The following is a 72,089-nucleotide window of genomic DNA, read 5'->3' on the forward strand; positions in this document are numbered from 1 at the left end:
ATCTCCTTAGATCAAACCACCTTGGAAGAATCAAAAGTTTACACACCCATCTGAACTAGCTCTGAAAACACCTGCACAAAATACCTGAAGCTTGGGATAGTGCCCCCTCCACTCTGGGAGCAGAACTCAACTTACAAAGCTACAAATCAAGAAATACTTGGGAAAATGAACAAACAACAAAAATGGAACCTGACCATAGAAAGTTACTATGATGGAAGTGGATATCAAAACACAAACTTAGAAGAAGACAACAAAATCACAACTGCCATATCCAAAGCTTCAGAGAAAAATGTGAATTGGTCTAAGATCCTGGAAGTACTCAAAAAGGATTTTAAAAATCAAATAAGGAGGGGCAGAGCCAAAATGGCTGAGTAGAAGCAGTGACCTGATTGAGCTCTCCCCCCAAACCCTGTAAATTGATTCTAAACAAACTCTAGAGCAGCAATAGCCACAAAATGACAGAGTGAAACAGATTTCCAGCCCAAGATAATCTGGAAGGCTGACAGGAAGGGTCTATCACAACATGCTCAGAGCAGAGCACAGCCCAGCTAGAGCTGTGCCAGCACAGACAGGACTGGAGCTGGCCTCAGGGCACTGAATCACTGGCAGCTGTGGTGGTTTCCAGACTTCTCAACCCTCAAACACCAAAGACAGCTTCAAAGGTGAGTGGGAAAACTCTCTCACCTGGGTGAGAGAGGAGCATGGTCTAGCCACAGCCCCAGCCCCAGCCCCAAGGCAGTGGCGGCCATTGCCACAACATCAGCTGCTTCTGGAGCTCTCCACCTACAGACAGTGGGAGAACCAAGCAGCTGATCTGGGTTGCAGTCCTGACTGGCAGTCTTGAGATGAGGAGGAGTGCTGGCATGGTGGAGCTGTTGGTGGCTGGGGAAAGAAAACCCTCCTTGCGGTTCTAGGGCAGAAAAGAGAGTCTGTGTTCCTCACAGACCAGAGTTCATGGCAAGAGAGGAGTGGACACCTCTCTTTTGAGCATATCACTTTAGAGGAACTGAGAATTTACAGGTCCCTAGACATATCTCTGAAAACAGCTGCACAAAACCCCTGAAACTTGGAGCAGTACACCCTCCATTTAACAAAGACCCCAAAATCAAATAATTGGCTGGGAAAATGAGCAAATGGGGGAAAAGAATAGAATATAGAAGGTTACTTTATTGGTGAAAAGATGTTTTCTTACACATTTACTGACAAGGAAGATCCAGCCATGCAGCCAGAGGAAGACAACAACAAGGTCGAGGCTATATCCAAAGCCTCCAAGAAAAATGTGAAATGGTCTCAGGCCATGGAAGAGCTCAAAAGTGATTTTGAATATCAGGTAACAGAAGTGGAGGAAAAATTGGGAAAAGAAATGAGAATGATGCAAGAAAACCATGAAAAACCAAGCAACAGCCTGCTAAAGGAGACCCCAAAAATGCTGAAAAAAAATAATATCTTAAAAAATAGACTAACCCAAATGGCAAAAGAGGTCCAAAAAGCCAAGGAGGAGAAGAATGCCTTGAAAAGCAGAATTGGCCAAATGGCAAAGGAGGTCTAAAAGCTCACTGAATAAAATAATTCCTTAAAAATTAGAATGGAGCAAATGGAAGCTAATGACGTTATGAGAAATCAAGAAATTATAAAACAAAACCAAAAGAATGAAAAAAATAGAAGATGATGTGAAATATCTCACTAAAAAACAATTGACCTGGAAAAGAGATCCAGGAGAGATAATTTAAAAATTATTGGACTACCTGAAAGCCATGATCATAAAAAGAGCCTAGACATCATCTTTCAAGAAATTATCAAGGAAAACTGCCCTGATATTCTAGAACCAGAGGGTAAAATAGAAATAGAAAGAATCCACCTATTGCCTCTTGAAAAAGATCTCAAAAGGAAAACTCCTAGGAATATTGTAGCTAAATTCCAGAGTTCCCAGGTCAAAGGAAAATACTACAAGTGGCCAGAAAGAAACAATTCAAGTATTGTGGAAACATAATCAGGATAACACAAGATTTAGCAACTTCTACACTAAGGGATCAGAAGGCATGGAATATGATATTTGGGGGTCAAAGAAGCTAGGACTAAAACAAAGAATCACCTACCCAGGAAAATTTAGTATAATATTTCAGGGGGGAAAATGAAATTTCAATGAAACAGAGGACTTTCAAGTATTCTTCATGAAAAGACCAGAGTTGAATAGAAAATTTGACTTTCAAATACAACAATATAAACACGAAAAGGTAAATAGGAAAGGGAAGCCATAAGGGACTTATTAAAGTGGAATTGTTTACATTCCTACATAGAAAATTGATATTTTCAACTCAAGAGACCTTCCTCAGGATTAGGGTATGTAACAATAAGGCAATAATAACAATGTAGATGATAATTGTCAAAATGCCTATGTAGTTTTGTATCAAAAAGTATATGAGACTCTCCACATAGAAGGCAGGAGAAGTAAACCATTTATTCAGACACCAGAGAACCATATCCCAAAAGCCATTTATCCAGTCTATCACAGCAGTAAAACATTCCACACACAATCTGACAGCCTGGAGCCTCACCATCCCAAACATCTCTGACCCCCTGCTGGGATCTTCCTAAAGACAAACTCATAGTACAACTAAGTCAGCCTGTTCAGTTCTAACCATCACCAGGGCAGCCATGAGCAGCCATAACTACTTCTCTCTCTCTCTCTCTCTCTCTCTCTCTCTCTCTCTCTCTCTCTCTCTCTCTGTGTTTCCTGTGACAGAACTTCCTTTTCCTGTTAGCAAGCTCCTCTGACCACATGTAACTTAGGCTTCTTGTGACATGAGCAGGGCACTTGGCTTACTAATGGGTTGTAAAGATCTTCAAAATCTAATTGCTACTACTGGGTAGTAAGAGGGAATATGTGTGTGTGTGTGTGTGTGTGTGTGTGTGTGTGTATGTGTGTGTGTGTGTATGTAGACAGAGGGTACAGAGTGAACTGAATATTGAGGGATGATACCTAAAAAAATAAAATTAAGTGTTGAGAGGAATGTACTGGAAAAAAAGAGAAATGGAGAGGTAGAATGTAGCAAATCATCTCATATATAAGAGGCAAGAATGAACTTTTACAATGGAGGGGAAGAGGAGGGAGGTCAGAGGGAATAAGTGAGCCTTACTTTCACTGGATTTGGCTTAAGGAGGCAATAACATAAACACTCAGTTGATCATGGAAATCTATCTTACCCTACAGGAGAGCAGGAGGGAAGGGGATAAGAGAAGGGGGACAATAGAAAGGGCAACAGATTGGGGGAAGGGGCAATGAGAAGCAAACACTTTTATGGAGGGACAGGTCAAAGGAAAGAAAAGAATAAATGGAGGGTGGGACAGGATAGATGGTAATATAGTTACTTTTTCACAACATGAATGTTATGCAAGTGTTTTGCATGACTACACATGTATAACCTATATTGAATTGCTTCCTTTCTCAATGAGGGTGGGTGGGGAGGGAAGAAGGGAGAGAATGTGGAACTCAAGGTTTTAAAAATGAATGTGAAAATTGTTTTTACACACAACTGGGAAATGAGATATACAGGCAAGGGGTATAGAAATCTATCTTGCTGTACAGGAAAATAGAAGGGTAAAGGATAAGAGAAGTGGGTGGGGGAGTAATAGAAGGGAGGGCTGATTAGAAAAAGGGATAATAAAAATGCATGCTGTCTTGGGGTGGGGGGAAGGGAGAGGTGGGGAGAAAATTTGGGATTCAGAATCTGGTGGAAGTGAATGGTGAAAACTGAAAATAAATAAATTTGTATACCAAAATCAAATAAGAGAGGTATAGGAAAAATTGGGAAAAGTAATGAGTGATCTATGAAAATCATCAAAAAGAGTCAACAGCTTGGTAAAGGTACAAAAAAATACTAAAGAAAACAATACCTAAAAAACCAGAATATCACAGATGCAAAAAGATGTACAAAAATTTACTGAAGAAAAGAATATCTTAAAAAGCAGAACTGGTCAAATAGAAAAGTAAGTACAAAAAGTCAATGAAGAAAATAAATCTTTAAAAATTGGAATTGGGAAAGTGGAAGCTAATGACGCCATGAGACACCAAAAAGGAATAAACCAATATCAAAAGAATAAAAAACATAGAAGAAAATGTGAAGTATTATACTGGAAAAATAACTGACAGTCAAGACATAATTTAAGAATTATTGGACTACCTGAATGTCATGATATAAAAAAGGGGAGGGGCATACTATATAGACTATTTGGGACAATTGGCAAAGGAATCCAAACAAATTCTTTTTATAAAACCAATATGGTATGAATACCTAAACTAGGAAGTGTCAAAACAGAGAAATAAAAGTTTCCCTAATGAATATAGATGCAAAAGTTTTAAATTAAAAAATTAGCAAAAAGATTATACAACTTGTCATGAGAATAATACATTTTGATCAGGTAGGATTTGTACCAGGAAGGCAGCACTCGTTCGATATTAGAAAAGCTATCAGCATAAGTGATCATATCAACAACATAACAGAAACCACATGATTATCTCAATAGATGATAAAAAGCTTTTGACAAAACAAAACACCCATTCCTATTAAAAACACTAGAGAGCATAGGAATAAATGGAGCCTTCCTTAAAATGATAAGTAGCATCTACCTAAAACCATCAGCAAGCACTACATGTAATGGGGATAAGCTAGGTGCATTTCCAATAAGATCAGGGGTAAAACATAGATGTCCATTATCACCACTGTTCAATATGGTACTAGAAACATAAGTTTTAGCAAAAAGAGAAGAAGAACAAATTGAAGGAATTAGAATAGGCAAAGAAGAAACTAAGTTATCACTCTTTGCAGATGATATAATGATATACTTAGAGAATCCTAAAGAATCAAGTAAAAAACTACTTGAAATAATAAACAACTTTAGCAAAGTTGCAGGGTATAGAATAAGCCCATATAAATCATCAGCATTTCTATATATTACTAATAAAGCCCAACAGCAAGAAATAGAAAGAGAAATTCCATTTAAAGTTACTGTAGACAATGTAAAATATTTAGGAGGCTACCTGCTAAAACAAACCCAGGAACTATTACAAACAAAATTACAAAACACTTTTCACAAAATAAAGTCAGATCTAAATAATTGAAAAATATCAGTTGCTTATGGGTAGACTGAGCTAATACAATAAAAATGACAATTCTACCTAAATTAATTTACTTATTCAGTGCCATACCAATCAAACTACCAAAAAAATTATTTTATAGAGCTAGGAAAAATAATAAAAAAAATTAATCTGGAAGAATAAAAGGTCCAGAATGTAAAGGGAATTAATGAAAATAAATGCTAGGTAAGGTCGCCTAGCCATGCCAGATCTTAAATTGTATTATAAAGCGGCAATCATCAGAACTACATGGTACTGGCTAAGAAATAGAGAGGCAGATCAGTGGAATAGGTTAGGTACAGAAGACACAGTAGTCAATGATTATAGTAATCTATTATTTGGTAAACCCAAAGACCCCAGCTACTGGAATAATAACCCACTATTTAACAAAAACTGCTGGGAAAACTGGAATTTGACAGAAACTGGGCATAGACCAACACCCAACACCATATATCAAAATAAAGTCCAAATTGGTACACAATTTAGATATAAAGCCTGATACTATAAACAAATCAGGGGAGCAAGGAATAGTTTTTCTGTCAGATTTATGGAGAATGGAGGAACTTATGACCAAATAAGACACAGAAAACATTATGAAATGCAAAATGGATAATTTTGATTACGTTAAATTGAAAAGCTTTTGCGCAAACAAAGCCAATACAACCAAGATTAGGAGGGAAGAAGGAAACTGGGAAAGAATTTTTACAGCTTGTGTCTCTGATAAAGGCCTCATTTCTGAAATATATAGAGAACTGAGTCATATTTACGAGAATACAAGTCATTCCCCACTTGAGAAATGGTCAAAGGATATGAACGGACACTTTTCAGAGGAAGAAATTAAAACTATCTCTAGTCAGATGAAAAAATGCTCTAAATCACTATGGATTAGAGAAATGCAAATCAAAACAACTCTGAGGCACCACATCACACCTATCATATTGGCTAACAGGATTTCCTGACAAAACAGAAAAATGATATATGTTGGAGAAGATGTGGGAAAATTGTAACACTAATTCATTGTTGATGGAGTTATGAATTGATCCAACCATTCTGGAGAGCAATTCGGAACTATGCCCAAAGGGCAATAAAAATGTGCATGCCCTTTGACCCAACAATACCACTTCTAGGGCTGTATCCCAAAGAGAAGAAAAGAACCCACATGTACAAAAATATTTATAGCAGCTCTTTATGTGGTGGCCAAGAACTGGAAATTGAGGGGAAGCACATCAATAGGGTAATGACTGTCCAAGTTGTGGTATTTGAATGTAATGGAATACTATTGTAATATAAGAAATGATGAATAGGCAGACTTCAGAAAAACCTTGAAAGACTTATATGAACTGATGGTTCCATTTACAGAAAAAAAAAACTGATGGAGTCAGAATGCATGCTGAGGCATCCTTTTTTTAAAAAAAAAATAATTCATTATTTTTCTTGTTTAGTTGGTTTTTCTGGTGAAAATGAGTAGAAATGAGTAGAAACAGGAGAACATTATACACAGTAATAACTACAGTGTGTGATGACTGGCTTTGATAGACTTAGCTCTTCTCATCAATGCAAGGATCTGGAACAGTTCCAAAAGACTCGTGAAGGAAAATGCCATCCACATCCAGAAAAAAGAATACGGAATATGAATGCAGATTGAAGCAGACTCTTTTCTTTTTTTGTTTTGTTTTGTTTCATGTTTTTCTTTTTCATGGTTATTCCCATTCATTCTAATTCTTCTATACAACATGACTAATGTGAAAATATGTTTAAAAGGAATGTGTATGTAGAGCCTTTATTGGATTACAGGTCATCTTAGGGAAGGGGAGAGGAGGGAGGGGATGAAAATTTAAAACTTATGGAAGTGAATTTTGAAAAGTAAAAATAAATAAATTAACTTAATAAAAAGGGGGTGTGCTAGACATCATCTTTTAAGAAATTATCAAGGAAAATGCCCTGATGTTTTAGAATTGGAGAGGGAAATATAAATTGAAAAATATCCACCTATCATCTCCTGAAAGAGATAACAAAATGAAAACTAACAGGAATGTTAAAGCCAAATTCCAGAGCTCACAGATCCATGAGAAAATGTGTCCAAAAAAGAAGCAATTTGAGTATAATGGAGATACCATCTGCATAACACAAGATTTAGCAGTATCTACATTAAAGGATCAGAAGGCCTAGAATTTGGTATTCTACAGGTCCAAGATGTTAGGATTATAACTAGGAATCACCTACCCTGCAAAACTAAGTATAATCCTTGGGGTTGGGGGTAGGGGGTGGGGATAGATATTAAGTGAAACAGAGGACTTTCAAATGTTCCTGATGAAAAGTTCAGAGCTGAATAGAAATTTGACTTTCAAATACAAGACTCAAGAAAAAAACAAAGAATCAAAAAGTAAAGAGAAATCATAAGGGACTCAATAGGGTTAAACTGTTTATATTCCTACATGAGAAAATAATACTTGTAGCTAGTAAAAATTTCATCATTATTCTAGCAGTTAGAAGAAGAATACATAGAGAGTGTGTCAATAGAATATGATGGGATGATATCTAAAACAATTAAGGCCTGAGAAAGAGGAATGCACTTAGAGAAGGGAGAAGTAGAATGGGGTAAATTATCTCAAATAAAAGAGGCACAAAAGAGGCACAAAAGAGCTTTTACAGTGCAGGAGAAAATGGAAGAGGTAGGATGGAGCACTTGAACCTTACTTTCATTGCAATTGGCTCAAAAAGGAAATAACATACACATTCAGGTATAGAAAAAATCTTACCCTACAGAAAAGTAGAAGGGGAAAGGTGATGCTAATGGGCAGATTTGGGGAGGTAATAGTAAGAAGCAAAACATTTCTGAGGATGACAGGATGAAAGGAGAGAGGGGGATAAATGGGAGAAACAGGATGGAAGGAAATACACAGTAATCAAAACTGTGAAGAAAAAAATTTTACACAAGTATTTCTGAGAATGGCCTCATTTCTTAAATACATAGAGAACTGAGTCAAAAGAGCCATTCCCTAATTAATAAATGGTCAAAGCATATGAAAAGGCAGTTTTCAGAAGAAGAAACCAAAGCTGTCTATAATCATATGAAAAAAAAGTTCTAAATTACTGCTAATTAGAGAAATGCAAATTAAAAGAACTCTGAGGTACCATCTCACACTTATCAGACTGGCTAATATTCCAGAAAACAAAAATGACAAATATAGGAGGGGATTGAGACACTAATGCTCTGTTGGTGGAGTTATGAACTGATTCAACCATTCTGGAGAAAAATTTGGAACTATGACCAAAACCTTTGCATGCCCATTGACCTGACAATACCAGTATTAGGTCTATATCCCAAAGAAATGGAAAGCAAAAAGGAAAAAGGATATATATGTACAAATATATTTATAGCAGCTCTTTTTGTGCTGGAAAAGAATTGGAAATTGAGGGGATGCCCATCAATTGGGGAATGGCTGAACAACTTGTGGTATACAATTATGATGGAATATTATTGTGCTATAAGAAATGATGAGCAGAATGCTCACAGAAAAACCTGGAAAGACTTCCATGAACTGATGCAAAGTGAAGTGAGAAGAACCATAACATTGTACATAGTAATAGTAGTATTGTATTATGATAAGCAACAAATGATAGATATTCTCAGTAATACAATGACCCCAGACAATTCCTAAGGACTTATGATGAAAAATGTTATCCATTTACAGAGAAAAAAAACTGATGGAGTCAGAATGCATGTTGAGGCATCCTTTTTTAAAAAAAAATAATTCATTATTTTTCTTGTTTAGTTGGTTTTTCTGGTCTGTGTTTTCTTTCCCAGCATGAATGTGGAAATGTTTTGGGTGACTTCACATGTATAACCAATGTCAAATTGATTCTAATGCTTGCATTGCTTTGCAATGAGGGAGGAGGAGGGAAAGAATTTGGAAATCAAATTTTTTTTAATTTATTTTTATTTTTAGTTTATAACACTCAGGTGCACAAGTTTTTGAGTTCCAAATTTTCTGCCCCTCCCTCTGCTCCCCCCTTCCTGCCAAGACAGCATGTAATCTGATATAGGTTCTAAATATACTTTCACATTAAACCTATTTTCACAATAGTCAAGTTGTAAAGAAGAATTATAACCAATAGAATGAACCATGAGAAAGAAGAAATGAAACCAAAAAAGAAAGAAAAACAGTAAATAATTTGCTTCAATCTGCGTTCACACTCCGTAATTTTTTCTGCAGATGTGGATAGCTTTTGAAAATCAAATTTTTAAGAAATAAATGTTAAAAATTACTTTACATGTAATTGGGGAAAAATAAAATGTTAAATATTTAAAAATAAAAGCTCCAAAGGGCAACTGAAAAAAGATGGCATAATCCATTTTTTTCTTTTTTTCTATTAATTTATTTTTAGTTTTCAACATTCGCTTCCACAAGATTTTGAGTTCCAAATTTTCTCTCCATCTCTCCTCTCCCCATACCCCAAGATGGCATGCATTCTGATTACCCCTTCCCCCACTTTGCCTTCCCTTCTATCACAACCCCTCCCCATTTTTTTATCCCCTTCCCTTATATTTTCTTGTAGGGCAAGATAGATTTCTATACACCATTGCCTGTATGTCTTATTTCTGAGGAGCAGATAAAAACAATAGGCAGCAATCATTTTTAAAACTTTGAGTTCCCCATTATCCCTTCCTCCCTTCCCACCCACCCTCATTGAGAAGGGAAGCAATTTGATATAGGTTATACATGTGTAGTCATGCAAAACACTTCCATAACAGTCATGTTGTAAAAGATTATATTTCCCTCCATCTTATCCCACACCCCTCCATTTATTCTGTTCTCTCCTTTGACCCTGTTCCTCCTCAAAAGTACTTGCTTCTGATTACCCCCTCCTCCCATTTGCCCTCCCTTCTTTCATCCCCCAGTTTCCCTCCCCCCCCACCTTCCTGTAGGGTAAGATACATTTTCATACCTAATTGAGTGTGTATATTATTCCCTCCTTAAACCAAATCCTATGAGAGTAAGGTTCACTCATTCCCTCTTACATCCCCCCTCCTCCCCTCCATTGTAAAAGTGTTTTCTTGCCTTTTTTATGTGAGTTAATTTACCCCATTCAACTTTTCCCTTTCTCATTCTAACAATACATTGCTCTCTCACCCTTTAATTTTATTGTTTTAGATATCATCCCTTTACATATATATGTATGTATGTAAGTATATGTATATATACACATATATAATTATAATATATGTGATATATATTATAATATATTATATATAAATTATAATATTAAATTATATTATATATATTTTTTCCCTCCAACTGCCTTAAATGAAAAAGGTCTCATGAGTTACAAATATCATTTTTCCATGTAGGAATGTAAACAGTTCAATTAAATTTTAATAGGTCCCTTATGATCTCTCTTTCCTGTTTACCTTTTCATGCTTCTCTGGATTCTTGTAATTGAAAGTCAAATTGTCTATTCAGCTCTGGTCTTTTCATCAAGAAAGCTTCAAAGTTCTTTATTTTATTGAATACCCATTTTTGTCCCTGAAGTTTTATACTAAGTTTTGCTGGATAGGTGATTCTTTGTTTTAATCCTAACTCCTTTGACCTCCAGAATATCATATTCTGAGACCCTAATCCTTTAATATAGAAGCTGCTAAATCTTGCATTATCCTGATTGTGTTTCCACAATACTTGAATCGTTTTTTTCTGGCCACTTGTAATATTTTCTCCTTGACCTGGTATCTCTGGAATTTGGCTACAATATTGCTAGGAGTTTTTCTTTTGAAATCCCTTTTATGAGGCAATTGGTGGACTTTTTCGATTTCTATGTTACTCTCTTGTTCTAGAATATCAAGGCAGTTTTCCCTGATAATTTCTTGAAAGATGATGTATAGGCTCTTTTTTTGATCATTGCTTTCAGGTAGTGAAATAATTTTAAAATTATCTCTCCTGGATCTCTTTTCCAGGTCAATGGTTTTTTCAACATGATATTTCACATTATATTCTATTTTTTCTTTCTTTTGGTTTTGTTTTATAATTTCTTGATTTCTCATAAAGTCATCAGCTTCCATTTACTCCATTTTAATTTTTAAGGAATTATTTTATTCAGTGAGGTTTTTGACCTCCTTTTTCATTTGGCCAATTCTACTTTTTAAGGCATTCTACTCCTCATTGGCTCTTTGGGCCTCTTTTGCCATTTGGATTAGTCTATTTTAAGGGGTTATTTTCTTCAGCATTTTTGGGGTCTCCTTTACAATCTATTGACTTGTTTTTTCATGATTTTCTTGCATCACTCTCATTTCACTTCCCAATTTTTCCTCTACTTCTCTTATTTGATTTTCAAAATCCTTTTTGAGCTCTTCCATGGCCTGGGGCCAATTCATATTTTTCTTGGAAGCTTTGGGTGTGCAGAGCTTTATTTATTCATTTATTCATTCATTCATTCATTCATTTGTCTATTTATTTATTTATTTTAATTTACAACACTCAGTTCCACAGGCTTTTGAGTTCCAAATTTTCTTTCCCTCCTCCCCTTCCCCCTCCCCCCTAGACAGTATAGAATCTGATAAATGTTCTACAAATACCTTTGCATTAAACATATTTACACAATAGTCAAGTCTTAAAGAAGAACCATGATCAATGGAGTGAATCATGAGAAAGAAGAAACAAAAGCAATATATATACATACATATATATATATATATATATAGAAAAAAAGAGAGAGCAAATAGTTTCCTTCAATCTGCATTCATACTCCATAGTTCTTTATCTGGATGTAGACAGTTCTTCCCATCATGAGACCTTTGGAGCTGTCTTTGAATCTTGTATTGCTGAGAAGAGCCAAGTCTATCAAAGTAAGTCATCACAGAATCAATATGTCTGTGGTTGCGTACAATATTCTCCTGGTTCTGCTCCTCTCACTCAGCATCATATCATGTAGTTCTTTCCCGGTTATTATGAAGTCTGTATTTCTCATAGCACAATAGTATTCCATTACATTCATATACCATAACTTGTTCAGCCATTCCCCAATTGATGGGCATCCTCTTGGTTTCTAATTCTTTGCTACCACAAAAAGAGCTGCTATAAATATTTTTGTACATATGAGTCCCTTTGCCCCTTGTGTGATCTCTTTAGGATACAGCCCTAGAAGTGGTATTGCTGGGTCAAAGGGTATGCACATTTTTATAGCCCTTTGGGCATAGTTCCAAATTGCTCTCCAGAATGGCTAGATCTGTTCACAACTCCACCAACAATATAACAATGTTCCAATTTTCCCCTCATACTCTACAAAATTTGTCATTTTCCTGTTTTGTCATGTTAGCCAATCTGACAGGAAAGATGTGACACCTAAGAGTTGTTTTGAGTTGCCTTTCTCTAATCAATAGTGATTTAGAGCATTTTTTCATATGCCTATAGATGTCTTTAATTTCTTCCTCTGAAAACTGCCTGTTCATATCCTTTGACCATTTCTCTATTGGGGAATGACTTGTACACCTATAAATTTGGCTCAGTTCCCTGTATATTTTAGAGATGAGGCCTTTATCAGAGACACTTGTAAATTTTTTCTCTCAATTTTCTGCTTCCCACCTAATCTTTGTTGCATTGGATTTGTTTATACAAAACGTTTTCAATTCAGCATAATCAAAATTATGCTTTTTGCATTTTGTAATTTTTCTCCATCTCTTATTATGTCATGAATTATTCACTTTTCCATAAATCTGACAGGTAAACTATTCCATGCCTTCCCAAATTGCTTATAGTATCAGCCTTTATTCCTAAATCATGAACCCATTTTGACTTTATTTTGGTATAAGGTATAAGATATTGGTCTATGCCCAGTTTCTGCCATTCCATTTTCCAATTTTCCCAGATGTTTTTGTGAAATAGTGAGTTTTTAGCCCAGAAGCTGGATTCTTTGGGTTTATCAAAGAGTAGATTGCTATGGTCATTGACTACTGCAACTTGTGTACCTAACCTATTGCACTGATCCAACACTCTGTTTCTTAGCCAGTACCAAATAGTTTTGATGACTACTGCTTTATAGTACAGTTCAATATCTGGTATGGCTAGACCACCTTCTGTAGCATTTCTTTTCATTAATCCCCTTGATATTCTGGACTTTTTGGTCTTCCAGATGAATTTTTTTATTATTTTATCCAACTCTGTAAAATAATTTTTTAGTACTTTGATTGGTATGGCACTGAATAAGTAAATTAATTTAGGTAAAATTGTCATTTTTTATTATAATAGCTCAGCCTAACCACAAGCAACTGATGTTTTTCCATTTGTTTAGATCTGATTTTGTGTGCAAAGTGTTTCGTAATTGTGTTCACATAGGCCCCGGGTTTGTCTTGTCAGGTAGACTCCCAAATATTTTATAGTGTCTACAGTAACTTTTTGTGGAATTTTTCTTTCTATTTCTTGCTATTGGGCTTTGTTAGTAATATATAGGAATGCTGAGGATTTATGTGGGTTTATTTTATATCCTGTAACTTTGCTAAAGTTGTTTATTATTTCAAGTAGATTTTTACTTGATTCTCTAGGATTCTCTAAGTAAATTATTATATCATCTTCGAAGAATGATAACTTAGTTTCTTCTTTTCCTATTCTAATACCTTCAATTTCTTTTTCTTTTCTTATTGCTAGAGCTAAAATTTCTAGTACCAAATTGAATAATAGGGGTGATAATAGACATCCTTGTTTCACCCCTGATCTTATTGGGAATGGATCTTGCTTATCCCCATTACAGACAAGGCTTGCTGATGGTTTTAGGTGGATGTTGCTTCTAATTTTAAGGAAGACCCCATTTATTCCTATGCTTTCTAGTGTTTTAATAGGAATGGATGTTGTATTTTGTCAAAAGCTTTTTTTACATCTATTGAGACAAACATATGATTTCTGCTAGTTTTGTTGTTAATACAATTAATTATGCTGATAGTTTTTCCTAATATTGAACTGGCCTTGCATTCCTAGAATAAATCCTACCTGGTCATAGTGTATTATTCTCATGATAAGTTGCCACAATCTTTTTGCTAACATTTTATTTTAAATTTTTGCATCAATATTCATTAGAGCAATTGGTCTATAGTTTTCTTTCTCTGTTTTGACTCTTCCTGGTTTGGGTATTAGTACGACATTTGTGTCATAAAAAGAATTTGGTAGGATTCCTTCTTCACCTATTTTCCCAAACAGTCTATAAAGTATGGGAATTAATTGTTCTTTAAATGTTTGATAGAATTCACATGTAAAACCATCTGTCCCCGGAGATTTTTTTCCTAGGGAGTTCATTGATGGTTTGCTCAATTTCTATTTCTGAGATGGGGTTATTTATGTATTTTATTTCCTCTTCTGTTAACCTGGGCAATTTACATTTTTGTATATATTCATTGGTTTCCCTAAGGTTGTCAAATTTATGGGCATACAAATGGGCAAAATAAATCCTAACTATTGTTTTAATTTCCTCTTCATCAGAGGTTAATTCACCCTTTTCATTTTTGACACTGGCAATTTGGTTTTCTTCTTTTTGTAATCAAATTGACCAAAGGTTTATCAATTTTATTGTTTTTTCCCCCACAAAACCAGCTCTTAGTTTTATTTATTAGTTGAATAGTTTTCTTGATTTCAGTTTTATTAATCTCTCCTTTGGTTTTCAATATTTCTAACTTGGTATTTAACTGGGGATTTTCAATTTGTTCTTTTACTAGTTTTTTTTTTCAGTTACATGCCCAATTCATTGATCTCCTTTTTTAATCTATTTTATTCATGTAAGAATTTAGAGATATAAATTTTCCCCTAAGAACAGCTTTCACTGAATCCCATAAATTTCAGTAAGTTGTCTCATTATTGTCATTCTCTTGAATGAAGTTATTAATTGTTTCCATTATTTGCACTTTGTCCCACTCATTCCTTAGGATTAGATTATTTAGTCTCCAATTAATTTTTAGTTTATCTTTCCATTGTCCTTTATTACAAATAATTTTTATTGCATTATGATCTGAAATGGATGAATTAACTATTTCTGCCTTTCTGCACTGGATTGTGAGGTTTTTATGTCCCAGTACATGGTCAATTTTTGAGTATGTGCCATGTACCATGCAGAAAAAAGTATATTCCTTTTATCCACATTCAGTTTTCTCCTGAGGTCTATCATATCTGCCTTTTCTAAAATTCTATTCACCTCCCTAACTTCTTTTTTATTTATTTCGGGGTTAGATTTATCAAGTTCAGAGAGGCGGAGGTTGATGTCCCCCACAAGTATTGTTTTGCTGTCTATTTCTTCCTATATTCCCTTAACTTCTCCTCTAAGAATATGCATGCTACACCACTTGATGCATATATGTTAAGTAACGATATTGCTTCATTGTCTATGGTGCCTTTGTGCATGATATAGTGTCCTTCCTTGTCTCTTTTAATGAGCTCTATCTTTGCTTTTGCTTTTGTCTGAGATTAGGGTTGCAACCTCTGCTTTTTTTATTTTAGCTGAAGCACAATATATTCTACTCCAGCCTTTCACCTTTACCCTATGTGTATCCCCTTGTTTCAAATGTGTTTCTTGGAAACAACATATTATAGGATTATGGTTTTTAATCCATTTAGCTATCCACCACTTTTTATGGGAGTGTTCATCCCATTCATATCCCCAGTTATGATTATTATCTGTGTTTTTTTCTCCATCTTATTTCCCCTCCATTTATGCTTTTATTTCTCCCCTCTCCCTTCCACTTCTCACAAGAGTTTTGTTTTTGACCACCGCCTTCCTCAATTTACCCTTTCTATTGATTTCCCTCTCTTATCTTACCCTTTCCCCCTTGCTACTTCTTCTCTCCCATGTGATCCCACTCCTTCTTTCCCCTTATCCCTTATTCTGCCTGTAGGACAAGTTTGATTTCCATACTTCTCAGAGTATGTTATTCCCTTCTTGAACCAAATCCAATGAGAGAAAACTGAAACATAGGTCTTCTCTCTCCTTTCTTTCCCTCTACTATACTATGTTTTTGTGCCTCTTCATGTGACATAATTTACCTTTTTCTACTACCTCCTTACCTCTTCTCCCAGATCCATCCCTTTACATCCCTTAATTATGCTTTTTATCATTATATCAGTTATTTTATACTGACACCTACAGTCTACGGATATCCCTTTCAATTGTCATAATAACTGTACTGTTCTCAAGATTGACATATATATGTATATGTATACATACATATATATATATATATATATATATATATATATATATATATATAACATATATAAAACAATATAATCCTATATACAGATATAAACAGTTTGCCGTTATTGATTAACAAAGGTTTTTCCCCCTGTTTACTTGTTTATGTCTCTCTTGAGTTTTGTATTTGAAGATCAAATTTTCCATTGAGTCCTAGCCTTTTCATCAGGAAGATCTGGAATTCTCTTATTTCATTGAATGTCCATCTCCTTGCCTGAAAAATTATGCGTAATTCAGCTGAATAGTTGGTCCTTGGTTGTAGTCCAATCTCCTTTGCCTGTCAGAATATCATATTCCAATTTCTCCTGTCATTTAATGTAGAAGCTGAAAGATCCTGTTTGATCCTGACTGTAGTTCCACAATATTTAAATTGTTTCTTTCTGGCTGCCTGCAGCATTTTCTCCTTGACCTGATAATTCTGGAATTTGGCTATAATATTTCTTAGAGTTTTCAATTTAGGGTCTCTTTCAGGGGGAGATCAGTAGATTCTTTTGATGACTATTTTGCCCTCTGGTTCTAGGACCTCTGGGAAATTTTCCTTAAGGAATTCTTGGAAGATACTGTCCAGGCTCTTTTTTTTCATCATGGCATTCTGTTAGACCAATAATTCTTAGATTGTCTCTCCTGTATCTATTTTCTAGGTCAGTTGCTTTTCCAATTAGATATTTCATGTTTTCTTCTACTGTTTCATTCTTTAGATTTTATTTGACTGACTCTTGATGCCTCATAGAGTTATTAGTTTTTACTTGCTACATTCTAATTTTTAATGAATTGTTGTCTTCATTTTGCTTCTGGGCCTCCTTTTCCATTTGGTTTATTTTACTTTTCAGGATGTCATTTTCTCTAACGATATTCCGAATCTCCTTAGCCATCTCACCAATTTTGCTCTTTAAGGTTTTGTTTTCATCAGTGAATTTTTTTCTTTTACCTCTCTAATTTGATTTTTAAAATCCTCCTTGACCTCTTCCAGGAATGCTTTTTTGGTTCGAGACCAGTTCACACTCCCTTTTGAGGTTTCATATGTGGATATAGTGTCCATGCTGTCCTCTTCTGAATTGTTATTTTGATCTTCCTTGTCTCCATAAAAAGAATCAATAGTCCTCGGTTTTCTAGAGTTCTTCTTCATGTTGGTTAACTTTTTCCTGGCTTTAAAGTGGATTTCTGCTTCTGGGGTTCAGGGCACTCTGTCCCAGGCTTCTTTGTTCTGGGAATTGTTGGTGTAGTTACTGGCTTTGTGTGTTATGGCTTCTGGTTTCCTGAGGTGTGGGGGAGGGGTGGTTTGGCTGCAGGAAGTCTCCTCTTCTCTTAGTTCTGTGGTACAGCCTTTTTCTGTGCTGATGTATGATGTCTTCCACTTCCCCTGGCTGTGCGAAGGCATGTCTAGGGTCCTGGTGTTGAAGATTGCTGGCTCCGCTCTCCTGAGGCTCAAGAACTCCCACTGTTCTGCCAAGGAGGGCCCTTCTGGGACACCTCTCTTCCTGCACTAGTCTCCTTCCACCACCACAATAAGGCCCTCTCCCCACCTTCTCAAGCTAAAAGGCTACTGAAGCCCCACTTCTGGCTTTTCTATTTCAAAGTTTCTCCCGAAGGAGTATGTACTATCTGGGTTGGGGTGGGGGGGGATGAGAGCCATTTTAGCTTGCCATTGTGGCTCCCAGAAGTCCAAGAAGGCTAATTTCAAACCTTTAGACTGCTGGTTACAAGCCTCTGGAGTAGTTGTTTTAACAACCTCAGGCACTGTGCTGCTTCCTCCTGTAGCTCCAACAGACTTCTGTCCTGGGTTGGGAGGCCTGGGGTTCACCACCAGTTTCGTGTGCTCAGCTTTGTCCCAGCCTGGATCACTGGCTGATTTCTGCAGCTGCTTCAGCTTTGGTGTGGTCTGGTGCAGGTCCGCTTGCTGGGTGCTCTCCCAGCCTACAGATCCATGCCGTCCACCCTCAGAACTCTCCTGGCTTGGAAATTTGCCACACTCAGTCTACTAGTGGCTTCTAACTCTCTCAAATCTACTCAGATTTCCTTTTTTAGAGGTATCTGACAGAACTTGTGAGAGATCTCTGGTAAGACACTGCTTTAATCTGGCCATGTTGGCTCCATCCCCCTGGATGTGCAGAGCTTTGACTTCATTGTCTTCTGGTTATATGTTTTGATCTTCCTTGTCACCAAAGTAAGATTCTATAGTCTGATTTTTCCCACTATTTGCTCATTTTCCCAGCCAATAACTTGACTTCTTAGCTCTTTGTCAAGGTAGGACTCTGCTTCCAGTGGGGGTGGGGTGGGGTGGTTTACTATTGCAAGCTTCAGGGGTTTTGTGCAGCTGTTTTCAAAGATACTTCTAAGGACCTGCAAATTTTCAATTCTTCCAAGGCTGTATGATCAAAGGAGAGGTTTTTGCTCCTCTCCTGCTTTGTGAGTGACCCCAGTCACTCTTTTTTGCCTTGGAACTGTGAGGAGGATTCCCTCTCCACTGGCACCACAAGCTCCACGATACCAGCACTCCTCATCCCAGCCCCACCACCCAGCACTAGGACCCAGGTCAAAGCCTGGCAAAGCAAGGGAATCCTGCCTTAGCACCAGCAAAAAGAACTCTGAAATCCCCCTATAATCAGCCACTTTATCCCCCCACCACCTGTGGGCCAAAAGCTCCAGAAGCAGCCACTGCCACTGCTGCTGCCAAGGCTGCTGCCCCAGGGCTGGGGCCAGACCATGCTCCTCTCTCACACAGGTCCTTCAGACTTTTCCTACAGACCTTCTAAGTTGTCTCTGGCATTTTAGAGTTGGGAAGTCTGGAAACCACTGCAGCTGCCAGTGAATCATTCCCCTGAGACCTGCTCTGGTCCATCTGTGCCAGCCCAGCCCATGCTGGACTGCACTCTTCTATCAGACTGGTGCAACAGACCTTTCCTATCGACCTTCCAGGTTGTCTTGGGCTAGAAATTCGTTTCACTCTGCCATTTTGTGGGTTCTGCTGCTCTCAAATTTATTTAGAGTAATTTTCATACATATTTGGAGGGTTTGGGGAAGAGCTCAAGCAAGTCCCTGCTTTATGCCACCATCTTGGCTCCACTTCCTATTTCTTTTTCTTTACAATGAAGTGTCCAGGTCACACATAGTCAATTAGGTGAAGAGCTAGTACTAGAATCCAAGGCTTGTAACTCAGGGTGTTTAGTTTTTCTCACTGAACCACATTACTTATATGAGTGAAAAAATGGATTAGATTTGATAACTTCTGAGACCTTTTCCAATAAGAATTCCTTAGTTTTACCCATATACATCACATGCAATATTTGGGCCTCTAGTACTTGGCACAGTGCCTACTGTAAGTGCTTAGTAAATATTTGTGAATAGAGCGATTAATGGATTGCATATAGTAAAAACTAAAATGTTTGTTAAATTAGCCTGTACCACTCTCATAGACTTCAGCCAGTTCCACATAATAATAGTATTATTATCTATTATTAATAATAATCACAAATAATAATGACTATGATGGTTATCACATTTATATAACACTACGTACCAAGAACTGTTAAGCACTTTACAATGATTATCTCATCTTATCCTCAAAACTTCACATGTCTGGTAAGTGTCTGAGGGTAGATTTGAACTCAGATCATCCCAAGTCCAGGCTCATCCACTATGGCATTTAGCTGCCACATGCTCTTCTCCATGAATGGTTAAAATCATTTAAAATTTTCTAGAATTTCTGAAAATGGGCTTACCAAACACATCCAGCAGTTCTTTCATCACCTGGGATGCAGTTTCTTCGACCCTGGTGACTTAAATTATTGAAGGCACATAGCTTCTCTCTTACTATCTCCCCATTAGTTCTGAGTTTCAGCCTTCTAATAGCCATTTTGGTTTTGTCCTTTCCAATCCAAATATTATTTTTTCTTAGAGTTAATGATGAAACATAGCTACCATATCTAAGTATAGAGGTGGAGGGCTACAGAGACAGAACATCATACACACTTTCAGAGTTGTTGTGTCAGTTTGTGTTGCTTATCTCTTTTTCACTTTTGTTACATAGTAGTTAGGGGGAAATGACAGTGACGTCAAAATGAAAAATATCAATAAAACTTGTAAGCAACAACAATAGGTCATTTCAGGCAGATAAAAAGAGAGCCAGCATAAGAATTTTCAAAAGTCCGGAGTCAGAAAGGACTTGAGTTTCCTTCAAGTTCTACCCATTCCCCCCAAAAGGAAGCCTCTTATAACTTAACAAGTGATCACCCAACCTTTGCTAGAAACACTCCAAGGAACTGAATAGTTCAGATTTCTCATCAATCATTATCTTACCAGCCTTCAGCAACATCCTTATTCCTTCATTTTATCCTCTTCATTTTTGTCATCTATAATAAAAATGCTGCTTGCAGCTGCTGCTGATGTGTAAGACCCAACAAGGCCATCAACAACAGCTGCTAGTACAGGTACTTCAATCTGCTTTTCTAAGGAAAGTAACTTTAAGGGGATTATAATCTCACTTCAGTAAAACATACATACATCATTCACTTAGTTCAGGGGGGAAAGCCAGCACCCTGAACTTCAGAGCAAGTATAAACAGAAATTGCAAGCATACGTTATATAAACAGAGCAAATAACACAAACCAGTCTATCCATAGCAATACATAGTTACCAGAGAAGCACCAATATCTGGGTTTTTCCAAAGTGGGGGACTTTGTACACCCTGAGTTAACAATGATTCTCCAGAGTCTTGGCTAGTCAAATCCCAGGACACTCTTCCAGTGAGTGAGAGCCCAAACAAAACTGACCTCTGAGTTTATATACCCTTCTTAGGGCCTGAAGGCTTTGTACCTAATCAGCAAAAGCGTGTGGGCCTGGGGCTTTATACCTAGTAAGACTTAATCCAAGGCACTTGATTACTTTGGCATTCTAAAAGAGAAAACAGTTACAAAAAAAAAAAAGTCCCACCTTAATTAATATTACACTCCACCCCTTTCCGGGATGCTTGGCTTTACACAATCTAAATAGCCATAGATCCTAGAACAAATAGAGGCATTGTACATTGTGATCCAATCAGAGAACTAAAGCATAATATTCACAGCATAACAAAACACATCATTCAGTATCATCCCCAAAATACAGGTCTACAATACAAACGCAATCTACCCGTAGGTCACAGCAAGTCAATTTCTTCAGTCAACACAGAGCATCCAAGTAAAGACCTTCTTGAGGGTGTATCCTTCTCCCCACACTTCCATTTCATGCTTCTTCCTGGCACCCTCAGGTAGCAGAGTGCTTTAATTAGCAAAGTCCCAACTCAAACAAAAAAGTCCAAATAAATTTCTCTTGGGTGTCTGTTCTCCCCACACTGCTCCAGCACCCCACTTCCAAGTCCTGAGGGGCATTTGGGCAACAAAGCCAACAGGGTAGGGTCCTGGGGTTCTATGGCACTTCCCCTACCCACCATAGTCAACACCACCCTCTCCCTCGGTCCCAAACCATCCCAGGAGAAGGCAGCAAAAAAGCACACTCAGCCCCTTGCTGCAAGGTTTCCATCTTGCCCCAGGGCTGAACTCCAAGTTTCTGGGTTCCTAGTTGTCCAGCTCCTGCTGGTTTTCCCTGGCTTCTGCCAGAATCCCAAAGTAGGTGGTTCACCACTCTAACCTTTCCAAAGTTCTCACACAGGCAGTCTTCTGCTTCAGCTGGTCAATATATGGGCAGCCACCCACTTCTTCTCTCACCTCACCAACCACTCCACCAAGTCTGCATGAAGGCCCTTCTCTGATCCTGTATCAAAGCTCCAAATACAGTACAATCTCAGGACATTCCAGCACAGTCTGGAACCAGGCTAATCCACTCAAGTCCTTGCTCTGGCTATCTCTGCCTCCCAAAAGTCTCTGCTTGTTTTCTTCCCACAGCTGCTGCTCTGGCCTGTCTCCTCTGGAATGCTAGTGGGGTAGGGAGGGGGAAGGAAAGGTTATCTTCCAGGCACCCTGCTCTTGGCACCTGGGAAACCACTCCCATCACTGTTACTTGCCTATTCTCTTTCAGGCCTCTGCTACTCCTGGGGCACTACAGAACCATTGCCACCACAAGCTTAAAGAGCAACCCAATAATTGCAAAACATTCAACCACTATCTCAGTACCCCAAAACTCCATACTTTCCTTTTAATCTGTAGATCCTATGATGACTACACCAATTTGGGACAAAAATGTTTCTAGCAGCTACTATAACTGCATAAGGCAAATAACACTAGCACACAGAAGGACTGCCAGCACATAGTTACCAAAAAGAGAAGCACCAACATCAGGGTTTTTTCAAAGCCAGGGAGCTCCTGCCACTACCCAGGGACTCCACATCAACATTCTTCCAGTGAATGAGAGCCCCCAAACAAAACACTAACCTCTGAATTTGCATACACTTCTTAGGGCCAAGAGTCTCCACACCTAATCAGCAAAAGGTTGTGGGCGTGGGGTTTTACACATAGTAAGACTGAATCAAAGGCACTTGATTACTTTAGCATTCTAAAAGAGAAACAGTAAAAAAAAAGTCCCACTTTAATATTACATCATCATAACTAAGAAAAATTTCTTTATGTTGGCATTAGCATCATACAAATGAAATACAGTTTCCAAAATGTTAGCCCAAAAGCTAAAAAACAAAAAACAAAATCTGGTGATTAAAATGAATCCAGCGTTCCTACCATTTATCAATAGCCAAATAGAATCAATAGAAACTAGAACAACACAGATTTCTGTAACCCTACTTTATCAATTTTTCACTAAAGTCCTAGTCCTTGTCATAATATGGAGATCACCCTCAGTTATCATAGTCTATGTTAGTGGAATTCAAGTTCTATCAGGTTCTACTAAGTGGAAAAAAGCCTTGCTGATCAGTTTAACTATGCCTGTCATCAAAAGAAAAACTTAACTAAATTTGGACAACTAGTACTGCTATAAGACAATTGATTTTTATGTCTCCCAGAAACTCATAAAGACTATTAAAGTGTAGAGAGGTGAGAGTCTTTTAAAGAAGAGGAAGTTCCTATTTCAAACAACACATAGAACCCTGAAATATTTGAAGTATTAGTTGTCAGTATTTAGAATATCTAGTAATCTGGAAAGTTGGAGAGGTTGCCTTGTTGTTAGTTGGTCATAATTTAAAGTCAAGTTCTTCCCCAAAAAGCTAATTTGAGGACCCAAAATTAAATGGGTTTTTTCCCACATAATTCAGAACACCCTGGTGGTTTCTGATATAGCAAGAATAAATATGTCCACAGACCTATGTACTCATTAAATCCATGGGAACAGGAATTCAGCAGCTCCCAGTATGACTCCTAGATCCTAATATTAATGTTGTATTGGAGCATAAGGGAAGTGTGGGGAGTATCTTATCTTGTGCTTTTATTACATAGTTAGGGTAGGTTACCAGATCTTGTATCCTACCTAGATCTGGCCTAAAATGACTAATACAGTGATTATTATTTCTTTCTTGTACTCAGAATGACAGACGGTCTTCTGAGAATAGAAGGGATATGAACTTCTATTAATTTCCCTCCTTAATTGTTTTCTCCTATGCCAGGTTTATACCTTACCAGAAGCAACTGCCTATAAACTCCAGTGAAGCATGTAGTTGTTTGGAATCCTACTCAGATTCTATACTTATTGGGTCACAAGCATAATGAAACTCAGGTAAATGTGATCATCCTACTTCAGGGTTGTAGAGATGGCCAGCTTCTGAGCAAAGGAATGGTCACAGGTATGCCATTGCTTATTCCTGCTTTCATCTTTCCTGAAATGCTTTACTAGCTTACCTCTGCCCCCCATTGAATCTCTGTTTTCCTTTAAGACTCAGCTTGAGTGCTGCCTCTACATGAAGCCTTTACTAATCACCTAAATTGCTAGTCCTTCTCCTTTGTCTATTTTGTATTGAAGAAAGACTAAACTCATTATTTTTTTGCTATAGGGAAATCCCAGATAAGGAAACTTGCTCTGCAAATACAAGTTGACACCTTCTTTGCAACTTATAGTCTTAGTTGGACTCTAGGCTCTAGTGCACTAAGAGGGTCAGTGATTTTCTCAGGATTGTAGAGTCAGTATATGTCCGAGGTAGTACTTGAATCCAGGCCTTCCTGATTTTGAAGCCAGCACTTTATCCATCATGCCACAGTGCCTCTATTTGTATTTATATCTATGTTTTTCCATTTTTGATTTCTTGAAATAGAGCTTTGAAAAAGTAGGCTTTGATAAAACCTGTAGGGATTGAAATGGAGCTACTTGACTTTGCTTTAAACACAAATCACTCTGGCTCTTGAGGATGGGCCAATAATAGGTCCAGCCCAAATCTCACTTGGTCATTGTTTGGGTTTTGATGGCTCAGAGTAAGTGTAAGTAGCAATTGTTTCTGTTCTGGCCAGAAACCCTGAGGGTCTTCCCCTCCCACGTTGATTTTTTTTTTTTTTGAGTAGGCAAACTAGGCCATCTTTTGCCTCATTTCTTACCCCGCCTTAAATCACTGAATCACTGAATGGGTGTTGCCTCGAACAAACTGGGAAAAGACCTTAGCTTAAAAAAGGCCGAGGTCTCCCTACCGCATCTGGGGCCATTGCTGGTCATCCTGACCTATGTCTTGCCACGGGATTCAGATGATTCTGGAGGAAAGAGTGAGGCTGATTACTTCGCACAGTCCTGGCTCACTTAAGTCTAATTCACTTGCAAGTTAAGTCAACCTCCTGATGTCATTGGTTCTCTCTGAGAATGAAGGACAAACAACAATCTACATTGTATATATCTTTCTATGCACATGCTATCTCTCCAGTGAATGTAAGTCTCTCCATTTTTGTCTTTGTATCACTAGCACCTAGCACATTGAATGGCATAGAATAGGTACTTACAACAAACTCTTTTTGATTGTGGAACTGAATAATTACCACCATTTGGCAATATGTGACTTAGAAACCATAGAAAGTTGGATGCTGTTGAAGTCAGGGAACCACATGTTGAGGTTTAGGGGTGCTCAGGACCCCAAAATACTGACACACTGGGTCCTGCTGAATGAATTTGACCCAAGCCTTCTTACAGCCAAAGAGAAAATTTATTAAAGATTCACCATATTGGGTAGAGTTTTAAGAAATTTCACCATTTGTGAGGCTCTATTGAAGAGTGGGTCAGATTCAATCTGCTGAGTTAGATTGAATCTGAGCACCTTCATGGACAGAAGATGGATATTATATACAGAAAGGTTGTGGGAGGGATCTAGGGTGGTCAAGTAGTCTGGGGTGATGGGAGGAGGGGTTTAGGGAGGGTCCTGATGGGACTGGGGTGATTGGATGCACTGGGGTAAGGTCAGACTCCAGGAATGGCATTAAGAGTGGGACATAGCTGAAGGCTACCTGGAGGTGACAGACAATGGAGGGCTAGGATAACAGACTTGGGTATAGATATTTTTATAGGATCAAAGGTGGGAAATGGCCAGAAGCAATCCGGAGGTAGCCAGACAATGGAGGGCTAGGCTAGGCTATTTGGGCATGAAAAGCCACATCAAGTGGGGAGATTCAAGGAGGGCTCAAGGGGGTTCCCAGAGACTGTACCCCAACAATGCCACCATGCTCCTGTGTGTAAAGAGTAACTGTCCTTTTTCTCTCAGGGGAAAATATTGTAAAGATTGCACAATTCTATGAAGATTTATTTTACATTGCACATGCTCTATACCAAGAACAAAATAACACTTTAATATTCTAAACTAGAACAAATTAACATTTATCTTAGATGAATATACTTCAGGTTGAACAGAAGGAGTTATAAGGAAAGTATTCTACGATTCCATGATATTTTATTTTCCCCCTCTATTCTGTGGCTGGTTTCCTTAAGAATGATTCTGGTCTTTTTCACTATTTTAGTTACCTCAATGTAATTTATTAAATGGTGCCCCAGTAGCCTAAAAGAGTGAATTCAACTTCTCTGACTTACTCCAAGGGATTCATTTGCATATTGGAAGAATATGATTCCTTAAATAGGGAAATGTCATAAATGAGAAACACCGCCTTTGTGCCCAATCGCATGGGTCCTTTAAAGATTAACATTAGGAGTGAAGAAATGTTGTAAGGGAGAACACTGAGCAGGTTTCACTGTAATTAGTTTCTATATTCAGATTAATGCATCGGTTCATTGTCAACTACTGAAATGCCCAGACCAGATAAGGTAATCCATCCCCCAGGGGAAAGAATTAATTCAAAGTGTCATGGATCTGAACACGATGAGCACATAGGGGAAAAAAAAGTGGGGAGAATGTTTATCTTTGCCATCTTTTATTTTAATCCTGTATTATCCCTCTGTTTTACCTGAAAGTTTGAGGGAGGGTATTTTTTTATCCTCTTTTCTCTAGGCATTTTGATCACATGTAAAACATTCATTCTAAGATTTGTGCTTCTGCTGAGCCAGAAATAATTAAAAAGCAATCTAATTCCTTCATGGTAACAAATTCTCTTGTAATAGCCTCTAAAACAGCTTTTTTAGGTGGCCTAAAAGTGGCAAGGACTGGGCTGCTCCCAGAGACCGTTGGGACATGGGGGAAGTGGGGGGATGGAGTTTGGAAGGGACTTTATCACCATCATCTATCATTTCTTTTCAAACAATTCTGTTTCATAATATTTATTTTGACAGCCTAGTCATTATGAATGTGTCCAACCATAGACTAAAGAGCAAAAGTCTTTTATCCCAGTCTAGGACCTGATTGAAAAGTCACTGCCCCCAATATTATTTTGGTGATAATTTGAAAAAAGTTGAGCTTATTTGTTTTGCCACTATCAACATTCATCTACTGGTGCTGACTTAAATGTGTTTGGCTGCATTTGTTCCCAGCATGAATTCAGACTCTTCTGCAGACCATTGGAATGAGTATGGTACCCTACTCAAATCCCTGACTCCTTTGAACAGCACAACTGAATCTCTAAGGGTCAAAATGGAGCTCACATTTCTTAGAGATAACCTTTGCTTCTATTAAGCATTGGCAGGAGTATAGAAACTGGAATTTAAAGCTGACAAAACAACCAGCATTGTCAGACACGTGCATTTTCTCCTGGTAGCTGCTCTGTATTCATTTTCATTTTTATTTTCATTTTCATAGGGAAACAATATGAACAACTTAACTCCTTTGCAGAGATTTGAGTCTGACTGAGGGCTTTTTCTTTTTTCTATTATCTTTTCTTTTTTTTAAAGACAGTGGCCCAGTCTATTGAATCTTCCCAACAGGTAGACTTGAATATTTCAAGCTTGGTTCTGTTATACTCTTTTATGCATCCAAATTCAAATTGACTTCATTGGGAATGCTCTGTGCATGAGAGACTTTGGATTGGACCCTTTCTTCCAAACTAAATTAAAAGATAGCTCTATATGTTTACACTTTACTTAAGCATATTCTTTCTACTTGTTAGTATGTAAGCAGATTCAGCTTCTCCATATTATTTCATTTGTTTTGGTGAACAACCTTGTCTTTTAAAACAGAATGTGGCCATTTGGATGAAATCAGTGGACACTAAATAATGAAAGAAAACTGTCTAAATTGCAGGCACGGCAGGAGTCCTTTCCTTTCATACCAGACACTGCATAAATGAAATGAATTTATTCAGTCAGTCATTGTTTATATATGCAAATTATGATCTCTAAAAAAATGCTCACCACAAAAAAAAATATACTCCAAAAAAACCTCCAGATGGCTTTTGAATTTGCTCTTTTAACAGGATTATCATGAAGGGACTTGAAAAGAATTCTACATGCGGAAACAATTCAGAAAAAGTTTTAGTACAAATATATCATAAATAGGCTTTCTTTCACCTCAAGGGAAGGGAGTGGGATTGCTTTGCTAAAAAAAAGTTCCCCTCCTCCTCTAATCCCTAACACACACTCACACTCACATACACACACATACATACACGTATACACACATACCCTTTAATTATGACAACAGGCCCAAGGATAAGTCCACCAAATGAAATTATCTGAAGAGCAACCAGTACTTTCTGAACAGCTGAAGTACAATGAAAATAATCCTTTTTAAAAATTGATGTTAATGATCCTAGAAGAAGATTGGACTATATACATTCCAAGCATCCCCAAAGGCTCTAATTAACTATAGAATATTAAAGACCCACTGTTTGGTGGCATTGACCAGCAAATAGAGTTTAGAATTAGGAGTCAGAAATTGCCGGGACTAATCTCAGCAGATCTCCTACTGACTTGTTCTGAAACCTTTCCTCTCTTGTTTTCCTTCTTTTTATCTCAAGTGCTTTAGTTCATCAATAGGTATAATAGTACCCACCAGCTTCATGGGGTGTCCTACAATTAACTCAGTCTAATTGTGGATTAAATGTTAGTAAAGTGCTTCGAGTACCTAAAGTATTTATAGAACTGGTATCCCGGTGATGGCATATAGGTCTGCACAACTTGACAAACTCCTGGGGGTGGATCAGCCCTCATTAGTAGTTGTAGAGGAGTAACATCTTGGCTCCTCAGAGTGCTGGTGCTGGGAATGAAATGAAATGGGCTGACATCTACACCAGATGTGTATCTTGCTACAATGTAGAATTCTTCACAGCTGGTACCACTCTAAGAGGACCCACTGCTGAAGTGTCTTGTAACTGACTTCAGTAGGTTGTAATCAAAAAACACACATTGCTGAGCAGACTATTTCAGATGGGAAGAATCAGTCCCATAAGCAAGAGAGGTTCATTTTCCACAGGACTTTTAATTAGATAACTCCCAGTAGTGTGCCTGCAATCCCCAAGATGATAATGCAACTCCTTGCCAGCCTCATCATCTTCTTAACATATTCATGGCAGACTCATTGGTATACCGAGATTGTATCAGTTGTGCTGAACAAATGAAGCCTCCACTGTGAGAAAGGAATTCAATCTCCTTTCTTTTCCTTCCTTTTCTAGTTCCTTTTCTTTCAGCAATCCCTTTGTGGTACAGCTTTCTCTTTAATAACTGGTGGGGGGCAGATAGTGGGTTGGGGAAGCAAAGGAAAGAAAAAAAGGTCATTTTTTCTCCTAAATATAACTTCTTTCATTTAAAAGTAATTAGAAAAATAAGTAAGGGAATTGCTACATTGTTTGACTCATGAATAACTGCATAGTTACCTAACACCTAGTTGGGAAGTGTTACATGGTAAGAATAGCTTCAGTTTTGAATCATAGGAAAGAAACTTATTTGAGCTCTCTCTCGTGTACCACTTGTCATGGTTTAGATGTTAAGATGCTCATAGAATCTGAGACATTTCATTCATAAACCTATGGATATAGGAAGTTGTCTAGTCCCAGCACCTCATTTTTTCAGATGAGAAATGGAGGCTCTCAAAGGTTAGATGACTCACAGATTCTGAATGGAAAGGGATTTCAGATATCAATTATCCCAAACTGTAACTGATCAAGAATTCTCTCAGAATTATCCCTGATGAGTCTTTAATATTATATATTACCATCTCCTCCTGAATCATCTTTCCTCTCTGGATTTTTTGTGACTGTTTTCTCCTAGTTCTCCACCTATTTTTCTAACCATTTCTTCTTAGACATCTCTCTGCTGGAACTTCACCTGTGTAATAGACACCAATTACATTTGTCCCCCAAGACAGAACCAAGGTTCTGATGGGGCTCTCTTCTCTTTTTCCTTTATATTTTCTCTTAGTCCCCATGTGTTCAATTACTATCTCTATGTAGATAATTCTCAAGTATATATATATATACATATATATATATATATATATATATATATATATGTATATCCCTAATTTCTCTCCTAATCTAAAGTGTTCCATCACCATCTGCCTTTTGGACGTCTCAAATGGATGTTCTATAAGCACCTAAAACTCAACATGTCCAAAATAAAGCATATTTAAAAACCTCAAAAACTTCCCTCTTTCACACTGTTCTATTATTGTCAAGGGTACTACCTTTCACCCAGGTTCACAATCTCAATGCCATTCACAGCTCTTTGTACTCCCCTCATGTATCTAATCTAATCTATTACCCTTCCTGTCTTAACATTTCTCCTAGTCTCTCTCTCTATTCTCATAGCCACCAGCCTATTTCAGGTCTTCATCATCTCTCTCCTAGACTATTACAATAGTTCTCTAATTGGTATCCTGCCTCAGGTATCTACAAATTCCACTTTTTTCGTTCAACTGACAGACTGATTTTTCTAAAGACTGGGTCTGACCTTGTCCCACTCCTTATTCAGTAAATCGTGGTAATTCCTCCCTATTAAGTCTAGGATGAAATGGGAAATCCTCAGTTTGGCATGTAAAGTTCTTCAAATCCTGGTCTTTTATTCCTTTCTACTCTTCTTACACTTTACTCTCTTCCACATATTCTATGATCAAGCTGTACTTCCCAATTGCTTTTTCTCAAGCATGAGATTTCATTTTCCACCTTTGTACTTTTGCACTGACTGCCTGGTATGTTTTGACCCCTTACCTCCTTCTCATAGCTTCTCCGGCTTCTGTCAAGACAGAGCTCAAATCTCTTTTCTATAGATAGTCCTTTCCTATTTCATCCTGCACCCATCCCTACTTCCTTGTCTTCCTTGTGAGATTATCTTTCGTGTCCTTCAGGAATGTATGGGATGCTCAAGAAGGAATACCACTTCTAATGTGAGAGCTTATCAAGCCCTTTTTAGGGCTGCTCATCCACATTTGGTATCTACCTATCCCCCAACTCTCACTTGTGGCTCCGAAAAACCGTAGCATGAGCAGTGACCACCCCAAAGTAAAGTCATCTTGGCAGATGGGCTAAGCTAGATTGAGGGTAACAGACAGGCCTTATACCTGTTCATGAGTTAGGAAATGTCTATCTCAAACATACAAAGACTTCCCCTGCAGGTATGGGCAGATAAGAACAATTTTTTTTCCAATGGGCTATGAAGGCAGTTGAAGCAAGCATCATGGAGTGCTTAGAGTTTGGTCAGATATCAAAGATGCCAGGGTCATCCACTGTATCCCAGACCATTACCAGTTGTCTAAACTGATGTGTTGTGACTGGACCATGATGACTCTGGAAGAGAGAGTGAGGCTGAAGGCTTTATGCAACTCTGCTTTACTTAAGTCCAATTCATGTGAAAATTAAGACAGCACTACATAATGTCATTGGTCCTCTTTGAAAGTGAAAGACAAACAACATCTTCTGTGTACTCCGTTGTTGTTGTTGTTTGTCCTTCATTCTTGAAGAAGACCATGGGGTCAGGAAGATAATCTTTTGATTTGTGCACAAATTGTATTTAAGTAAGACCTTCCATATCCCAGTTTTGACTCATATTGAGCTCATAGTCTACTAGAACTACAAGATCATTTTCGTATAAATTGCTGTTGAGCTAACTTTCCCCCGTACTGGCAGTTGATTTCTTCAACTCAGTTATAGGATGTTACAGTAATTCCCTATATATTATTGTTGTTTAGTCATTTTTCAGTCATGTCTAACTCTTCAGATCCCATTTGGGGTTTTCTTGGCAAAGATACTGGGAATGGTTTTCCATTTTCTTCTCTAGCTCATTTTACAAATGAGGAATTAAGGCAAACTGAGTTAAGTGACTTAGCCAGGATCATACAGCTAGTTAAGTATCTGAGGCCAGATTTAAATTCAGGAAGATGAGTCTTCCTGACTCCAAGCCTGAGACTCTATCTACCATGCTATCTAGCTGCCCTTATTTCATCTTATTCAGTACACCAAAGACTAAAATTTGTTTCAATCCTGACTCTATTATCCAACATGTCATATTCTAAGTTCTGTACTTTACCAAAGTCTGAAATATTTCTACTGTTTTCATTTTTAAAATATGAAGTGGGGGCTCAATTGCTTGATTTCAATTCTTATTTTTGCCAAAGTATTCAAATAACATACTCTTTGACAATGATGATTATAATACATTTTTCTTTACAGGATTCTATCCAATCCACCCTGCCATTTTATATACTGGCATTACTTGACATTTCCATTATTTTGTAGTAATAACCCCTCCCAATTTGCTAGCTTGTGTTTTCTCAGGCTACGCAGCTTCAGAGTAGGACTCTTTTATTTGGCTGGCATTACTAACAATTAACTTAAGACTTAATGGTTGGCTGTTTTCGTTTGTGCTCTTCTGAGCTGAGATCATAAGTAAATGTTAGATCTTCTTTAACTTGTCTATCAGTTGAATAGAACATTGGTTTGGACTCATTATGTCTTCTTCATCCCCTCAAATACCAAAGCATATACAGATGTTGTCCACGTCCAAACATTAGCACAAATAGAGTAAAATACTGAGACATTTTTCCTGATAACATCTTGGCCATGAATTAGAGAGGTCACATCCTGAGGCCTCTGAGTCTTCTGTTCAGTACTTGGCATTTCCAGCATGTTTTCTTATGGTATGATTAAAAAGTTCTTACTATGATATTATTTGAAGACCTTGTAGTGAATTTTCAGACCTTTTTTTCTTGTCAAATCCATGATCCTTCAATACTTACTCTCAAAATCCTGGACCTTATCAGAAGACATACTGGCAAGGGAAACATTGCAGAGAATATTTCTCTTGGGACATCATTATTACTGTGAAAGCTTTCTGGTTGGGCCCCTGGTTGTTGCAGATTAGGCATATGTTTAACTGGGGGAGTGATCTATTACCATGAGTTTCTTGCTCATATTTCATTTTTCTCCTTTCAGAGATATGAATTCTATATATGCTTGCTCCCAAGTAGTACTGTAACTATGCTCTCCAGTTAAGCAATGTAGTTAGGAGAACTATTGAGTAGAATAGTCATAGATCTCACACATTTTGGATACATTCGCCTCCATCTTAAGACAGTACACCCTGTTTTGTACCATATGAAGTGTTTTCTGTTGATTGCCCAAGTGTCAAAAATCATTGTGTCAGGCTTTCATAGGAAAAGCTCTATTTATAGGATTTGACCTCATCTAAAATTAGTTAAAGCTTCATACAATAAATCATGGCAAAAATCCAAACTCTATCAGTTCCTCTATAGAAAATTGTCCTTACTAGGGTTGTGCTGGAGACAGAGGTAGAGAGTAGATTGTTAAATTCAGTAAAAGCATTTATACCTTGAAATCAGCAAACCTTATGTATCAGAGTCTGATTCATTATTTAGTTGATAGTTGACTTAACAGAATGAAAGAGAAAACATTAATAATGAAGATTAAACATTTACTAGCACACTCATGATCATACCTCTCTAGGCCAATATCATTATTTTCTGTTGTAGGCCATCCAACCTTCATGAAGTCTGTGATCTCTGTGAATCCTAAGTTCTATGCTTTATGCAAATGTTTTATTATTTAAAAGAAATATGCCAATAAAATTTGGAGATTCAGAGTGGCATAGTGGGTAAAGTGTTTACCCTTGGATCCTGGAAGGCCTAAGTTCTAGTCCTTTCTCTGACATCCTGGCTAGGTGGCTTAAGGTAAGTCAATTCACCTCTTTGTGATGTAGTCATTTCCCAAAGGTTATACACTCTAGAGAAGGTTCTGATCTGCACTGGTAGAAGAAGTTTCCTTAGCTCAAAGTTTCTTATAGCAATGAAATTACGGTGTCTATCTCTATCTCTCATATTTGGCATATTATTTGTCCAGTTGTAATGCCACATAATCCATGAAGCTTTCCCTTAAACTCCCCCCTCTTTCTTATCTTTGGATAGAAGTGATGTATTTTTCCTTTTGTTCTATTTTGCTTTACTGACTAATATACTTACAGTTATTTCTGTATGGCTTATCTCCCTAATAAGTACTGCTTTGGATTTTTTGTTGTTATTGTTTGCAGCTAAGTGGTGAGATGGATAGAGTGGAATCAAGAAGTTCAAATCTAGCTTTAGATACTTACTAGCTGTGTGACCTTGGCAAGTCACTTAATCCTGTTTGTCTCCGTCTCTTCATCTGTAAAATGTCCTGGAGAAGGAAATGGCAAACCACTCCAGTATCTTTTCCAAGAAAATCCCAAATGAGGTCATGAAGGGTCGGACACAACTGAAATAACTGAATAATAGCAACAAAGCAACAGGTGGTACAATGGATAAAGAGTCATAGAGACCAGAGTTCAAATCTGGCCTCAGATACCTACTAGCTATGTGACCATGGTTAACCCATTCAACCTCTGCCTCAATTTCCTTATTTCTAAAATGGTTATAATAATAGTACCTAAATCCCAGGGTTGCTGTGAGGATAAAGAGAGATAATAATATTTATAAAGCTCTTTGCAGTTGTTGAAGCAGTATAAGAATTCTAGCTAGATATTAGGGTCTGGGATGGTCTTTGTTCTCCCATTTCCCTGCTACTAACACTATGTCTTTGTACAAATTGTGTGCTTAATACATGTTTCCCTAATTGAGTAGGATTGGATATGGCACTCTAGGCAGATAAATTATTCAATTGAATACTTCCAGTGATGAGAGAATCACTACTTTTATGCAATTTCAATTATAGCTTATTTAAAAACTGAAAGGTAATGTGGTATAGTTAATAGAGAGATGTCCTTGAAGTCTGGAAGATCTGGGTCCAATCCTACTTCTGAAACATACTAGCTTTGTGACTATGGGCAAATCACTTTGCTTTTAGGTGTTCTGGGCAGCTCTCTGGGACTATAGGTGTCAGAGAAGGTCTTAAGCTGCATTGGTGGTTCTCTCCGCAGAAGTTTCCTATACCAGTGAAATTATGTGTCTATTTTCTATGTAGAGAGATAGAGAGACAGATGATAGATACAGATATACTAGGATTTTACACAAAGTTAATCTAAGAAAAAATGGATCTACTTCCATTACAAATTTTGTTTTTTTTTTCATTTGTAGCTCAATATACTTACTCAGATTCACTCTGGGGATAATAATATAACTCTAATATATAAAAGAAGTTCCTTTCAATGGCCATGAAGAGTCCTTTACCAAAAAAATCACTGTTAATGTTTAAACATTAAAGTCATATGATAAATTTTGTTTTAATTTTATTTTCATTGTAGACTTGGCAGAAGGGAAAATTTAAAGAAAGTTATAATGAAGAGAAGGGAAGAATTTCAGGGAAGAGAAATGATTGATGTGACTTGCCAAATTGTATCTGGAGATTAGATGAAGGCAAAATAATGGTACTTTCTTGGTCACTTATCTTTGTTCTGACCTCATTGCCTTCTCTACCGTGTGGTCACTGATGCCATACTACCTAGTATATTTAATCCATTTGTATATTTTCCTTCTCCTCAGAATTTGCATGGATGCCAGACACAATGGATGGTTAAAGGCTATGGATGCTAATGACCCAGATACCATAGTGCATTGCAGATCCTTTTATGACATTGCTTGTTCCCAATTGCACAAGCCACCCATATATATGTTCTTGACATTGTTGAACAGGAACGAGATTGAAATTGGATTAATATAAACTTTCAATTGTGTCAGATTTCTTCACAAGTTCAAGCAACTCCTAGAGCACAGAATTATAATACAAATTGAGTACCACATCCTATAAAAGGGGCATACCAGGAGAAGCAACCTTCTATAGTGATACTTAAAAAGTTTCCATTATTACAATTCTATATGCAATACTATATCCATTGAATTATTGCTTTATATTCAATGGATCTAGGAGTTTTAAGGAAGAATAAAGTAGTTTAGACTGAAAGATGGTGTGAATGAATAGGCAGACAAAAAACTCCTTAATGTATAACCATGTTTTCATGAAGCATTGTTAAGCATAATATGATACACTTATATTTAATGTTTGATTCCTTATATTAAATTTCTTTTTAATAAGTAATGTTACCAGTATAATTAGACTTATCAGTCATGATTAGAGAAGGATTTCAACAATTTGTGATGGATCTGGTAAGACAAGAGAATATTTACAAATGAACAAAGACTAATTCTGATATCCCACACTAATTTATTGGTTGTATCAAAGTATTTCACAAATTTTAAGCTTCAGCTAGAAAAAGTCTTAGGAAAATTTGCTAGCCTGTTATTACTAATTCATTTTTTGGATATTCCTTTGATTCTTACACTGGTAGATAAGATAATTGGGTCTTTTGCAACTTAATAAAATGTTGGAATATAATAGCTTATCTTATGTAGACTTACTAGAAAGCATCATCAAGGCAACTTGTATCGCAGAAAAGACAAGGCTAACATTGTACCACAATGTGACTGAGTTATTCCATTAGGTATTGATATTTTGAAAGCTTTTAATTCTACAATACCTAGAGATTGAAAATGTTTGGAATGGTAATATCTATTAAAATTATATTGAGAAATATTTGTGAGTTCTTTTCTTGTATAATATGCATTGATCAATACGTCTGGACTCCTCGAGGAAAATTCTTCTATAACCTCTGGAGGTCAGGAGTTGGCCCTGAATTGCCATCATAAACTCCTCTGTTCCAGTAAACAAATCCACAGGACAGTCATTTTTGACTCCTTTTGTTGCTACATTATTGGTTTAATTCATAGAGATATTGCCATTTTATTGTTCTCTTAGATTTTAAATAGTTCTCAGGCATATTTCACAAAGCACTGTTATATGTACTTATTGTTAGCCTTTACTTTGGCCTAAGGAAGTGATATATGTTTGTTCCAAAAGTATTTCTGTTTTTGAGCTGTTTATCATCTTTGAAAATATTTAGCTATCTTCCTTCTCTTTTTTTGATAAGCAAGTGTTAGATTTTCTATACCACAGGCTTATTAGCCCTATGTAGTAATAATATTGCATAGGTTTTTGTTACAAAGTTGCTCAACCGTGTCATTGTTCATTTTCTATTAAAAAGCATATATTAAAAATCTACTATGAAGATGTTAATTGCTTTAAATGTACTCTTTCTAATGATCCTTGCTTACGAGTAAGCTTCTTGACAAACACTGCTACAGATATTTCTTTGATAGCATTTTTCTTCACATGTCTTGCCTAGAGGAGATCAAGGTATTTATAAGCAATGTCTTTCTTCTTCCTTTTGTTTGAGGTGATTGATAGATTCAAGTTCAAAATCATTTCATTTTTATTAAGTTTGAATGACATTTGTTTTCATTGGAGAAAATCTATTAACAGAAAAAAAAATTTAATGTGTATCTTTAGTGTAGCCATATAACTTGATGTATCATCTATGCATATAGTGATTAATGAGACATTTTTGGTACAGCTCTTTCTTGAACCTGGAAGCTATGCTCTGCTCTCTTTAAAACTGATGACAATAAGTTTAAGACTAAACAGAAAAATACCAGAAAGCTTCCGGAAAGGTCTATTTTCTTAGCTCTTTTCTAGAGCCAAATTTCTTATCTAGTATAATTACACAGTTTCTTGTATTTTGTTTGTTCTTTATGTTTCCATTTTTGTATCCCTTGAATTGTTTTGTTCTGGTTCTGTTTACTTCAGTCTGTACAAGACCATGCATATTTTTTCATACTTCTCTGAATACTTCACATTCACATTCATCATTTATTATGACAGTATAATACTCCATTATAATAATGAACTTTAATTTATTTAGTCATTTATCAGATGATGTGCATCTACTTGGTTCTTTGCTACAACAGAAAGTATTACTATGAATAGACACACATACACACACACAGGTGACATTTCATTCTGCCTTTGAACTATTTGAGGTACATGCATAGCAGTGGCATTTTTAAGTTAAACATAATGGATATTTTTGAAGGTCTCCCATTTCTAAATATACTAACTATGCATGCAACCAATTAATGTTGTCCCCTTCCAGTCAGGCATATGAGTAAGCATTATACCAGGCGTGAGGAACCTATGGCCTCGAGGCCACATGTGTGTCCTCAAGTGTGGCCCTGTGACTAAATCCAGACTTCATAGAACAAATCCCCTTAATAATCCTAGTGATTCTGCCTTTGCACAAAACATTTTTGGAACCCTTCTTCTGAAGCTACTATCAGAGCTTGCAGCCCATAGGTTAAAGACTTTAAGTAAGGTTTTGCATCTGGAAAAATGCAAAATATCTGAGGTTTCTGAAACTTATAGAACTTCCACTGTGGAAACTTCCTTTCCCAATACAGATGACAACCTCTCTATGACTTTGTAGGTTGTCCGGAGTCTGGCCAGAGGCACATAAAGGCAATGTACTTAGCTCAGTGCCTGGACTATAGTAAGTACTTGAGAAATTTTTGCTGGTTGATTGTTTGATATGACTTGTCAAGGATATCCCAGCAAATGAGTATGAAAGATGAGATTTATACCTTGATACTCCAATCCAAATGGTTGAAACTCTATCCAAATGTTCATAGAACTAGATTTTAACCTTTCCTTTGTACTTTTCTCTCTCCCTTAAATTTTAGTTGTTCTATCCAGTTCCATGCTGCCTTAATGCAGACTACCTTGTTGATGATTATAACTGAAATCTCTGTATTATTCCAATGTTTATGCACTGTATTATTTGGTTTGTTAATGGTGGCAAATCTTCATCCTCTTTAAAAGGGATATTGAAAAATAAAAGCTAAAATAAATTGGAATCACAACAAGTGAATAATTTGAATGATCAGTGCAAGAAGGAGCATTTTTTGGTCAAACAAGGGTCTGATTGGAACGTAGGGTCAGATATTTAGAGCTAGAAGTGGAGTTAAAAGTCATCTTGGCTCTCAGTTGATTTTCTCAAAGAATTTAGAGCTAGAAGACATCTTAGAAACAATCTAGTCCAATACTTCATTTTACAAATGAAGAAACTGAGACCAAAAATATAAGTGACTTGACTGAAGTCAAGTCAAATTTAATAGGTAGCAGAATTAGAATTCAGAGCCAGTTTCTTAGACTCCATATCCTGAGCTCATTCCACTGTATAGCACAAGTATTGAGAGCATTTTTTTCTGTGACTCATATTGACAATTATCAAAGCAAAGGTATAGAAATTATATGAACCATGGTAACATTCATTGGGATAATTTATATTATAATTAGATGTCAGTATTTGATGAGATCATTTGTTGCTCTTATTCAGGTGTGTCTGACTCTTCATAATGCCATTTAGGGTAGTCTTCGCAAAAAAGATACTATAATGGTTTTCTATTTCCTTCCTCCAGCTCATTTTATGGGTGAAGAAATTGAGGCAAACCCAGTTAAGTGACTTGACCAGGATCACACAACTAATAAGTGTCTCAGGTTGAATTTTAACTTGAGTCCTCCTGACTCCAGGCCCAGCACTCCAACTGCTGTACCACCTAGCAGCAACTTCCTGAGATCAACACTTATTTAAATGTCAAAGTTCTGATATGTTTGTTTAAAGAGAAATAACTGACCATCTGTAGCAAAGACCCTTCTCATGACGTTATATTTGAACCTTGGCAAGGTACAGTTAGTAAGTTTGTTTGAATAGGGAATAATGGAGTAAAAAGAAATTTGAGATTCAAAAAATCTGAATTCTGGGTCCAAATCTACCATCATGTTACCTTGGGATAATCATTGCTATTTAGTTTTCAAATGGTGGAGAAGAGAGCTAACTTGAAACTCTCATCAAAAAGGATGGAGAACAGAGAAACTTCTCTTCTTTTTCTCCCTCTCTGTCTCTTTCTCTGTCTGTGTCTCTGTCCCTGTCTCTCTGTCTCTCTTCTCCCTGTGTCTCTGCCTGTCTGTCTATGTCTCTCTACATAGAGAGATAAAGATAAAGAGAGATTAACACATATTATATAGCTATATTGTGTATATCGTATATATATATATACACTGCATATACATTTGTACATATAGATAGATACAAATATGTATCTATCTATATGTATATGTAACATGTATGCATGTGTATGTATACATACATACATGTATGTACATACACTTCTGTGTACACACAGTTTTCACTTAGTCTTAAAGCTGCACTAATATTTTTGGGACACTCTATAACAACAATAATGATAATAGTAAGTGTGTATATGTATATACATAAATATGCATATATGCATACACATAAATATGCATGAAATAAACAATATACACATGCTCTATTCATATATAGAAATAATATGTATATAGCATACTTATATATTATATGCACACACATACACATATATATTTTACATATGTATCTGTGATATATTTATATCATACATATAGATATATATGCCTATATACCACATACACATATATTAATGCATAGTACAGACACATCATATATATGTGTGTATGAATGTATATGTGTGCACATTTTAGCAGGAGTAGACAGTTGGTGTCAAGAGTTTTGCTTTTTTTTTGGATTTTCTATACTATTAATTTAGGGGTATCTCAATTTCTTCTTATTGCATTGTAACAAATCCAAGAAGGTGCAAAACCTTTGACCTCAAATATCTATACATAAATTTTGAAAGTTTTGTCAACAAGCGGGATAAGATGTCTTAATACAAAAGGACACATTTGAACTCATAGAAATCATTGATACATGGTGGTGTGAAAACAACACTGGACTATAACTATGGATAGATTGCTTTAATTAAAAAAAGGATAGGCAAACATATTAAGGTAGCATTGTATTTTAAGAAAGTATAATTGGGTGAGAAATACCAAGAACCAACTAGAGAAAGACTTCTGGCAAACATTTGGGTACAAGGCAATGAAGGGTAAAATAGAAGTTATTTTGTCATTTGAGAATATTGTAGACCACCTGTCCAGAAAAGGAAATAAATGATGAATTTGGGAAATTTGGGAAAATGGTTGTAAGTCTGGAACAGAGAAATAATGTAATACTTTCATTATTCCAAACAGGATCTCCTCTCTCTCTCTCTCTCTCTCCCTCTCTCTCTCTCTCTCTCTCTCTCTCTCTCTCTCTCTCTCTCTCTTTCTTTCTCTCTCTCTTCTTCTCTCTTTCTTCTTCTCTCTTTCTTTTTGTGTGTGTTTGTATGTTAATCTCTCTCTATAATATAGATATACACACATGTATATATGAATATATGTATGTATGCATACATGTATGTATTGTGTTGGGAAAGGTAAAATATTGAAAAGTTAAAATAATATGCAAAGGCAGGTGAGAGAAGCAAAGACAAATAAAACTTTGTTATTTGTTTTTTTGTTTGGTTTACTTTTATTTGATCTGTACTAGTATAAAAGTAGTATTAAATGAAGTAATAGAACTTTTCTTATGCTTAATGTGATGATGTTAATAGGAACAGATGTGAAATAGAAACACCTATAAAGAATTTTTCTTCAATTTTGATTCTGTGCTGAATACTCTCCATGATGATGGAAAACACTCTTAACAAATAAATCTGCTTGTATTTTATGTCTCATTAGTACTTATAATTAGAAAATTTTATCAAATTTATCTCTGTTGTTCTACCTTTCAAGGAATTTTTTTGATCTTATATTTCATGAAGGATGTTGTTGGAGGAATATACTAGAAAATGAATGTTGGTTGTATTTAATCAAATGCTTTTTGAAAGTTAACAAATATAAAGACAGTGGAATTTTTATTTGTGGAACAATATTGTAAGAACAAAGATGTAGTTTCCTTTAAAATGTTGATTTCAAAAAACCTATTTGTCCCCCTCCATATTTTTAGTATTTCTATATGTGCAAATTATTTCCATAACTATTTTGCAGATTTGAAAAACAGGTATAAAGATTAGTAGTTATTGGTATTTTGCTTTTTATATTAGTATTAAACATGTGATTTCCTGCTTCTCCAAATATTCAGCATCTTCCCCTCCTTCAGATAACTTTAGAATTGATCTATCAGCACTCTTAAAATTGCCATATTCTACCATGGACCACCTCTCTATATATTTGGCCTGGTTGAACTGATTTCCCTATTTCTTTAGTGTCCTTTTGGTTTTTGTAAGACCTGTCCACTTCTCATTGGAGACCAAGATATTAAAGTCCATGTGTGTTTTTTTCTTTCCCATTTGGCACTGATGGGGAAACTATTTTGTTGTAGAAATCTTAACAGATATTTTCCATTTTTTTCATATTGTTGTCCCTCTACCCTTTTCATTATTAAAAGCTCTTAGCATAGTCTCCCTTAATAGGGAATAAAATCAAGCTTTCTGTAATTTTTTTTAGCCATTTCATAGTGTTTTATTAAGTGATAAGGCTCATAGTCTTCTATTATCCTCCTCAATGAGATTCAAATTAACTTTCTATTTTTATTTTGTGTGGAGATTAACTATTTTCTGACTGAAGCTATATCTGGAGACTTTGGGCCTTCTTATGGAAATTGCTTTCTATCACTGAAATACAACATTCCATGTAATAATTAGGCCTGGTTCCTTTGGCTACCTTGATCAATCTAAACTTTGTAAATGCCTTCTAGAAACATGACTAATTAGCACAATTATAATTAATGTATGTTTGAAACATAAATTTTGCAAAGCCATAGGATTGCTTTGGGTAAACTTTTGTTAATTAATGAAGAAATTGATTGATACATCATGATATCAACACTGTGAAAAAAGTGTAGAAAAAAAACATTGAATTCAGAGTATAAAAATCTGAGATTCAGATCTGAGGAATTGCTACTGAATAACTATGTTTGATTGTCATTTGAACTCTATAGGTCTTACTTTCCCTGCCCATAAAGGTCACAAGATATAAATTTTGAAGTGCATCAGAACTGGATGTCTTTTATTACTCATTTATCTTCAATCCTAAAAAAATTAACTCAAGTGGTCAGTAAACTGACAAGTCCATTTTTACAAATCATTCCACAAAATTGAGTGTTAAATCAAAATATTAGTCAGCCTGTGAAAGTATGAGGAGCAATATAGACTGAAAGCCCAATGAGGAGTCAGGAAGACCACTTGGTTCAAGTCTGTCTCTGATATGTAATACCAGTATGACCATGGCTAAGTCAATTTCTCTGTGCATTGGTCAAGTCTCTAAATCTATGTCATAGAACTTTGAGTCATTGGCATAGAGTTTCCACACTGACAATTTCTCATATCAAAAAAATCTCAATTCTAGTCTTGAAATTGTGGCATAACTCATGATGAAAAGAAATGAGCATGCCTAGCTAAACCATAATGTGCTGTGCCAGCATTCCATAATGACTGAGGGAGTTATGATGTATGGACAAAATACAAATCACTTTCAATTGGTCTATGTGTTTATGGAATCTTGGTTCTGTTTCAAGTTCTGGAACTACACAGGGATATAAGAAGTCCCAATGTTGTATGCAAGCACCACCCAGTTATATTCTCTCAAGTTGGAATCTTCAGTTTCTTTTCTAGAAAACAGAGTTGCAGTATGTTCCTCCAGGTTCAGAGGACAAAGTCGAAAATGTCTACCACTGAGACCTCAAATGCCTTCTTTTTTGCCTCATCTTGTACTCCATTTAAATTGAGAATGTGTGCTCAGCAGCATAATATCAATACTGTGGCAGAGGGGGAGGAATTGTAAAACATTGAAACTAAAGAACAGAAATCTGAGATTTGGAACTGAGAATTTGCTACTGAATAATTATGTATAACAAAGTCACTTGAACACATTGGGCCTTAATTTCTCCACCCATAAAGTGAAAAAAATTGAACAAGATAAGCTTTGATGTAACTTCCAATTCCCAGTCTATGCTTCTTTGTAAAATCTTAGCACTCATATGTGGTTGAGAAGCAGAAGTTCTGGGACCAAGGTCAGTTGGTTAGTAGTGGCCATACTTAACCTCTGGAAATTGATAATTTATGTGCAATGAATACTGAGCAATGCTGTTTAATAGATATTGCCTGTTACCTTGGACAAGTCACTGTTTTGGCCTTTAGGCCTCATTTTCCACAACAACCAAGTGAGAGAATTGTAATAGAGCTCCATTTAGATTATACTTTGTTAAAACTCTAGACTTTTAAAGTATTGCAATAATATCAGAAATTATAGTTATAGCATATATATGGGTTGATGAAGGAGAATGATCACAAAGCCACAAAGAAGATTTATTACATTTGATATTCACAATCCAACCTATGGAGGTAAAATGCTTAATTTTATGAAAGGAAGGCTACCCAGGATTTGACCTTAAAAGATAGTCTCAAGGTCAAATGAAGCATCATAATAGAGTATATTGGATGTTTTCCGTCTTAATACAAAGTGGATTTTAACATAGTATCTGAAGGAAAAGTAAATTAATAGATAAGTGATAACCTTCTTATATAATAGACAACCTTGTGGTGATATATTTCAATTTATGAGGTGAAACTTGAGAAATGATGATCAGATAGCAACAAATTTAAGCCTCATGCATTTCTTTCAATCTCAGTCTACTGATAAGACAAACTGACTCAATTTACAAACATCCATCAGAGTTGAAAACTCACCTGAACATTAATGACTCATTACCTTATAAATTATTAGTAGTATTTAGGTCAATTTAAGATTAATAACTACAGTTTGAAGGACAAGGATGACACAAATAAGCAACAGAAAGGGAAGATTCCAAGAGCTTAATGACAGTCCTGGAAAGATGCCAATAAAGGAATTATAGAGATCCTATCAATAGACTGAAAAAAATATGCCAAAGAATCTTATGCAGCCATGTAACAACTGGAGCACATTTAAACATGTGGTTTCTTGTGGGAAAATGGCATTTTTTCTGGTTTGGGGGTGTGCTTTTTGTTTTAATAGACAAGGGAATATATGTGGGAACTCTCTTTTATGTATGCTTAATGAATCAGGTTGTGTATGCTGATGGATGTACATCATTTCCTATTTTGAGTCTAAACCTCAATGGCAATTTTAATCCATACTCACATGCGTAAAGTGCTGCCAAAAGAGGCAGAACAGTAAAGACATAGAAAAAATGTAGTGGAAAGCAGCTTGAAGTAGGAGTAAGAGAAGCTTAGTTTAATATCCAGCTTTGCCACATGGAGGCTATATGACCTTGGGGAAGTCACTTCAGTGGTATAAGTCTCTTTACTCTAAGGGAAATTGGAGATAATAACAGCTAATCTACTTTCCTTCCAGGGTTTGTATGTTTATCAAGCAAGTGAACTGTGTAATCAACTAGCATTACACAAAAACAAGCTATTATTACAGCTTACAAAGGCATACTTGTCAAATCTAAAGATAGCTTAACTAAATACTTCGATGCTATAATAAAGGAAATATCTTTATCAAATATTTACTAAATATTTATAGCTTTCATTCAGTCAGGGATGTTTTTTAATTCACTGATTAAAAATAACAATTCACAAATTTCTAGAAGGATCCAGAAGCTAGTTGTAGAACATGATCTTCATCATCATTTCCCCAAAACAATGAGTAAATGATAATGGGCTTTAGAAACTGCTTTACAGGGCTATATAAACTATATGTCTGTTATCCCCATCTTTCCCTCCTTTTTAGAAGGTATCTAGGGGGTGAAATGGATGGAATTCTAGGCCTGGAGTCAGGAAGACCTGAGTTCAAGCCCAATCTCAGAAACTTACTGGTTATTTCACCCTCATCAAATCACTTAACCTCTGCTTGCCACAGTTCCCTTAACTTTAAATAATAACACCTGCCTCTCAGTGTTGTTGTGAGGATGAAATGAGATAATTATAAAATGCTTAGTACAGTGCCTATCAAGTACTAGTAGCACTTAAAAATGCTTATTTCCTTCCTTCCTTCCTAATCCAGGTCTTAAATTAACATTTCTTTGTTCTTATTTTATAACTACATCAAATCTCCATTTCCATCAAAAAAATATTTTCCAGCTGATATTAGGAAATCGTACTCAAGATAATATAGTTGTATTAGATGGATTGCAAAATTTAGTTAAATTTATAGTGCAATATTGTAGATTCCCAAGAATTCTGGTATAGAAATGTTCTAAGATTTATTGGTCAACAGGAATTCTGATATCTTTAAATACTGAGACACACACAAAAGAGCTATCTCTCTTTGTAGATGATACAGTAGTATATTTAGAGAATCCTAGAGAAATAACTAAAAAAAACTAGGAATAATTAACAATTTCATCAAAGTTGCAGGATATAAAATAAACCCACATAAAATATCAGTATTTCTATAGACAACCAACAAAGTCAAACAGCAAGAGATAGAGGAGAAATTCCACTTAAATTTAATTGTAGACAATATAAAATGTTTGGGAATTTACCTGTCAAGACAAACCCAAGAACTATATGAACACAACTACAAAACATTTTTTCACACAAATAAAGTCAGATCTAAATAATTGGAAAAATATCAGTTGCTCATGGGTAGGCCGAGCTAATATAATAAAAATGACAATTTCAATGCCATACCAATCAAACTGCCAAAAAATGATTTTATACAGCTAAAAAACATAATAGCAAGATTCATCTGGAAGAACAAAAGGTCCAGAATATCAAGGCAATTAATGAATAGAAATACAAGGGATGGTGGCCTAACTATATCAGATCTAAAACTGTATTATAAAGCAGCAAGTATCAAAACTACTTGGTACTGGCTAAGAAATAGAGTGGTGGGTCAGTGGAATAGGTTAGAAACAAAAGACAGTAATCAATGACTATAATAATCTACTTTTTCATAAACCCAAAGACTCTAGCTTCTATAATATGAACTCACTATTTGATAAAAACTGCTGGGAAAGTTGGAAAATAATAGTATGGCAGAAATGAGGCATAGACCAACATGATACATCATATACCAAGATAATGTCAAAATGGGTACATGAGTAGGACATAAAGAGTGATGATATAAGCAAATTAGGAGAGCAAGGAATAGTTTACCTCTGAGATCTATGGAGAAGGGAAGAATTTATGACCAAACAAGAGACAGAGAATATTACGAAATTCAAAATGGATAATTTTGATTACATTAACTTAAAAAGTTTTTGTACAAACAAATCCAATGAACACAAGATTAGAAGGGAAACAGAAAACTGGGAAAGAATTTTTACAGTCAGTATCTTTGATAAAGGCCTCACCTCTAAAATATATAAAGAACTGAGCCAAATTTACAAGTATACAAGTCATACCCCAGTTAATAAATGGTCAAAGGATATGATCAGGCAGTTTTCAGATGAAGAAATCAAAGCTATCTATAGTCATATGAAAAAATGCTATAAATCACTATAGATTAGAGAAATGCAAGTTAAAACAACTCTGGGGTACCAAATCACACCTATTAGATAGGCTAACATGACAAACAAGAAAATGATAAATGTTGGAGAAGATGTGGGAAAAATTGGAACACTAATGCATTGTTGGTGGAGTTGTGAACTGATCCAACCATTCTGGAGAGCAATTTGGATCTATAAGTAAAGGGCTACAAAAATGTGCATAACCTTTGATCCATAAATACCCGGTCTGTATCACAAAGAGATCATAAAACCCACATGTACAAAAATATTTATAGCATCTCTTTTTGTGTCAGCAAAGAATTGAAATTGAGGGGTTGCCCAACAATTGGGGAATGGCTGAACAAGTTGCAGTATATGATTTAATGGAATACTATTGTGCTATAAGAAATGATCAGCAGGTGGACTTCAGAAAAACCTGGAAAGAATATGCGTGAACTGATGCTGAGTGAAGTGATTAGAACCAGGAGAACATTGTACACAGTAACAGCCACATTGTGCAGTGACTGCCTTTGATAAACTTACCTCTTCTCTGCAATGCAATGATCTAAGACAATTCCAAAAGACTCGTGACGGAAAATGCTACATCCACATCCAGAGAAAGAATTATGGAATCTGAATGCAGATCAAAGCATACTATTTTCTTTTTTTTCTTTCTCATAATTTTTCCCTTTTGTTTTGATTCTTCTTTTACAACATGATTAATGTGGAAATACGTTTAATATGACTGTACATTCATAGCCTACATCAGATTGCATCTGTCTGAGGAAGAGGAGAGGGAAGGAAATTTAGAACTCAAAATCTTATAAAAGTAAATTTTGAAAACTACAAATTAATTAATTATTTTTAAAAAGCATTTGCCTTAGACTAAAATATACATGCATTTGTTATAAAAGTGTGAACATTCAGAATGTGACAATCCAGGGAATTTTGATGCTATAGATAGAATTAAAGAATGTATTTGTCCAAGTCCAGCTGCACTCTATCTTCAAACCAGGGTGTTAGTGGCATTTTTGCTGCCATCAGTAATTTTCAAAGTCCTTACTGATAATCTTGATCGGTGACCTGAAAAGCTCATCAATAATGAAAGAAAAGATACATTCTCCTCTTTTCCCTACCATATTTTTAGCAATGTACTTAATATTTTCCTTTTATCTTTAAATAATTTTTAAATGTTTTTAAGAGGTACAATATAAATGTAAAGCTGCATATTGCTATGTGATTGGCACAATGACTTATTTTTCTGTGGAAAACAGTGAAATTGGGGAGACTAGTATATGTATTTAAGTAAAGATGCCAGTACATTCATTCATATCAACAATTATATAAACTCAGTCTGCTATGTAGAAAGTAGGTCCTGATACTTCTATGTCATGTTATTGGTAAGATGGTAAATTTATCATTTTTCCAGTCTCATTCAGCTCTATAATTCTAAAAAAAGAGAGTGGGGGTGGGGTTCAAAGATTTTGTATCATTTGTATAACAGTTACAATGGAAGAAATAGAACCAAGAGGAGAAAACCTTAACAAGGAAAAAATTCTTATAAATTAGCATCAGGAGAATCTATTTTTTAAAGCATCCATTCAGCATTACTGTTCAGTACCATTCACCTAGCAGTTTCTGTTCCCCAAGCAGAGATACAAACTTACAGGCTTGTGCTTAAAGCCTGTTGAAGTATACTGCTCTCCTGACTACAAAGACTCCACTGACTCACTCCACCTCCCTACTCCCTCATGCTACAAAAAACAGCAGACATTGACTCTTCCCAGCTCTGTGAAGAGGAAAAGAGTGTTTGAGAATCTTAGGTATTTTGTAGTGAGTGAAAGCCCTAAACAAAGTACTAACCTCTGAGTTTATATACTCTCTTCAGGGTCAAATGGCATCACAACGATGTGACTCAGAACCATGTGATGCTTCTTCAGGCATCACAACCATGTGACTCAAACCTATGTGAACTAGGCTTTCTTGTTTCTTAAGCAGGTCATCAAAGACTCCCAGATTTAATCAAAGATACAAAGGCACTTGATTACTTCAGTGCTCCAAAAGGGAAAATAGTAAAAAAAAAAAAAAAAGTTCCACCTTAATTACCAATACACTCCACCCTTTTCAAGGATCCTTGGCTTTACACATTCTAAACAGCCCAGGATCCTGGAACAAATACAGGCATTATATATTGTGATCCAATCAAGGAACTAAAGCATAATATTCACAGTATAACAAAACATATCATTCCCCAAAATTCTTGTTTACAATACAAACACCATCCACCCCTAGGTCACAGCAAATTACAATCTTCTCTAGTAAATACAGAGTCTCCAAGTAGAGTCCTTCTTGAGGGTGTTTCCTTCTCCCCATACTGGCATTGCAGACCTCTTCCTGGCACCCTCAGGTACCAGCATGTTTTAATTATCAAAGTCCCAACTCAAACAAAACTGTACAAATAAAGTTTTCTTGGGGATCTGTTCTCCCCACACTCCCCTGATTCCAAGTCCTGAGGGGCAGCTGGGCAACAAAGCCAACAGGGTGGGGTCTTGGGGGGGGGGGGGCGGCGTCCACAGTCACTTCTCCTCACCATAGACAACTCCACTCTCCCCCTGGGTCCTAAACCATCCCAGAAGAAGGCAGCAAATAAGCACACTCAGAGCCTTGCTGCAAAGTTTTTATCTTGCCCCAGGGCTGAATTCCAAGCTCGGGGTCCCTCCTCATCCAGCTCTTGCTGGTTGCTCCTGGCTTCTGCCTGAATCCCGAGGCAGGCACCTCTCCATTCCCACTTTCACTTTTCCAAAAGTTCTCACACAGGTGTCCTCCCCTTAGACTGGGCCCAGGCCATACATCAACGGTCACAGGATCGAGGTATTAGTATCTTTCATGCACTGTTAAAAACTAATAACAGAGGAGTGTTATATATGCCAATTAGAAAAAGAATGAACTGCTCCTAGAATAGTAACTGGAGCAAAAGCAAGGGGAAAAGTTCCAGCCCACATTTGGCAGATAGATTATATTGAACCACTGGATGTAAATACATATGTACATGCATTGACACTTATTCAGGTGTACCACTGGCTTGTCCTTATAGGAATGCAACTCAGAAAAACACCTGTAAAACCCTAGATATTCTAAGTCTATATTATGGAACCCCAATACAGATTCAAAGTGACAATGGATCACATTTCAAGGGTAATGAAATGAAGAGATATTGAGTGAATCTTGCTCTCATTGGAATTGACCTGAGGAGGGAATAATATGCACACTCAATTGGGTATCTTACCCCACAGGAAAGAAGGAGGAAGGAGATAAAAAGGGGGGATGATAGAAGGGAGGGCAGATAGGGGGAGAAGGTAATCAAAAGCAAACACTTTCAAAAAGGGACAGGGTCAAGGGAGAAAACTGAATAAAGGGGGATAGGATAGGAAGGAGCAAAATATAGTCAGTCTTTCACAACGTGAGTATTGTGGAAGGATTTGACATAATGATACGCATGTGGCCTATGTTGAATTGCTTGTCTTCTTAGGGAGGGTGGGTGGAGAGGGAAGAGGGGAGAAAATTTGGAACTAAAAGTTTTAAAAACAGATGTTCAAAAAAAAGTTTTTGCATGCAACTAGGAAATAAGATATACAGGTAATGGGGCATAGAAATCTATCTTGCCCTACAAGAAAGTAAGGGAAAAGGGAAAAGGGGATGGGGCGTGACAGAAGGGAGAGCTGACTGGGGAATGGGGCAATCAGAATATATGCCATTTTGGTGTGGGGGGGAGGGTAGATATGGGGAGAAAATTTATAATTCAAACTCTTGTGAAAATCAATGCTGAAAACTAAAAATATTAAATAAAAAAATAAAAAATGTACTCCCTTGATTCTTTTGGTTATTGGAAACTTTTGTCTCCAATTGTCTCTTATCACTTTCTTCATTCCAAGCTGTACACCACAAATCATGATAAGTTAATCTATTTAAGAGCCTCTGCTATTTTAAAATAGAGAGCAGAGAGATAGCACAGTGGATTGAGTGCCAGGCCTGAAATCAGGAAGATTGATCTTCCTGAGTTCAGATCTGGCTTCAGACACTTACTAGCAACCCTGGGCAAGTCACTTAATTCTGTTTGCCTCAGTTTCCTCATCTACAAAATGAGCTAGAGAAGGGAATGGCAAACCACTCCAGTATCTTTGCCAAGAAAAACCCAAATGGGGTCAGGAAGAGCTGGGCACAACTGAAAAATGACTCAACAAGAACAAAGACACTTTAGAATAGGCTACTTTCAAACTGAGAGTGTTGTACCCTTCTAATAAAAAAGCCCCCTCCTTGAATCTAGTCACATGATCTATTGCTCCTCTTTTATGTGAGAAAACTTGTTTTCGTTTTGCTTTTTTAACTGGATGTTGGCAAGATAGAATACAGGAGAGAAGAATTATTGTGCTGCATACTACTCCCTCTCCTTCCAATAGTTAAAATGTTATGAAGTCTCAATCAAGAGAGAGAGAGAGAGAGAGAGAGAGAGAGAGAGAGAGAGAGAGAGAGAGAGAGAGAGAGAGAGGGAGAGGCTAATAATTTTGAAATTCAATTTTTCCCAAATTTCTACAAACAATGCCTGGGAAATGAGACAAAAGGTGAGGAATAAGGCATTTAATAGAATGCGAACATGGTATATTGTTAGAACACTGGATTTAGAGTCAAGAAGACTTAGGTTCAGATCCCACCTCAGAAACCTGCTAGCTGTGTAATACAGGACAAGTCACAGAACTTCTAAAAATTCCATCTCTGTATAGACCTCTCTTGGTGGTGCCTCATATAAAATGTATATAATAAGAGCACTGACCCTACAAGATGTTGTTAGACTAAAATATGTTAGCATAACTTTAGGCAAATCTGATAGTTTTCTTAATAAATAATAACAACAATAAATTGAGTTATTGTCATCAAATTTGTACTCCTTGTTTTAGACTAAGGAAAATCATTAATTATAAAAAAGTCAGTATCTCTACTAGATAATCTGCATCCATTTCTCTGCCTTGAGTGGTGGCTAGTCGCATACAGGTTGGCAAATAGAAGACTTTGGTGAATCATCTATCAATCTAAGTATAATAGGTAGAAATAATATATACACAAAATGTACTATGAATCGTAGAAATAGGAATAGGGAAGAGAGAGAGCAAGAGGGAAGTAAGGATATTTGGTACTCTTATACATAAGCATTTGGGGCCTTCAGCGAAAGTTCCTCTCCACCAATGGGAGCCAATAGGATGCAACTGCCAAGAGGATCTTAACTAGATACAAAATTTAAAGTATGGCTATCTGGCTTTGTCAAAACCTCTGAGTCTGTCTCATATGCCTCCAGAAACCTTCAAGTTGACCATAATTCCTGCAATGGGGACGGTTTACTAGCTCCCTATAATTACATTCTCTATGGAAGAATCCCTTCCAGGCTCTGAAGTATCAACTATTGGCATTGTCTTAGCAGACCATAGTTTTGCAAGGGTAGTCATCAATAAATCACTTTGGAATTTGATTTAGATGCATGAGGGGAGTAGATTTAAAAATCGCCTTTTCCTAAATACTTGTTCTTTCAGTCATATAATCTAGACTTGGTAGCACATTGTTCTATGGAAGAAAAATACTTAATAGAATTATTGACTTCTATTCAAGAGTCTTCAAATAGCATACTTGACCCCCTTTCCTCCTGATTAACTAAACCATCTTCTTAGCTAATTAAAATTGAGATACAAGTTCACCGTCCCTGTAATATTTTTTTCTTTTCAGTATCTCCAGCTGGCCTGTATTTTAGCCTGTGGCATTAGCTTAAGGGAGGGCAACAAAAAAAAAGTTTCATTTTTAAAAAAACAATATAGGTAACCATTATTACCTTCTGCAGTACCTTTTTTTTAACCCTAAATGATTAAAGAGGGAGCTGCGAATCCTTCTAAGGCTTACAACTATCTTTTTCTTTTCTTTCCTTTTTTTTAAGTTTCAGGAGTACTACAAAGCATTTTAACTGTTTTCAAGTTCAGGAGCCTAGGGTTACAATTAAGCAGAAAGCCAAAGTATTTGATTTTGTGTTTCAGGTAGGAAAATGTCCAATGACATAAAAGACAGATGACCTAATTTGGTAATGTTGAATCAACAATAAAGGAAGACAGTATTCATTATTTCTTTATCATTATAATTTAAATCAAAGTGGAGATCCCAAAAGTTCTTTCTCAATGCTCTATATGTAATATAAGGGAAGGAATCAAAGGAAAAGAATGTTTTATAGTTTAAAAAAATTAGGATGTTGCAAGAGGACGTGGGTGCAAATTCCAGTTCTGTCATTTTAACCCTCTGAGACCTTGGGGAAGTAACTTAACCACAGTGGGTTAATCTGTAAAATAAGGGAGTTAGGCTAGATGACTCTAAAGTGCCCTTCAGCTCTCTATCTATGATCCTAAGATATTTACAGATATTTCAGCAGAGTATAAACTCAGTAAGGGCTCTATCAAGACAAAAGGCTTTGAATATGGTTCCAATGCTGTTTCAGTACCATCTTGTCTGACCACAGATAGTCTTACAAATGACAGATTATTCATAGTGAATGGATTATTTGCTAATGAAACTCATGAAACAAAGGGGAAAAAAGTAAAATGACATTTAATCCTGAGTGGTCCCTCCCATTTCTGTAGATGAGAAGGGAGGGAGGCAAGGGAGGCTGTTGAGCTATTAGAGTTCAAATATGATAGTTCTCTTGTCATAAATGGTGAAAACAAATGACTATAAATAGTAGTAGAGTGACAAGGAAGAGAATAGAGAATTCCAAGACTCAGTGAATTCTTAGATTATCTTTAACTGTTGTCTGTTGGTATTATAAATACATGATCTGTGTCTAATGCCCAATGTCTATCAATGTATAGGATTGTCTTTGTAGATGTTTGCTGAGCTTAGTTGAGTTAATATGTTGCTAGCAGAATTAAAACATTGAAATATGTGCATTCTCACTAGAGAAGAAACCAGAAGTCAAAAATAAATTGTAACTACATGGGAGGGTGGCCTACAATTTCTTCTTAGAGAGTCAAAAAAAGAGTTAATGGATTTAGTTTCATTACACATTCAAAGGAAATGAGAAAAACCTAATAGGAGAATTGGTCATCTTCTGTGGTATTACTGGTGGTCGTTAGCAAAAAGATCATTATAAAAAACAATTACAGCTTATGCAATAATATGTTGTAGAAACTGAAGAGGAAGGAAAATTCTACGTAGAATTTGGCAAGCAGCCCTAAATGAACTAGACGTATCATCTGATATTCTGTGACATGAATTGTCATTTTAAAAAAGGGTGTACATTTCAGAGTTCATAAATGAAAAGGTAATATCTATGTAATCTACTCAGAAACACATATATCACCAAATCTTCTTCTCAGACCTTCCTGACTCCAAATGCAGTAGTCTACATACTATCCCATGATGATAGTAAAAATTTGAGCAGATGTTGTCACTGAGTGACTGTTGGCTCAAGTTTTGGAAGATCATGTAAAAAGGTAAAGTATCAGAGAAGGGCAAATATTGTCCCTTTTTTTAAGGGAAGAGAATGAAATCTCCAAGCAATAGTCCAATAACACTGATCCTTGGCAAAATTCTAGAATATTAAAAGATATATAATGTCTGTGAAAGGAAGCAGTGATCAAAAGAAATAAGCATTGCTTTACAGGCATGCTTAACATTTTATTTCATGGACCCCTTTCTTAGTTTTAGTAGAATGATAGTCTGAGGCAGTTCTACTCTTGTCATTCTGAGACTAAAAGGAACTAATTAATAATAGCAGACTTTAAAATAATTATATATGTTTAAAGTGAGGATTGTTAACCTGGTCTGTGAACTTAAACTTTTTTTATAATTGTATTTCAATATAATTTGTTTCTTTTCTAATAGTGTGTATTTTAGTTTAAGAATATATAAGCATTATCCTGAGAATGGTCCATAAGCTTTACCATACTGCCAAAGGTATGTATGACACAAAAAGGATAAGAACTTCTGCTTGTAGGTATTTAATACATCTTAAGATAGTATAAGTTGAGGCGATTTCCTTTTGAAATATTACTTAAGAATTGTGACAGTAAATGACATTTTAAGACAGAAGAGAATAAAACACTTTTATGGGGAGGTGAGGATGAGGATGAAGAGGAGAGAGTTCCCTCTGAATTTCCCTACCTGAAATCTAGGTGTTTGGCACAGTTACAACTCAGTAACATCTCAGTATTCATCCTAGTAATTCAGTCCTATAACTATTCCAACTCCAACTGGTAATTTTCTGTCCTCTATTTTTTTTTTTGCAGTACTAATCATGTGCAACTAGCCAATAAGTTCAGAGGGACACAATCAGAAAGAAAGAAAGAAAGAAAGAAAGAAAGAAAGAAAGAAAGAAAGAGAAAGGAAGGAAGGAAAGAAAGAAGGAAGGAAGGAAGGAAGGAAGGAAGGAAGGAAGGACGGAAGGAAGGAAGGAAGGAAGAAAGGAAGGAAGAAAGAAAGAAAAAAAAGAAAAAATGATATGTCTAAAAGTCACGCACTGGCAATTTTTCACAAGTTGAGAGTCATAGGTAAAAATTATAGCCCTGGAAAGCAGCTAAGTGGTGCAATGGATAGAATACCTAACCTGGTGGCAGGAAAACTAATCTTCTTGAGTTCGAATCTGACCTCAACTAGCTGTGTGACCCTGGGCAACTAGCTGTATTAACCCTGTTTGCCTCAGTTTCTTCTTCTGTAAAATGAGCTAGAGAAGGAAATGGCAAAATACTCCAGTATCTTTGTCCTGTTCCCCCACCCAAAAAAACAAGTGGGGTCATGAAGAGTTGGACATGACTAAAAATGACTGAACAACAAATAGTACTAGATAGATGATAGACCAGGGATGGGGAACCTGTGGCCTTGAGGCCACATGTGGCCCTCTAGATCATCAAGTGTGGCTCTTTGAATCCAAACTTCACAGAACAAATCCCCTTAATAAAATGATTTTTTCTGTAAAACTTGGACTCAGTCAAAAGGCTGCACCCGAGGACCTAGAAAGCCACATGTGCCTCTAGGCCTTAGGTTCCCCACCCTTGCAATAGACCAATATATGATCGTTGAGAATAGAGACATACAGAAAACCCTAAGAGTTTGTCTGTAGATTTATACAAGTTCAAAGGAAGTTTCTGGAATCTCTTTCATCAGATAGTCAAAACAAAACAAAACAAAAGAAAAACATACAAACCCCAGGACAACTGAAGTATTTGCTTTTAAATATACAGTATCTAACGCAAGAATCAAATATCTAAAGCTGTAAGGAATTTCAGGAGCCATCTAGTCCATTGCCTTTACTTAAGAGACAAAGAAACTGAAGTCCAAGGAAGTTAAACTGGCCAATATCTTTCTGATAATAACCATCAAAGATAGGATTTGAATCAAGGGCCACAGCCTCCAGAACAGAGGTTTTCCACTTCTGTCACCACAGTACTTACTAACATTCATGAAGTTTAAAAAAAAGAGGGAAAAAAATCCGTGTAGATGAAAACTTTCTTCTGTTCATATATACTAAAGATTTTATTTGTTTGTTTTCCTTGAGTTATATTAGGAAAGAACATTCAGTGTGAGTATTTTTATTCTAGATTTGGCTGTATCTTTTTGTACCCAGTTACACAATTATCAACTGTCAGTTGTACAAACCAATTGAAATTAAAGTATAACACAATCCAGGGTTTCATTTTAATCTCAAGGTTTTTGTGACTGATTTCTTTTTAAAGACAACAAAAATTCACAGGTCACTGAAACATGGCTTATTCTTCCTACCAAACATTTATAAACATTTAAAAGCTTTACTTAGACCTATTACTGAATCATGCCTAAAATCATATTTAGAATGATGCTTAGGATATCTCTAGTATTGTGTTAATATGCAACCGTGTCCAAAATCAATCACTTGGAATTTAAGGCCCTGAGGTCTTCTCTGCCTGGTTTACTCCAGCCTGGTCTGTCCTGGTCTGGCCCAAGTTGGGATACACTCCACTCCCAGCACGATGCGATAGACCCTTCCCAGCAACCATCCAGGCCTTCCTGGGCTAGAGACCTGCTTCTCTCTGTTATTTCATGGGTTCTGTAGCTCTAGAATTTGTTCAGAGCCATTTTTTACAGTTGTTTGGAGGGATTTGGGGGAGAGCTTAAGTGAGTCCCTGTTTTGCAGCTGCAATCTTGGCTCTGCTCCCCTCCTCCTGTCCCCAAGATAAGAGTTCTTAAAAATTTTCACATTGTTATTTTATGAATTGTTCCAGTTGTGATCACTTCACTATGCATTGGTTCCTACAGATCCTCCCAAGTTTCTCTGAAGTCATTCATTTTATCATTTCTTACAACAAATAGCATTCCGTTACATTCATATATAATGATTTGTTCAAACATTCCCCAATTGGTGGACATTCCTTAGTTTCCAATGTTTTGCTACTATGAAAAGAAATGATACACATATATGTGTATCATTTCATATATATATATATGCATATCATTTCATATATATAACTTTCCTTACATTCACACATATATCTATGCATATGTGTATATACATATACATATATTTTTACATATGAAACCTTTTCCTCCTTCTTTGATCTTTTTGGGCTATATGAACTATATCCTTTGAAAAAAAATTAATCCTTTTCTCTACTATTTGTTTAGTTTTATCATCAGAGTTTGGGTTTTGCTTAAAATGAATCCTGAGTCTACAAGTTAGATTGTTACTGCTATGGTAATACTTTTTTTAATTCTTTGAGCCTTTTAAAAAAATTGCTAATATTTAATTTTCACTGAAATTCATTTCATCTATTGGTTGCTTTGCCTCTATCATACTTAAGATGTGTATTTTGATAAAAAAAAATTTCTTTATTTTTTTACCTTTTTTCCCCCTTTCTACTGCATATTGCCTTGGGGGAAATGTCAAATGAAGTAAGCACAGTTTATATACAGGGCTATGAATTGGGATGCTCATCATGTAGTAAGGGTATCCTATAATCTAACCTTTGGAAGATAAACTACACAGGGCCAACCATAGAGCTTTGGAGGAACTGAGGAAAACCAGTTGGTAATTCTTTGTATTGTGGTCAGCGCTGTTATAAATATTTCCAGAAGCTGAATGAAATTATTCCCATTTTTTTGGTCCAAAAGAGAGATTTTGCTAGAAGAACACCTTCACATCCGTATAGGCAGTAATGTTATTAACATCAATAGCATGCATGTGCTATATGCCAGAGACCGACCATTCTGTGCCATAAAAGAAGTCATTTTCACCTTGCCGATAGGCATTAGGCATTTGTCCATGAACAGGAGAGAATGACTTTTTGTGGGAAACAAATGAACTTATAGGATACCTGTACCTACTGGGACCCTTTCTACAATGGCTCCCATGCATACACTTTGTTGTGAGTTCCCCTAAGGCTGACCCTGAAGCAACTAGCCTGAACCTGCCTACTTGCTTTCAGAGAAAGAAAAACATAGGTATCAGCTCCCTCATTAGCATCAGAGTTGCTTTATTTTTTCTTGATGCTGAAGTGGGGAATGAGAGGGAAGAGGTCAGCCAACCAAGATGGGAAACCAGAATACAGATCTGACAATCAAGGATTTTAAGATGTGACAAGAAAAAGCAAGAAAGCTTAAGATGTGATGAGAAAAAGCAGATGAGAAAGAAAGAGAGAGAGGGAGGGAGGGAGGGAAAGAGAGAAAGAGGAAGGAAGAAAGGAAGGAAGGAGGGAGGGAGGGAAGGAAGGAAGGAAGGAAAGAAGGAAGGAAGGAAGGAAAGAAGGAAGGAAGGAAGGAAGGAAGGAAGGAAGGAAGGAAGGAAGGAAGGAAGGAAGGAAGGAAGGAAGAAACACAAGGAATTAAAGCCTTTGGGGTGGGGAGAAGCAGCCCCAGAGAGAATAATATGCTTCCCCTGTACTACAAACTTGTGAAAAGAAGAGGAAACAAGTAGAATGAATATAGAGATAATAAGTATTCCACATTATGCTTCAGCCTGGAATAGAACTGCATGCCTTTGTCTTGTACATATGCTCTTTGTCACTGGTAGAACTTAGAAGATCACGGCACTTAGCATTGCCAATGCCTTATGAGAAACTTCAGGTCTTTAAAAAGACCTTGGGGCTGCTTCTTACCCATGGCTGCTCTTTATTTTGTGGTGCCAAGGCCCCATTCAAGGCCTCTCAGATTCTTTGAAAGAGATTCATACGTTCCAAATGAGCATCTATCTAGTTCAGTAGCAAAGAATACTGGGCTCTTCATTTACCATGTGGCTATCCTCCTCTGGACTTCTCCATCACACCTTACCTTCTCCTTCTTTTATCTCCCCCTTTTTAGTTTCCTTTTATATGTTGTCTTCCCAGGCTACACAGTAAGCTCATTGAGGGCAGGAACTGTCTTTCTTTTTCATGTTTATATCATCAGTGCTTAGAACATTGTCCAATGATTTCCCACAGTCAGTCACAAAGCCAGCATGTGTCTGAGGTTGAACCTGAACTTAGGTCTTCCTGGTTTTGAGGAGCCACCTCTCTGTTCATTATGCAATAAAGAAAACACACACAAACATATTCTGCAAGGTACAATTCATTTGCCTTTTGGACTTCCTGAAGTATTAAAAACCAAAACAAAACAAATGTAGCAACCTAAAACCTTAGTAGTCAATTAATCACAGTCAACAACTCATCAAGCATTTATTAAGCACCTTCAATGTTTAAGGAATTGTGTAATAGGCACAGGAGGTACAAAGATAAAACATAAAACATCTCTGCCATCAAAAAAGATTAAAAGTGAGACAACATGTACACAGATGAGTATTTGGGAAATAACTATAAAATGAATACAAGGCAATTTGCTTGGAGAAAAGACTAGTAGCTAGAAGGATCAGGAAATGATTTGTCTAGAAAGTAGGAGTTATGATGAGTTTTCAAGGAAAATAGGGATTCTGAGCAGGAGACATGAGGAGGAAGAACATCCTAGAAATAGAAGACAACCAAGGAAAAGGACATTGTGCCAGGTGTTATGGAGAAATAATTAAGGGAATATTTGTTTATATGAAATAGCTTAACATTTTAGAGCAATATATCAATCATTACTAGTAAAAATAATACTAATTGAGTTTATAAATAACAGGGTTCCAGAAAGAAGCTCCAATCAGTTAACTTTATCATAGAAAGCTGATTGAAGGAGTTTTAAGCTAGATTTTTAATATAAGGGATATAGATTGGTAGAAAGGAAGGAGGTCATTCTTAACCTATGGAACAGAATTATACGTAATTGTTCTAACATTTATATGTTGTTTTATGATTTCCAAAGCACATTCTTCACAAGTTTACTAGATAGTGTAAACCAAATTTTCTTAACCTAGATTCCATAAACTGAGGGGTCTTTTTGTTTGTTTACTTAAAAAACATTTTGACAACTGTATTTCAATATAATTGGTTTCATTTGTTATACTGTGTATCTTATGCATTTTAAATGTTTTTCTGAGAAAGGGACCATTGGCTTCACAAGACTTCTAGAAAGATCTATGACACATAAAAGGTTAAGAACATCCTTGCAAACATTATCGCATTTTATAGACTGGCCCTGAGACATTATGTGACTTTCTCAAGGTCTGGTAGCTAACAGAGAGGGAAAGATGGCATTCAATCCTACGTGTTCTAATGCCAAATTCACCATCCTTTTTACTATACATAAAGAATGAAAAGCCCAAAAGACAGAGTTTCTGGGTAATTAATAATCAATTTATTAATTAGGTTAGCAAATAATCAAAAAATTGATGGTGAATAACTAAATGTATCAACTTAATATAGTAAATAAATTGATGGTAAATAAACTCCCTAGGTAACCAAAGACCATGGAGATCATCAGATGCTTAAATAGCTTTGGAAAAATGGGTAACTTTATACCAGATGCCTGCATTTAGAATAAGTTTGGAAAGGTGGGCTGGGGGCAGGCTGTGAAGGGCTTAAATTTCAAGAGTTTATGTCTGCTTGTGGAGGCAATCAGGAGCTGCTGGGCTTTGATGTCTGTGTGACTACTAGGTCACACACCTATTAGTACAGAATGTAAGATTTGAATCCACTTCTTCCTGCCTCCATGTCCAATACCCTATACATTACATCAGAAATTTCAAAAATGCAACTTGCAAGTCATTCCTGAGATTCCCGATTGCACCCCAATGAGATTAAAAGGTAATTGGAAAATATTTAACAAATAATATTTAACAAAATAAATAAAAATACAATAAAATATGTGTGATGTGAATCTGTTGTTTTATAAGCCCATGCACAGTTTGCAGGGATCCTTATATATGACTTAGTGAGTTGGTTTCTATTTGAGTGTAACAACTCTGCAGTACTCAGTGCTGCCTTACATAGGCTGGAGGCCCAACATCAGGGCAATGGCACCATTAGACTAGAGCATGGAGGGATTTCAGTACTCTTGCTTTCCTACCTCCTGATAACCCATTTGCTTGATTCTCGAATCTATCAACCCACTTCATAATACAATAAAACATTGGATTATTCCAATAAACATTCCAATGAACATAAGGAACTGGAACCTTATTGTCTGCATGTCTAGATGATCTGCCTTGGCAACTCAAGTAAGGAATTTTTCCACTAAAGGGGAATAGCTACAGGTTTGGCTGGAACACTTCTGCAGGTGATTCTACTGAAAAGCTCTAGTCTCGAATCAATGATTGCTTATGATCCTTGGAGGTGAACACTTCTGAAAAGTGTAGTTTTTCATCAGTTGTTCAGTTTCATGCAGTCCCCATGATAATAGGATTCCTTCAATGAAAGGTAGGGAGGTGAGCTGAGAGAGGATAGATTTAAAAGTACTGCCTCTCAATACCATCTTTGGAGAGCACCTGCAGTATTCTTTATATTCTTCATTTTAGTAACACGAAGGGTTTTATTTGTCAAGGGTTTCATGTCCAAACTCAGTGAAGACAGCTGTTGGCAGGCAAAATTCAGCTTTAAGCTATATTTCTCCCTTATTCTGTTGATGTTTTCTGAACTTGACATGTTCAGATATACAGTGGGAAGTGTAATGAAATATGTGTTGCTCTTACTTCACTGTAATAACAAACACAGGAAGAAATGGAGCATCTAATGTAGTAAAGTTTGGCCAGGAACAATACTTGTCATTTACCTCAGGTTGAGAACCCAGAATTGAATGTTGCATGGTGTAATGGAGAGGATAGTGGTCCCCACCTCTGCTCCTGAGGGCTCCTTTTCCCACTGGTTAGTTGTTTGCAGAGCTTCCATTTTTGGAAAGAGCCCCAGGCCACCCTTCCTTGATTTTCTAAAATGATCCAGCATGCTCCTGCTGAGATACCATCCCTCCCTTTTCAGCTCTATTTTTATGTGTTGTCTTGTCCCCTCCTGCTCCTTGAGAACAGGAACCATCTTTCTTTTAGCCTGTATTTGTAACACCCAGTGCTTAGCACAGTGCCTAGTATGCAGTAAGAACTGAATAAATCCTAGTTGACCAACTGACTGGAATCAGAAAGAAGTGGATTCAGATTCTGCCTCTGATTCTCTGACCCTGGACAAGCTACTTAACTTCTTTATATCTGAGTATATCTTCTCTAATATGGGGGGTTTGTGGCAGGATTAGTGGACTTGATGACCTTTAAGGTTTTTTTTCCAACACTAAATCTATGATCCTCTGAATTTGGTTCCTTGGGAATATGAGTAAATTAACTTGTTCCTTCTCTAACAAACACAAAAGCAAAGACTGTTTCATTTGCATTTTAAAGCAATGTGATTGCCTTTCTTCACATTTTGGTAATGCACCTTAAGCCTTTCATATCATCTCTCCATCTATCATGAAAGAAATTCTTCTTAAATTCTTTGATGGATCTGGGACTTTTCAATGTGAACTGTCCCTCCAACACTAAATATAACAATCCATTTATACCTTCTCATCCTCTATAACTCTTATTCATGTACTCCCATAAATTTTCTATAATTGGTCTACCTAATGGGCTAAAATTCTACTTATAGGATTCATGATATTGCCTGGATAGAAATAGAGTACATGAACTGCTTCACTCCTGCTATATGATTGGTCTATAATTTCTTATCATCTAAGTATCTTATAATGTCCTTTATGCGGCTTCTCCATGTACTTCTTCATATGTAACAAGTTACAACCTACTCACATCTACCATATTTTTTTCTGCTGGTCTTTACTAATTTTTTTTGTTGGGAGAAAATAGTATTCCATGATTGATAGCCATTCAGCATCTCTGGAAGAATATTGATTTTTAAACAATGGAACTTTTGTTTCAGGAAGAAGTACTTGAACCCTATGCACTTTCCCAAAGGCAATCCAGTTTCCTTTCTTCCGAGTCACTTGTCTGCCTAGTTCTTTGTGTATGTATTTTGTCTGTGTAAGATATATGTATTTATGGACCAGCTCTTTTTGTTATCCATTCTTATTCTAAAATCGCAGCATTTGAGTTTGCAGGTATACTAACAGAGATAGATAGGTAGATAGAGAGATAGATAGATAGATAGATAGATAGATAGATAGATAGATAGATAGAATGCACTGAGTGCTTGTTTGCTATCTGCCAGATACTGTGTTAAGCACTGGGGATATACATGCAACCACACAACCTTTCCATCAAGGACCTTACATTCTAATGGGGGAAGATACTACATAAAAAGGAAGTGGAAAAGGGGGGCAGGTGGCAGGAAGTATGGGCAATGTGAATTGGAGATGGCTTTGAAGAGAAACTTAGATCCATGCAAGATAGTCACTTATAAACACTAAGGGTAGTTATTAGAGAGTATATTCATTTCCTGTCCCCTAATTAAATTGTCCCAGGACAAGCATCTGTCTAAAAGTGTTCTTCACTTGAGAATCACAAAATGAATGACAGCTAAGGCAATAATATTTATTTGACTTAGAGTACATACATACTGAGACCAAAACTTAAACTGTGATGTCTAAATTTTCTCTATGGTATAATAACATTAAGACTACAAATGGAAAACTAGGTGAATAGAAGAAGAAAATGTATGATACACTCTGAGTAGAATAATGACAAAATTATCACGACATAGTAAGAAAAATTGGAGACAGAGGGGGGAGAGTGTAACTAGAGAAACTTACTAAGGTAAACCTAAGGTCTGATTTCTCAGGAGCCTCCAGAGGAAATGGTCATAGCAAGGTTAATCTATTAAGACTACTCTTCTTGAATCCCATGATCCAGAACACTGCTTAACACAGTATTGGTAATAGAGCACCAAGCACTCTCCACTTTTCTTGATCTTTGCCTGTTCTGTCTCCTTATATAGTTAAAAGAAAACTGAAGCAAAAATGAAAAAAAGTGTATGTACACACATTTACATTATGTAAATATACGTGTATGTACATATTATGTACATCTATAATATATGCATACATGTATGTTTGTATGTATCAGTGATACTGCCTTGAGAAATTCCCTCTCCATATCTGATTCATCCCATAAATCTCTTCTCTCTAATAAGGCTCTCTGATTTTCCAGGAAAAAAAAAGCCATCTGCTACACTTTATTTTAAAATTGAATTTTGTTAATTTCGTTCAGTCTTCTGACAATGACCCTAATCTATATGTGGAATCTAGCCCTTAAAGAAAAAATTAAAACAGTTGAAAATTTCAAGCATTTGCCCAATCATTCTTCATAGATATAGAAAGAACTTTTTCTCCAAATTGGGAATTGATTGCTTAAGTACTCATTTTAAAAGCAGATTCATTTTAAAATATGATTCTGTAGTTAACTAGGATTTTATTCCCATGTTATTTATTGAATTGGTTAAGCGTTCTAAGAATAAACCTTTCTTATCATATCATATTAAATTATATCTGCCAAAGACAAAATTTAAAGAGTTTAACATCACAAAATGTAGCAACTCTTTCTACTTGCTTTCTGTTGTTGTTTAACAAAAAGTAGCCAGCAAATATGCAATTTATCTGATTTTTAAGTGACCATGACAACAGTGGTTATTGATACCTTCACATGCCATGTCATTATTTCTGCCCATTCCAAAAGGAAGGGCTGTCTTTAGCCCTTGTGTGTATGATACATAAATCTTCAAGTTAAGCAGAGCCATATATTAAGTAACTCTGTTGTTTAAAATTTTATTTTTATCATCAACTACGGGAGGCAAAAAAATCCATTTTTGTTCCTTCCCCTGGGGATGAATTCGTGATAATAGTCTCCATTGAATTGAATAGTTGTACTACAACTTTCCAGAGCAAACTGCACAGGGGCCTATGTGAGCAATGGACAGAGAGATCTTTTAACTCAATTTAATCCCATTCAATCTCACAAACATTTATAAAATGCCTACTGTGTGTTAGACACTAGACCCCTGGTCTCAAGAAGCTTAGATTCTACTAGTTTATATGATTATACTTTCAATCACTTGCCACAGCTGGCTGTTTAAATCAATTATTTTCATTATGAGATTGTAAATGTGAGTACATATGTATTCAACTCTAAGGAAGCAAATGAAATGTTTGGCTGCCAGCATTCACTATTAACATATGGAGGTATTTTTGTGCTATTACTGATTACTTTAATTGATTCCTTCTTCCCTTATAAAATTCTAAAGAACTTCCAAATAATTTTAAGGTTGACATAAATATTACTTTTGGGAATACATTATGCATTCCTGGAATGAATGTTCTGTACTCCTAGTGAATGCTAATTCATTAAAATTTTAGATTTCATGGCATGAAAGTTGATACACAGTGCTTAACTAGCATGTAGGTGAAATTTTCTTATTTGATGTAATTAGAGGAGGCCCCAAATGCCAAAAATATCTCCTTTCCAAACTGTCTTTCATAAGCCATCTATCCCATCTGGTGACAAGTTCTCACCGTTTATACTGGCCATCAAGAAACCCAGGGCCTCTGAACTTCGGGCATTTCGTGTAGCAGCATGGGCAATAACTCTGAAATCCTTCAGCAGTCTTTCATTTTGAAGCTTCCTGAAGGGAATAGAGAAAAGCAAGAGTAATTTCAGGGTAGCTAGTCAAGATCCAAGAATGCCTGTGTTGTGGTCAAGCTGTTTGTAGTTTTCACAATTAAAGACCCTAACCCTGCAGGTGAGTCCCTCTTCTTAGGAAGGGTTTGCTGGCAAGCCATTTCCCTCACTTTGACACTAAACTTTTGTTTGTTTCCTGACTCTCCTGTCTCTAAACTCTGTTTGGCTCTGGTGATCCACAGGTTAAGAGGCTGGTTGGGTCCAGATGACATTAACTGGTGTCAGAAGTGAAATTGGACAGTGAGAACCAGGCCACTGAACTCTCCAATACCAGTGGGAACAGATTAGGCACCACCAGAGATTTATTTCTCCCAGGTCTGACGCCTCCTCATTTGGTCAGTCCTCTGCCCTTGTCCTTGTTCCAATCCTCTGAGCTCCCACATTAGTCAAGCTCAACATTCTTCATGAGGAAAACTCCAGGGCCCCTCTGGTGACATGGTTCATTTCAGATCACTCTGGTAAGGATATCCTTTCATAAACTGCACACCTCTGTTAATTGGCTTCTCTGTGTTCCTCTGCTGTTTTTAAATTGCATGCCTTGGTAAGTTGGTGCCTGTGCTGAGCTGGTTAAAATTAGATTTGTAATTGTGCACTTTGTTGGAATTGTTTGTATCTGTTTGTATCCATCCTGTCATTTGTGTTTTGTGTCTCAGTAAAACATAAAATGTTTGTGTCATGTTTGTATGTTTGTACCTTGAAAGATTTAAAAATGCAGCCAGTCAGAAAAACTTCTAAGGGCTACAGCTAAAGAGTTTAGAACACTGGAAAAGATTAATGAACTTTCATACTTGAAGGAATTGTCCCAGTAAGCAGGACTAACTCCCACTTTAGGCTTTCCACAGGAGATTAGGTTATAAGAAAGGAGAAAAAGAAAAAAAATTTACAAAACACTTTTTCTCTGTCATTTCAGTTTTGGCTACGTTGGAAATACAGAAATAAAGCCAGATAATCAAAGTTTGTAAAACTTTGTACATCTTAGCAAATTAAAGAGCTTGAAGATTAATCATTTTAAGATTGCAGGGGAAAACTCCTGAGACTTTGGGGTAATTCCAGGAACTCACTCCCTTCTGAAATATCTTAATAAGTTTTGGGGTGTCACTCTGTAGAATGTTTTAAGTAAAAATAAGAATTAAATTTGATAAAAGTGAAAAGTAGATGATATTTTCCCTTGAAGACTGATAGATTCATTGTTATAGGGCAATGAAGGAAAGCAGCTAGTTTGGAATTAATTCCAGAGTGAAGAAAGAAAAAAAATAGGGAAACAGTTTGCACCTTATAGTCATCTATTTTTTTATTTGTTTTTTCTTTTTTATTTATTTAAAATTTTTACTTTTCAGCATTGATTTTCACAAGACTTTGAATTATAAATTTTTCCCCATCTCTACCCTCCCCCCCACTCCAAGATGGCATATATTCTTATTGCCCCGTTCCCCAATCAGCCCTCCCTTCTGTCACCCCACTCCACCCCCATCCCCTTGTCCCTTACTTTCTTGTAGGGCAAGATAGATTTCTATGCCCCATTGCCTGTATATTTTATTTCCTAGTTGAATGCAAAACTTTTTTTTAAACATCTGCTTTTAAAACTTTGAGTTCCAAATTCTCTCCCCTCTTCCCTCCCCACCCCTCCTTGCTAAGAAGGCAAGCAATTCAACATAGGCCACATGTGTATCATTATGTAAAACCCTTCCACAATACTCACGTTGTGAAAGACTAACTATATTCTGCTCCTTCCTATCCTATCCACCTGTTACGGGCTCCTGAAGCCTCGCGACTATACTCGGGGTTCCCCCCAAGCCCCAGGCCTTTGCCTAAGCAAAGGACCTGATCTCGCGGACAATGTATGGGGTGGGAGATGAAAGATGGTAAATGACTCTGTTTATTATTTCAGCAAGCAGCACTTTTATATCTTTAGTGAGGTAGGTACATGCCTTGGTTACATGGGTGAAGTACAGGTAAAATTCAATACACCTGGGTAACTAGGACCGCCCCGACTCCGCCTACTCTCCTCCCCTTCTCTTCCCGCGCTAACCCGAAGCTCCCTGCAGTCCAGGCAAAGAGCCGGAAGTTCCACGTGCTCTGGCAAGCTAGGCAGAGAACTGGAAGTTCCACGTGCTCTGGCAAGCTAGGCAGAGAACTGGAAGTTCCATGTGCTCAGGCAGGTCCGGGCAAAGACCTGGAATTGCCAGGGAGGCAACAAAGGCAAGACCCCTCCTCCTGGCTCCACCCACATCCCAAAGCCCCGAGACTATCTCAGCAGGCCCCTGGGCCTGGAGGTCTGAGGAGGACAGGGCTCAGCTCTAACTCGGCCCGCAACATCCCCCTTTATTCAATTTTTTCCCTTCACCCTGTCCCTTCTTGAAAGTGTTTGTTTTTGATTACCTCCACCCCCTACCTGCCCTCCCTTCTATCATCCCCCCTTTTTTATCTCCTTCCTCCTTCTTTCCTGTGGGGTAAGATACCCAATTGAGTGTGTATGTTGTTCCCTCCTCAGGTCAAATCCCACGAGAGCAAGATTCACTCATTCCCCCTCACCTGCCCCCTCTTCCATTCCAACGAACTGCTTTTTCTTGCCACTTTTATGCATCTTTACCCCATTCTATCTCTATCTCTCTCTTTCTCCATCTCTCAATGTATTCATCTCTCATCTCTTAATTTGGTTTTATCTGGAATTTGGCAACAATATTCCTAGGAGGTTTTTGGGGGGGATCTTTTTCAGGAGGCAATCGGTGTGTTCTTTCAATTTCTATTTTACCCTCTGGCTCTAGAATATCAGGGCTGTTCTCCTTGATAATTTCTTGAAAGATGATATCTAGGCTCTTTTTTTGAGGCTTTCAGGTAGTCCAATAATTTTTTGAGGCTTTCAGGTAGTCCAATAATTTTTAAATTACCTCTCCTGGATCCATTTTCCAGGTCAGTAGGTTTTTCCAATGAGATATTTCACATTGTCTTCCATTTTTTCATTCCTTTGGTTTTGTTTTATAATATCTTGATTTCTCATAAAGTCACTAGCTTCTACTTGCTCCAATCTAATTTTTAAGGTAGTATTTTCTTCAGTAGTCTTTTGGACCTCCTTTTCCATTTGGCTAATTCTGCCTTTCAAGGCATTCTTCTCCTCATTGGCTTTTTGGAGCTCTTTTGCCATTTGAGTTAGTCTATTTTTTCAGGTGTTGTTTTCTTCAGTATTTTTGGGTCTCCTTTAGCCAGGCATTGACTTGTTTTTCATGGTTTTCTTGCATCCCTCTTATTTCTCTTCCCAATTTTTCCTCTACTTCTCTAACTTGCTTTTCCAAATCCTTTTTGAGCTCTTCCATGGCCTGAGACCAGTTCATGTTTTTCTTGGAGGCTTTTGATGTAGGCTCTTTGACTTTGTTGACTTTTTCTGTCTGTATGTTTTGGTCTTCTTTGTCCCCAAAGAAAGATTCCAAAGTCTGAGTCTGAATCTGAGTGCGTTTTCACTGCCTGGACATGTTCCCAGCCAACTACTTGACTCTTGAGTTTTTCATTGGGGTATGACTGCTTGTAGAATATAGAGTACTTTGTCCCAAGCTTGAGGGGATGTGCTGTTGTTTCCTGAGCTATTTCTACACAGCAAGCTCTGCCACACCAGCATTTTTCCTCCCCCAAGAACTGCCAACCCAGACTGGACTCTGATCTAGGCAGGCTCTGCACTCCTGCTCTGATCCGCCACTTAATTCCTCCCACTAAGTGGGCTGGGGGCCAGAAGCAACTACAGCTGTAGTTCTGTCCTCAGAGCTGCACCACCTCCACTGCCACTGGGGTGGTGGCCAAACCACGATCTCCTTTCACTCTGTCCCTGCAGCTTTTCCCACTAACCTTCTCTGTTGTCTTTGGTATTTGTGGGTTGAGAAGTCTGGTAACCACCACAGCTCACAGATTCAGGGTCCTAGGGCCTCTTCTGCCCAGCTCTCATTCTGGTTGGTCCAGGGGCAGCCCACGTCAGGCTGGGCTCTGCTCTGCTCCACTCCCAGCTCCATGCGATAGATCTTACCCAGTGATCCCCCGATCACCCAGGCTGTCCTGGGCTGGAGCCCTGCTTCCCTCTGCTATTTCGTGGGTTCTTCAGCTCTAGAATTTGTTCAGAGCCATTTTTATAGGTGTTTGGAGGGTCCTGGGGGAAAGCTTTAGGCATGTCCCTGCTTTCCAGCCACCATCTTGGCTCCGCCCCCCTAGTCATCTATTGTTAACCCTCTCTTGATCATGAAAAGAGGCTCCTATAACTCCTCCAGGTTAGAGACCCTCTCTGTTAACTCCTTTCATCTCAGATCATATTCCCAAATACAAGTGTTAAAAAATGCCGGGAAAATGTAGGAAAATTTGAATTACATTCTGGTTGTAGAAATTTATTAGCTGTTTATTGAGCATGTTATATTAGCTCTGTTTGCTCCAGTTTCCTGATCTATAAAGAGAAAAACAACAATGGTACCCAGCTTCCAGCATTGTTGTGAGGATCAAAGAGGCATAATGATAGTAAAGTACTTAACACAGTGACTGGTATATGCTAAGCACTATATTATTATTATTTCTTTGATTGAATGTAATTGTTCCATACCAGATAACTTCAGCAGTTCCCAGACCAGGTGGATGTCTGTGCCTGGGAAAAGTTTGAGGATGACTTTGGCATGGCCTAAGGTAGTTTTCTCCTGACTCTATTTCCCCATTGTGCTATTTCCTTTCTGAAAAGAAAATTTCCCCACCTGGTTAATCCTGATTCTTTCTTTGAACACTACATGGTTGGCTGTCAGATATGACTCCTGCCTAGAATCAAACAGAGCTAAGGGAGTTTTTCCACATATTATGATTTGTGGCATTGTTAGCTATTCCCCTCTTTTTTCCTTTTATAGGCAATTTCTATAATCAAGACATTTTGTAAGCACAATACTAAATCAATTAAATAATAGAGTGATACTGGAGCATTTCTGAGTTGCTACAATAAGATGCAAGTATGAACATCATACAATTTTAACATGCATTTGTAATCAAATTATAGGATAAGGATGATATTCTCTTAAAGAGGAAACGATTAGAAAATAATAAGACAAAGATGTAAAATGTTTTCTAAATAAATAGAATAGTAAATTTCAAGCAAAGCAATAGGATTAGACTTATCTGTGAGAAATATATACAGAGGTATATGATTGGTTTCCTTTTATGGAAATTCAGACTTTCAGTATATTTTAGTAATAAGTTCTCAGAATTTGATTAAGGATTTTACACATAAATTGTATTGATAATGGTAAAGAAAGTGAAATTATTTTAAAGTATCTGTCTTATAATTTTGGAAGGCAGAGGAGCCTCATGAATTTTTAAAAGATTCTTATATTAGGTATAGGATTTAGGTAAGTATAGAAACAGCAAATGATATATAAACTGAAATTCTCAAATTTCAAGACTGAAGAACTAAATTTACTAAATTATAATGATTCATAATTATCTTGGAACCTCTAGATTTGAAACCAGAGAAGCAGAGCTGTCCTAAGAATAGGATATCTAGGGACCAGGTAACTACAACACACATCTGGGACTCAAAGTGTACTTCTTAAATGGATATTGAGAATGAGTTATTAGGATTCAAAGAGATTTGTTAGTTAACATTTGTGATAATTATAGTATTGCTTTGCATGGTTTATGTTTAAGTTTTCTTGGTTACCTTGGTGACATATAAATCTCCCTTCTCAAAACTAGTCCACTGTGAGCCCTCTAAGT

Source organism: Trichosurus vulpecula, chromosome 1 (genome assembly GCF_011100635.1).
Source record: "Trichosurus vulpecula isolate mTriVul1 chromosome 1, mTriVul1.pri, whole genome shotgun sequence".
Lineage (NCBI taxonomy): Eukaryota > Metazoa > Chordata > Mammalia > Diprotodontia > Phalangeridae > Trichosurus > Trichosurus vulpecula.